Source organism: Phoca vitulina, unplaced genomic scaffold (assembly GCF_004348235.1).
Source record: "Phoca vitulina isolate PV1807 unplaced genomic scaffold, GSC_HSeal_1.0 scaffold77, whole genome shotgun sequence".
Taxonomy (NCBI): domain Eukaryota; kingdom Metazoa; phylum Chordata; class Mammalia; order Carnivora; family Phocidae; genus Phoca; species Phoca vitulina.
In genome coordinates this window covers 685538-753166 of record NW_022589780.1, presented here as the reverse complement: position 1 = coordinate 753166, position 67629 = coordinate 685538, and the positions used below count along the sequence as shown (strand labels likewise).

Below are 67629 nucleotides of genomic sequence, written 5' to 3'. Positions count from 1 at the left end.
GGTCATGATCCTGGAGTCCCTGGATCGAGTCCTGCATCGGGCTCCCTGCTCGGCAGGGAGCCTGCTTCTCCCTCTGACCCTCCCCCCTCTCATGTGCTCTCTCTCTCTCTCTCATTCTCTCTCTCTCAAATAAATAAATAAAATCTTTAAAAAAAAAAAAAATACAAGGTAAATTTTTTTCATTTATCAGATTGGCAAAGGTTCAAAAGATTAACAAAACTTCAAATTAGCAATATACAAAAAACAGGCACTTCTGTGCACTGTTGGTAGGAGTACAAATTATTGCACCTTTTCTGGAGGGCAGTTTGACAATATATATCAAAATCTTACATGTATGTACCCTGTTACCCAACAATTCGTCTTCTAGAAATTTTCCTAAAGAAGATATTGGAAAAATCTGCAAAGATAAACAGAAACGTTCACTGAAGCATTGTAAACCACTTAAATGTTCATCTAGTTAAATGTGGACCGGTTACAGAACCTAGGGTACATCAGTGCCATACAGTGGAGTACTTACTTATACAGCCTTTAAAAATATTGCTGTGGAAACAATCTAATGGTATAAAACGAGGGAAATGCCTATATGCTACTATTGAGCTTAAAAACGAAAACGTCAGGGGCACCTGGGTGGCTCAGACAGTTAAGCATCTGCCTTGGGATCAGGTCATGATCCCAGTGTCCTGGGATCGAGCCCCACATCGGGCTCCCTGCTGGGCAGGGAGCCCGCTTCTCCCTCCCCCTGTGCTCTTGCGCTCTTGCTCACTCTCTCTCTCCCTCTCAAATAAATAACTAAAATCTTTAAAATAAAAGAAAAAGAAAAAAGAAAAAGTCAGCAACTGCTCAAAAAGGTGTAATTACATAGACCTGAGTGACTAAACAACTCTTGGGATGGTTTCCACCTGGGTATGAATGGCACAAATCATAGAAAGGAAGAAAGGAAGAAAAAAAGTTTACAGAGACGGTATACACGTCTGTAAAATTATATGCATATTTGAACAAAAATGTCTGGGGGAGTATTTACCAAAATGTTAACAATGTTTATCATTTGAGTGGTGGGATCTGGGAGAATCTTTACTTTCTTTATATTTTAGTTTTTCAATTTCCTACAATGAACATATATTTTTATCATTGGGGGAAAAGAGAAGCAATTTTAACTTTTTTTAAAAGATTTTATTTATTTATTTGAGACAGAGAGAGAGATAGGGAGGGGCAGAGGGAGAGGGAGAAGCAGACTCCCTGATGAGTGTGGAGCCCGATGCGGGGCTCCATCCCAGGACCCTGAGATCATGTCCGGAGCCAAAGGCAGATGCTTAACCAACTGAGCCACCCAGGCGCCCCTTTTAACTTTTTTTTTAAATAATCTTTTGAGTCATTTTATTTGTTTTTTTAAGTAATCTCTATGCCCAATGTGGAACTCGAACTCATGACCCCAAGATCAAGAGTCCCATGTTCTATCAACTGAGCCAGCCAGGTGCCCCAAGAAGCTATTTTCTTTTATTATTTTTTTTTTAAGATTTTTATTTATTTATCTGACAGAGACACAGCAAGAGAGGGAACACAAGCAGGGGGAGTGGGAGAGGGAGAAGCAGGCTTCCCGTGGAACAAGGAGCCCGACGCGGGGCTCGATCCCAGGACCCTGGGATCATGACCTGAGCCGAAGGCAGACGCTTAATGACTGAGCCACCCGGGCGCCCCAAAACTATTTTCATTAAAAAAAAAAAAAATCCAGAGGAAGATGAGGGCGTTTTTATCTGATGGGCATGTATTTTCTCAATAAAGTATGAGGCAAAGTCAACAGCTGAGAGTAGGAGGGAGAGACTTGAAGAATGTGAATAAAGTAAGAAAGAGTTGTTATAGAGAGGGGAATTGGAGAGGAAAAAAAGGTTCCTAGGTAGTGTTGAGGACCTAGTGAAGGCTGATGATCATTAAGCTGCCCAGGTTTAGGATTGCCTCTAAAAATCCTGAACTGCACAGGTGCGACGTTTGGATTCCTCTGGGGGTGGGGTGTAGTACTCTGGAGTACTGCCTAGGGAGGTGAAGGTATTTGCAAGAGTCATAATGATAATAAATTCAGGAATTTAAGTGGGAAAGGGAGCAAGCAAAGATTGGCAGAAACCAATAAAGTAAGAGAAAGTGTATGTGGGAGGGGAGAATGAATTAGGGGATTCATGAGGTCAAAGAATTATTGTAGTGGGCTTACTTGAGCAAGTAAGCTGAGGAAGGTTGGGAAGTTGTGGACAGAGAACTTGATGTTTGAATTAGTGATTTCAGACGTGTACATTCTGGCAAGATCTAGAGTATAACCATGTGACTGGGTTGCTGAGGTGTAATTCATTGAACCGAATCACAGAACCACGCTCTTATCCACACACCTCCTTACCCTTCGATTGTAAGCCCTGAAATTTAATGGCCTTCAAGAGTCTGACTGGAATCTACCTTTCCTGCCTTATTTTTCCACTTCATCTCTTCAAAATCCTAGGCTGTAGGCAAACCAACTATAAACTTTTTCAACTTCTTGTCTTTATGCACAAGGTCCCCTCCTCCTGAAATGCTCTACCCTAGTTTCTGAAATTACACATTTTACCAATCCCTTATGCCCCAGGTTAAGAGCCTCAACCTCCATGAAGACTTCCCAGAACTCCCTGATAAGAGTTTTCATGGTATTTCATGCATACCTCTCCTAGGACACTTATTAGAAGGACACTTATTATTTCCAACTTCGTGTCTCTGTACATATTTGAGCCAATTTTATCCCTGACTCCTTGAAAAGATTAAGATTAGACCATGCCTGGGGTGCCTGGGTGGCTCAGTCATTAAGCGTCTGCCTTCGGCTCAGGTCATGATCCCAGGGTCCTGGGATCGAGCCCCACATCAGGCTCCCTGCTCAGCGGGAAGCCTGCTTCTCCCTCTCCCACTCCCCCTGCTTGTGTTCCCTCTCTCGCTGTGTCTCTGTCAAATAAATAAAATCTTAAAAAAAAAAAGATTAGGCCATGCCTAAAGCAATTTTCTACTCCATCTTCAAGCTTAGCATCGTAAAGAGATTATTCACTAACTGCCTAAGTGTTTCTGAAGTGCAGTATATAATAGTCCCCTCTCTTATCCACAGAGGATATGTTCCAAGACCCCCAGTAAATGCCTGAAACCACACATAGTACTAAACACTATATATACTGTTTTTTCCTATACATACATACATACCTATGATAAAGTTTATTTATAAATTAGGCACAATAAAAGATTAACAACAATAACGAAATAGAAAAATTATAACAATATATGTGAACGTGGCCTCTCTCAAAAGATCTTGTACTGTACTTACCCTTCTTGTGATGATGCAAGATGATAAAATGCCTACAGAAGATGAAGCGAGGTGAATGACATAGGCACTGTGATGTAGCATCAAGCTACCATTGACCTTCTGACTATACATCAGGACCATTTGCTTCCAGACCATGGTTGACTTGGGGTGGGCGGGGGGGGGGCGGGGGGGACCTGAAACCATGGGAAGCTGAATGACATTTAAGGATTTTTTGGTACACAGCCAAACATTTTTTAATAGATATTTATTTTAATGGGTATTAGGGAAATACTTTGTTTTCCATGTATGATAGTGGTAAAATGTTTTCCTTTTAGGGTAAGTGTATTGGGGCACCTGACTGGCTAAGTCGGAAGCGCGTGCGACTCTTGACCTTGGGGTCATGAGTTTGAGCCCCAGGTTGGGTATAGAGATTACTTCAATAAAACTTTATAAATAGGGGCGCCTGGGTGGCTCAGTCAGTTAAGCATCTGCCTTCAGCTCAGGTCATGATCCCAGGGTCCTGGGATCAAGCCCCATGTTGGGCTCTCTGCTCAGTGGGGAGCCTGCTTCTCCCTCTCTCTCTGCCCCTCCCCCCGCTCAAGCTTGCGGGCAGGCTTTCTCCCGCCTCTCAAATAAATAAATAAAATCTTTAAAAATAAGTAAGTGTATTTAAGCTTTAAAAAGTGAGGGTTTTTTTAACATTACAGGAATTACACAAATAGAGAAAAATTCCTGAAGGTCCGAAGTCGGGGAAACATTGCACTGAATAAAAAAAAGACTAGAAAACCAAATCAGAGAACTAGTCCATCCTTCATAAATGATTTATTTAAACAGTAGTACCAAAATGTATTCACTTTCTCCACTGACAATCTTAAGCATAAAAATCCAATAGCCAAAAACCTCTCAACTCCCTTTGGCTGTTGGTTTGAAATGCTGTATCTGCTTCCTCACCCTCCATTTACTCAACCCACTGCAATATGGCCCCCACTCCCACCACCTGGCCAAACTACTCTTGAAATGATCAGTTACCTACTAACTGACAAAACCAATGAACCCTCTTCGGTCTTTATCTTAACTTGGCTCTCTAAGGCTGCATTTGGCATTGTTGACTGTTCCTGAAAAGTTTTTTCCTCCCTGGACTTTCACAACACTGTCCTGTCTCTTTAGTCATTCCTTCTTCATCTCTTGTGCTGAATCTTTCCCCTTCATCCCTTAAATGTTAGAGTTCCCCCAATCTTTTACTGTTATGATGATTATAAAAGGAATGAAAAAAGTAATGTTGGGGGCGCCTGGGTGGCTGTCGTTAAGCATTTGCCTCCGGCTCAGGTCATGATCCCAGGGTCCTGGGATCGAGCCCCGCATCGGGCTCCCTGCTCAGCGGGAAGCCTGCTTCTCCCTCTCCCACTCCCCCTGCTTGTGTTCCCTGTCTCGCTGTCTCTCTCTGTCAAATAAGTAAATAAAATCTTAAAAAAAAGTAATGTTTGTATCTGGTTAAGAAAACTGAAAAAGTACATAAGAAAAACCAGAGGTTAAGTTTCCTGTATATTTTTCCAGAAAAAATATTATGTATAAATATATTCTCCTTTGTTCTTTCACACAAATGTTCTGCACCTTGGAGTTTTTGTTCCATTTTGTTTTGTTCCTACTTAATAGTGCATCTTGGAGAGCTTTCCATATCACCTCTTGGCACATATAATTCTCTCATTTTTTTACTGGCTCTATAAATATTCCACCAAATTAATGTATTGTAACTTAACTAGTTCCGGGCTGATGCACACTAGGTAGCTTCCAAGTTTTATTGTATTAAAATGTCACAGTAAATATCCTTATATAAGTGAAATTTTTAAAATTCCTATAAGTGGAATTGTCAGATCAAAAGGAATGTTTTTAATTCTTGTATTATCAAATTACTCTCCACAAAAGTTACAACAATGTAAATCCCCATCATGCATAAGACTGTCTGTTTCCCCTCACTTTTGCCAACCCTAGTCATTGAACTTTGTTTTACCGGGGGGGGGGGGGGGGGGGCGGCACAGCGGCACCTGGCTGGCTCAGTCCGTAGAGTACTCAACTCTTAATCTCAGGGTTGTGGGTTCTAGGCTCACGTTGGGTGCAGAGATTACTTAAAACTAAAATCTTGAAAATTGTTTTGCTGGTCTATAAGGTAAGAACTGAGATCTCGTTGTTTGATTTGCATTTCTTTAATGAGTGAGGTTGAGTATCGGTATTTGTTGGTGTTACATATTTTTTCTGAAAACTATTTACATCCTTTATTCATTTATCAGGTTATTCATCTTACTGATTTCTAAGAGCTCTTTGTATATAAAGAAAATTATATAATTTATACTAGAGCTTTTTTAAGTAATCCCTAAGCCCAATGTGGGGCTCGAAATCACAACCCCAAGATCGACTCACATGCTCTACCAACGAGCCAGCCAAGCGCCCCCCAAAATTTGCTTCACATACATGTGTGCTCTGAGTTGGTGGCCCCCAAATCTTTAACTCTAGCCTGGACTTCTAGCCTAGCTTCAAGTTCCAGTTGTTGATTACATATCTTTACTTGTATGAAGCTAAATTCATGAATGTTTATCAATTAGCATATCTGGATCTGAATTCGTCTTTCCCCCCAATATGCTACTCCTCTTTTGCCATCTTGGCTACTAATCTGATCATCCAATCAGAAATTTCATGATCTAAGCCATCCACTTCTTTCTTACCTCCTACGTCCAACTGACCAAGAACCCTGAAATATTTTACCCAAATGACCGCAATGTCCTCCTAACTAATTACTACTAGCAATGTCACAATGGTTAAATGGTGACTATTATCTCACTGCTCTAGCTTCCCCCAGCCTTTTCTGAAGCACCCTCCTTGCTGCCAGGCTAACAAATCCAACCATCTTCCTTCCTTAGAATCCTTCACTACCTGCCCGCCCCCAAACACACGCGCACCATTTATAAAGATAACATCTGAATTCCTTGGTAGGATATACAAAGCCATTTGTGTGGTTCGTATGGTCTCTGTTGTATTTCACAACCCCACATAGGCTACCCTCCAGCCACACTAAACTACAGGCCATTCCTCCAAATACAATATGGTTTTTCACACTCCGTGGCTTTGTGCACACTATTCACTGACAAACAAGCCCTCCCCTCAGTCCACATCAGGAACACCTATTCAAGACTCGGGTCAAGCATGTCCTTCTTTGTGTTTCCGTGGCAATCAGCACTTACCCCTGCCCTGGTATTAAGTCACATTGTTTCATGTGTACCTGCTTGTCTCCCCCTCTAGATTGTGAGTTCCTTGAGGGCAGGGACTAGAGGTTTTATTCATATTTGTATCCCTAGGGCCCGGCATGGGACCTAGCATTTTAATTTTAATAGGAGCTCCACATAGGTGTGTTGAAAAAATGGATGAATGAACAGTTCTTGGTCTGAGCCAAGCTGTGAGCTCTGTTGCCTTACTACTTCTACAACCATCAGTATCTATATGTACTATACAGTCCTTTACCAAACCCCACTATCGTCCACCCCTCCTCCCAGCCGTGCCAAATACCCTAGCCAAAACCTCTGTTACCCAGGCAGTCACAAGAGTCTGGGTCTAGTCCAACTAGAAGGGGTGGAACACAAGACAATGGTCTCAGTGTAGGTCCTGACCAATGCCAGTGTTGAGATCAGAGTCCACCCCCAAATCCCAAAGACAAGTATTGCTGTCCTACTTATTCAGAAGCTAACCTTTAGTATAGCAAGAGGGAAACCTATCTCAAGATCATTCCTTTCAGTGTGACTAGACTTGACAAGCGGCCACGCCACCCTCCTCAAACCCTGAGCCAACAAGGAACACACACAGGCACGAAAGAGACTTTTGCGGCGACAGGAGCAAACACAAGACACGTATCTGAAGCTCTCCACACTGCAAGTCAGGCCCCACATCATCTCTAGCAAGCAAAGAACAAGACATGGTTTCTTTTTCTAGTGTCTTTTTAATAATAATTTTGTAAAAGCCAGTAAGCAGCTACAGACAAATTGAAAAGGAGACCACCAAAAATAAAAAATAAAAAGATGAGAAACAGCAAAGACACATCCTTCACTCCACAATAAATACAGAGCTCTATTAGTGGTCCCCCACCCACATCCCGTGGGAGCCCTGGCTTCCCAATGTGCTCAAGGGTTCTCTCCATTATTGTGCAGGGGGACCAGACAGCATTCAGGTGTGATGATGTCAAATCGAATGTGTACAGGCACTGCTGAGATCAAGGTCTACAGTTTTGGCCCTAGACTTGAGTGGGGCTTGGTTATTCTTAACCTCTTCCAGGCTGTGCTGGATCCCATAGCCGAAGTAGATAGCAAACCCTAGTGGGGAAAGGTAGCTGTGAGGTAGGGAATAGTGACCTGTAAAGGCTTCTTAGGTCTCCCTACATGAGACCAAGAGGAAAAAGAACTGGGGTAGGACACCTGAGAGGACTACTTTTCCCAAGTGGATACCTACCAATCAGCATCCAGACCCCAAATCGGGCCCAGGTGCCCGCTGTCATCTGCATCATAAGGTAAACATTCACAAAGATGCTCATTAGTGGGAGGAGAGGCAAAGCAGGTACCTGGGAACAAAGCAAAACCTTCTTTGTATATACCATGAGGTGACCTAGAAAGAGATCCCTAACCTACTGAGGCCAGGAAAGGAAGGGTCCAACTCCTACTCATCTTGTATATTTCAATGCCCACACATTTAATGTGCCTCATACAGGACAGGACTCCAAGAATACACAGTTGGGGGAAACAGAACTGGAAAGGAACTATGGAGGGTGAGAGAAGTCTTTAGCCTAGGTATCTCCTGTGTCTTTCCTTCCTTGTCCAATTAAAGAATATTTATGAACCTTATTAGACCACAAGGCATCTGGAGCCCATTCTTCTGAGATGGGTGGGTAGGTGGAAAGAAAGAGGTCATTTACCTTAAAGTGCAGGGGAGTGGAACTCTGTGGCTGTCTCCAGATGACCCCAGTGATCCCAGTAATGAGCATCAGGAGCAGCACAACCACTGCAGTCCACACTGGGTCTCCGGAAAGCAGTGGGACGGGCCACTGGGCCAACACCAGGCAAAGAAGAGTGAGCAGCAGAGCTTCAAGGGTCAAGTTGAGAAACATCAAAACCAACTCTTGAGACCAGCATGTGAAGGCACCAGGCACCCCATTCAAGGAAGGTCATGCTCTCTCTAGTTCATCCTCAGCCACCAAATGCCCCCCCACACACACACACCCCGGTCATGCTGACCTCAAAACCACCACCCTAGAGAAAAATTCCATTGCTCACCAACCAATGAGGAACACACATAGACAACTTGGCCAGACAGTGGAGTGGGGACAGAGTTGAGTGGACAGAATAGTCCCTGTAGGGTCAGTTTCTCTGCTTCGGCGATCTTCTCCTCCTGCAGCTCTACCTCATCCTCCTCATTCTTCAGCTCAGGCTGATACCTGAGGCAAGAGTAAGAAGGCAGGATTAACAACAACCCTTAACCACTTCAGCATCTTCTCCCAAGCAGCTTAACCTCCCTACGAGCTTTTTTTGGCGGGGTGGGCTGTCCATCCTCCAGGAGAGTCAGGATTAAGGCAGGCGGAGGAAGAAGGGAGAAGAGATCCCCATCCTTCCTCACCCAAGAACAAAAAAAACCCCAATCCTAGTTTACCAAGGGAGTCTCACCTGAGGATGAGAACACAAATAGCCACCAGAGAGTAAGCAAGCAGGGTCCCAATTGACATGAGGTCCACAAGATCGGTGAGTTCAAAGAGGAATGCCATGAATGCTGAAATTGATGGGCAGAAAACAAGAAATGAGGGAAGGGAAGAGCAAATTTAAGGGAATTGGTGAAACAACTTGGGGAAGGGCAAAGACGAGGGGGGGGGTTGTTGTTGTTGTTTTTACCTGCAATAATGCCAGAGACCACAGTGGCCACGATGGGGGTGTGTGTGCCCGTGTGGACCCTAGCAAGGACACGGAACAGGAGGCCGTCTTCTGCCATCGCATAGATCACCCGAGGCATGGGGAACATAGAGCCCAAGAGGCTGGAGAGAGGAATGGCCGGAGCGGCATGAGTTCACTGCAGTCTCTGTTCCCACACAGCCTTCTCCTCACAGCCATTTTAAGGGGGTATTCGCCAAGCCCTGAACGCTAAAGCCAAAGACCCCGACGGCAGAGGAGAACAAACGTTCGGCCACCGACCTGGTAGAAAGCGCACAGAGGGATCCAACAGCCACAACATAGCGGGCAGGAGCCCATCCAGTATAGAGAAATGCCTCAGGCAGGGGACTCTCGGGTCGAAGCTGGTAGTAAGGCATCATAAGCGTAAGTGCCGAAGAGACACCGAAATATGCCAAAAAGCAGACGAACAGTGAAATCACAATGCCCACAGGGATGGAACGCTGGGGATTCTGGGCTTCCTCACCTGCAGGAAGGGGCACAAGTTTCTGATCAGGGAAGCAGGCCCGCTCCTCTACTCCCCGCCACCCCCCCGCCAATGCGCATGCCACCCGAGCACACACTGTACCCCAGCGCCCCCACCCCCAGAACCAGAGTGACTGTTACCAGTGGTGGCAATACAGTCGAAACCAACAAATGCATAGAAACAGGTAGCTGCTCCACGGAGAACCCCCTCGAAGCCGAAAGGCACAAATCCTCCAGAGCCCAGAGGGCCCAAGCTAAAGTGGAAGAAAAGGGATGGAAAAGGTGTGTTCAGCCACCTCTGGGCCTTTTCTCTAAGGCCAAACCACTCAGCCGGGTCTTTGAGACCTCAACTCCCATTCCTCCTCCCCAACCCAATCCTGAAGCCCTTAGCATGGATCCCCCTTGGCTCCCCATCATGCTCCCAGCTCTGCAGCTCCTGAGAGTGAATCTCCTGACCTGTCGGTGTCATTGAGTCCAGCCATGGTCAGTTTGTAGTCCTCTTCTGTGAGTTTCCAATTGTGCAGGTCCCCCTTAATGAAGCCAGAGATGATGACAAAACCGAGAACCAAAAGGTTCACCACTGTGAACACTTTGGTAACCAGGGCTGACTCACTAGCCCCCAGAGCCAGCAATCCTGTGGGAAAGAAGCAGTCGGGACTCAGAAAAGTCCTCAGTCCTCGCTTTGTTTCCCGCCTCTGCGCACACCTTTCCTGCCCAGCTTCTCTTCTTTCTCACCATTATCACCTCCCCTCTCAGGCTTGGTCCCTCCTAGCCCTGCCCCCATCGGTTAGCCCTGTGTCTTCCCTCACCGGTGAGCAACAACACAAGGCCCAGAGCAAAGAAGTCTGGATATTCTGCAAGGACATGGGGAACATGCAGTGAGATGCTCCCCTGCAGGGTCTGTGAGATGCGGTTCCCAATCAGGTTGTCAAACGCCGAGCTCCAGGCCCGGGCCACACTAGCTGTACCTGGGGGAGCAGAGGGAGAAACACGGGGTCAAGTTTCCTTCTCCCCTTCTCCCCTCCTCCCTCCTCCCTCCTTCCTCCTCCCTCCTCCCTCCTCCCTCCTCCCTCCTCCCTCCCCCGACACCAGTCACACAAATAATCCCTGCTGTTTTCACCTATTCTTACATTTTTTTTTTTTTTAAGTAGGCTCTACACCCAACCTGGGGCTTGAACTCACAACCCAAAGAGCAGAAGTCAGCATGCTCCACCAACTGAGCCAGCCAGGTGGCCCTAGTCTTACTTTTTAAAAACCAAAACGAGTCCATTTAGGACCCCAGGACAGAGATAAGTAGAAAACGAACAATTTCTCCACACCTTCAACCCTCCCAGCCAGCCCCCCAACACACACACATTTAGGGGTACTGAAGTCTTGTGAATGTTAAAGAATGTATCGCTTCACCATCGCGCCCAGACTTTCGGACTCAAAGCCCCTTCGTTGGCTGCGCACAGTTCCCTCCCTGCCCCAACGTCTCACCTATAACATAGGAGAGGATGAGGTTCCAGCCAGTGGTGAAGGCCCAGAGCTCACCCACTGTGACATAGCTGTAGAGATACGCAGACCCAGAACGGGGAACTCGGGCACCAAACTCCGCATAGCACAGTCCAGCCAACACAGAAGATAGAGCGGCCACCAAAAAGCAGATCACAATGGATGGTCCTGCTTTATCTTTGGCCACCTCACCAGCCAGGACATACACACCTGCACCCAAGGTGCTGCCCACACCCAGGGCCACTAAATCCAGGGTGCTCAGGCATCTGGCAAGGCGACTGTCTGCCATGCCCGGCTCCAGCGCACGTCTGCGTACCAGCTTTTGACCAAATCTGCGAAGTGCCCGCCACAGCATTCTAGCTGGAATTGCAGAGGATTCGAAGATCTGGTGAAAAACGAGACAAAAAGCCCTTCAATAGGGCTCATTATCCCTAAGCTCTAAGAGTGCATGACAATACCCACTCCACCAAGCAAAGGAGCAATGGGGGGAGGGGGAGGATATTGAAGGGACAAAGGCAAGTGTCTTCCTCTAACCTCAGTTTCTTCCTTAACAAGGAGGAGTAACAGTACCTCACAGGTTTGTAGAAGGACTAAATGCAGAAAAGACATGTGAAAGCCCCTATGGTACAGTAGCCGGGCACCCCGGGAGCGCTCAGTCAGCATCAGTCTCTCTCTCTCTCTCTGACGGGGAAACTAGGGTTTATCCTAGACCCCAACCCAGGAACCGTGGAACCTAATCTGGGTCCGTTCCCCGGCCTGTATAGCTCCTTGGGAATTAAACAGAACTCACCCCAGGAGCGGCCCGCAACTCTGGGCAGAAGCCCCTTCTCACATCCACTACCCATGTTCCTTTTCAGTGCTTACCCGAAGGGCTACTTCATAGGCAAGGTTACTAGATTGCCCGGAGGGAGGGGCCGGGGGGGGGGAACCGACCTCCCCCTGCAGATCAAAAGTGAGCACCGACTCAATTCCATCCCTACTCACCCAGCCCACACCGCGTCAATGGTCCTACTGTCGCCCAGGGGAGTAAGCGAATGTTCTCCCACTTCCTCCCGCCCTGCTAGGCTGACCCGCAAGAATCAACAGTGGGGCGGGGCTTCGACATCTAAAGATTTGGAGATGCACCCCGAGAGGGGCCCCAGGGCAGCCCGAAATTGCTTGCAACAGAGAGGGGGGTTCCACCCTATGCCCCCCAACTCGGCTCCCGGATTCATCTAGAAACGGTCCGGGGCTGAGGTGGAGACGGGAGCCTTGGCTCCTGGGGCCGGGGTCTCGCCCAGCAACAGGTCACGGCCGCGTTGATGCAACTGCACGCTCTGGTTGCCAGAGAATCCTAGGTATGCCCAGACCCTCGCCGTCCCCTTCCGACACACGTGTCGGCCCCCAAGGCTTACCGGAGAGCTGTTGCAAGCCCAGGGAGAGGAGAGTCTCAGATTGGGTTGGGTGAGGCTGAGTTGAGCCGAGTTGGGTTGGGGCTACCCACTTCGCTGCTCAGGCTTCAAAGCTGCGGCTTGGGGTCGTTGCGCGCCAAGCGCCCCCTTATATATACCGGGAGGCGGAGCCGGTAACGTCATGGAATCCCACCCCCAATCCTCCCTACACCACCTAGACACACAGACACACGCACTCTCTCTCTGTCTCTCTCTGTCTCTCTCTCATTCACTCATTCCTCGGCTTTGCAAAAAGGATTGCGTGCAGCCTGCGATTGCTTCCCACTTGCAACAGCCAGCCCGGCGTGGCAAGGAGCAACAATCTAGCAGGGAAGGTGGGGAGAGGATGCCCTTTTCCCATTCTCCGAGCTTATAGTCAGAGCCGGACAATGAGAGGCTTCTTGGCCGGAGACCCCATGGGATTTTCTACCTTTGTGCCTTAATGGTCAGAATCTGTGATTGGCAGCAGTGGGGGAGGGGAGAGAAGTGGAGGAGGAAACGGCACAGGAAGTCTCCAACTCACTCTCCCTCAGTCTTCCTTAGCTTGCTTTTCTACACGAGGTTCCCGAACCCCTGAAATCTTTCCCAAGGACCATACCAGATTGTGGACAGCCATCGGACTCCAGTCCCTCGGCTCTCACCCTCAACTGTGGATATTTCAATTGCAGTCAGCAAGAGAATGGAAGATGATTTCAGCCACCACAGATAATTAATCCCATCTAGATTTTTAGGCCCCAGTCTCTCCGTAGTATATTTCTAGTTAAACTATTAAATATGAAACTGTAACGATAATTGAATTCTTGGAGGAGGCGGTGTGTTTAATTCCATTTTCCTGATGAGTAAGTTGAGGCTGGGAGGCATGACTTGCCTGATACCACAACATAATCATTTGTTGACCATCTTACTGATAAACCTGCCCTATTGGACTTCAATGCCCGCCTTCTATAGGTACCATGCCTCATTTAAATGCACAAGGAGAGGGGCGCCTGGGTGGCTCAGTCAGTTAAGCCCCAGACTCTGGTTTCCACTCTGGTCCTGATCTTGGGGTCCTGGGATTGAGCCCCATGTGGGGCTTTGTGCTCAGCATGGAGTTTGCTTGTCCCTCTCCCTCTGCTCCTCCCCCCTCTCAATCTCTCCCAAATAAATAAGTAAATAAATAAATAAAATTTAATAAGCAAATAAATGCACAAGAAGAGGAGGCGTGACAGCAAGCAAAACCAAACAGGGAGAAGCACCAGCACTGGGATCCGCGCTTTTAGGCTAGGAGTTTCTGGGAAACAGAAAAGGAGCTAAAGAATCCAAGAATGGTCACACTGGGTGTCAAACCCATAATCCCATCAACCCAATCAGTTCTTCTTCTTTTTTTTTTTTTAACATATTTTATTTATTTATTAGAGAGAGAGAGAGATGGCGAGAGAAAGCACAAGCAGGGGGAAGGGGCCAAGGGAGAAGCTGACTCCCCGCTGAGCGGGGAGCTCTAGGTGGGGCTGGATCCCACGACACTGGGACCATTACTTGAGCCGAAGGCAGCCGCTTAAACAACTGAGCCACCCAGGCACCCCCAACCCAATCAGTTCGTAATCATAATGGAGCAACAGGGCTGTAAAGGTGTGTTTCTCCTCCATCAGGACATCTAAGGTATTCAAAATGGACCCAAGGGCGTATTAAAGGGCATATATTACCCAAAGGTGTAAGGTATTAAAAATGGATCCCAGAGTCCCAGGATCAAGTCCCACATGAGATTCCCTCCTCAGCGGGGAGTCTGCTTCTCCCTCTGACCCTCCCCCTCTCATACTCTCTCTCTCACTCCCTCTCTCAAATAAAATCTAAAAAAAAGAACCAAAGTTTTAAATAAATAAATAAATAAATAAAAATGGACCCAAATATCCTTGTTTCCTTTAAATCATCCATTATGAGTGTATCACCCATGAATCTGACTAAAATCTAAATCCTTTTAGAAGCAATTGGTGTTTCCTGTTAGCTACAGCTCCATTTTAGAGTTCCATAAGTATTTACTGAGCACTGACTCTGTGTATAGCAGCTAGTATAGCAATGAAGAGATTACAAAGGAAACACAAAATAAAATCCTTGGCTTCCCAATCTTAAAAATCTAGTTAGGGAGTAGACGCCTGGCTGGCTTAGTCAGTAGAGCATGTGACTCTTGATTCCCGGGTTGTGAGTTTGAGGCCTACATTAGAAATTACTTTAAAGAATAAAATCTTAAAAAATATCTAGTTAGAGAAAGACGAAAACACACACAATTCAATTAAAACAGTAATACACTGGGGCGCCTGGGTGGCTCAGTCGGTTGAGCGACTGACTGCCTCTTGATTTCAGCTCAGGTCATGATCTCAGGGTCCTAGGATCCAGCCCCCGCATAGGGCTCTGTGGTCAGTGCAGAGTCTGCTTGTCCCTCTCCCTCCCCTTCTACTCCTCCCCCTCATCGCTCTCTCTTTAAAATAAATATATATTTTGGGGGGCGCCTGGGTGGCTCAGTGGTTAAGCATCTGCCTTTGGCTCAGGTCATGTTCCCAGGGTCCTGGGGTCGAGCCCAGCATCAGGCTCCCTGCTCGGCAGATAGCCTGCTTCTCCCTCTCCCACTCCCCCTGTTTGTGTTCCCTCTCTTGCTGTGTCTCTCTCTGTCAAATAAATAAATAAATAATCTTAAAATAAATAAATAAATAAAATAAAATAAATATATATTTTTTAAAACAGTATTACATAGTGGTTGGGAGTGCAGTCTTTGGAGTTAGACCTAGGTCAAATTCCCAGCTCATCCACTGTGGCCTTGAGCAAATTATCTAAAATCTCTGAGCCTCAGTTTCTGGATATAATATACACATTTCATAGGGTTGTCGTGATGCTTAGGTGAAATTATAAAGTCAGCTCTTCCTGCCTGGCACATGGGAAGTGTTCAATGAAAACTTGACACATATTTACAATAATATATTAGTGTTTATGATAATCACTTGGTTGCTTACATTAGCTGCCTGATTCTATTATGAGATTGACAAACTGGTGTTTTAAATATTGAGGAACAGGCCATCAGTACAGACTGGAATATATAAAGAAGACCTCTTAGTTTGTAAGGGGTTAAGAAGAGGTTGGCAGGGGGGGCACCTGGGTGGCTCAGTTGGTTAAGTGTCTGCCTTTGGCTCAGGTCATGATGCTGGAGTCCCAGTATAGAGCCCCATGTAGTGCTCCCTGCTCAGTGGGGAGCCTGCTTCTCCCTCTCCCTCTGCCCCTCCCCCTGCTCCATTTCTCTCTCTCAAATAAATAAATAAAATCTTTAAAAAAAATAATAGGTTGGCAGGGAACTTAAGCTGAGCCTCGAAGGATGAAGGGTGGATGAACTCTGGACCTACAAAGAGGCATGAAGTAGTCCGGGGCCCATGAAGAGACGAGCTTAGCCAAGTGTAATGTTAAGTAGCAGTGGAAGATAAGACTGGGTAATAGACTGCTCCCTCTTGGAGTAATGAGTGTCACAAATTTATTGCCCAGTAAGTAAATAGTAATTGTCATCTTTAGTCATAAACTCACACTCAAGTCGAACAGTGGACTAAATAGGTACTCAATTATTCAATAAAAATTTGGTCAATGACTTAGAAGCATCAAGAGGTGCCCTCCAATTCTAGCATTCTCAGATTTTGTGAACAACTATCCCCATTGACCTACCCATCCCTTTCACAAATTTGTAGAATTCAACCATATTTCCTTCCTCAGCTTTTATTTTTCCAGAAGTTCCATGGTGTCCTCAATCATTATGGACTTCCTCCAAGTTCAATATCTCTTTCTTGTGGTACAATGGTCATGTGAAAAAAACTTATTTTTTTTTAAGTAAGCTCTACACCCAACATAGGGCTTAAACTCACCATCCTGAGATCGAGAGTCACATGCTTCCCTGACTGAGCCAGCTGGATGCCCCCAAACACTAAAGTTATTATTTGTTTTCATTATAAAACAACTTAACATTAATGAAAACTGCAAAAAAGTCACCCATAGTTCCCAACAAGCCAACTATTTGTGTTTCTGCATGTTCTCTTATGGTCTTTGTCTGTATTCAATTATCATATAATTTTGCATTCTCTTTTTTTCAGGATCAAATATTTTTTCAAATTAGTACTTCTGTTCAAAATTATTGTTGTTGGTAGTTGCATAATATTACATAGTACTGGGGCACCTGGGTGGCACCTGGGTGGCTCAGTCGGTTGAGCATCCAACTCTTGGTTTTGGCTCAGGTCAAGATCTCAGGGTGGTAAGGGCAACCCTGTTGGGACCCCTCTGACTCTTGACAGCTTTTTCTGTATCTTCATTTAATAAACTTCTATCGCTTTACTCACTCAAAAAAAAAAAAAAAAAAAGATCTCAGGGTGGTAAGATCAAGCCCGGCCTCAGGCTCTGTGTTCAGCAGGGAGCCTACCTGAGATTCTCTCTCCCCCTCTCCCTCTGCCCCTCCCACCCTTGCATGCGTGTGCACTCTCTCTCAAATAAATAAATAAATCTTTTACAAAAATATTCCATAGCACTGATGGCAACATTATTTATTTAACCATTTAAACATTTATTCAGGTTGTTTCCAGTTTTCCTTTATTCTACGAAACACCTTCATTAACACCATGACTCAAAAAAAAAAAAAACCAAAACCCACAATGTCTCTATTTACTAGAATTACTTTCTTAGGCTTCATTCCCAGGAGTGTGATTATTGAGTCAAAGATAATGAAGATATTTATAAACTTTGATACTTGTTACAGTGCTTCACTAAAGGAAATTTTTTTAAATCAATTTACAGTGCTATCTGACATGTTAGAGTAAACCAGCTTTACCACAATTTCCACAGCATAGCTATCATTGTTTAAAGTTATTTGCTAATAAAATAAAAGTAGAAATTCATTGTTTATAATTAATAAACAGTTCAATAAATGTTCACAAAATGAACACACATATAACAGCTCCACATCAAGAAACAAAACATTATCAGTTCTGGAGAAATCCACATCATGCTTCCTTCCAGTTACTACTCCCCCACTCCTAACAAGAGTAACCTCTGTCCTGACTTCTAACAGCATAGACTTTTTTTTAACCTGTTTCTGCCCCTTATGTAAATGTAATCATACAGTATAAACTCTTTTGTTGAGATAAAATTCATATACCATAAAATTCACCCCTTTTTAAAAAAGATTTTATTTCTTTATTTGTCAGAGAGAGAGAGAGAGAGCACAAGCAGGGGGAGCAGCAGGGGCAGAGGGAGAAGCAGGCTTCCCGCTGAGCAAGGAGCCCGATGTGGGACTTGATCCCAGGATCTTGGGATCATGACCTGAGCCAGAGGCAGATGCTTAACCGACTGAGCCACCCAGGCGTCCCTAAAATTCACCCCTTTAAAGTATACAATTCAGGGGTGCCTGGGTGGCCCAGTCGGTTAAGCATCCGACTCTTGACTTTGGCTCAGGTCATGATCTCAGGGTCCTGAGACTGAGCCCTGAGTCACAATCCATGCTGGGCATGAAGCCTGCTTAAGATTCTCCCTCTCCCTTTGCCCCTCCCCCCTCTAAAAAATAAAATAATAAAGTATACAATTCAGTAGTTTTTAGTATAATCAGAGTTGTGCATCTGTCATTACAATCAATTTTAGAACATTTTCATCATCCCACAAAAAAACCCTTTTCCTATTCCCAGTCATTTCCCATTTCCTACCAACCTACCAACCCCCTCACCCCATCCCTAGGCAACCATGATTCTACTTTCAGTCTCTATAATTTGCCCATTCTGGACATTTCACATAAATGGAATCATACAGTATGTGGTCTTTTGTGAACCAAATTCTTTCATTTACCATAATGTTTTAAAGGTTCATCCACGTTGTACCATATATAAATACTCCATTCTTTTTTATTGCCAATTAATGTTTCATTGTATGGAAATACCACATTTTATTTATCTATTCATTAACCAATAGATGTCTGGGTTGTTTCTATGTATTTTGGCTCTATGAATAATGCTGCTATGAACATCAGTGTACAAGTTTTTCTTTTTTTTAAGATTTTATCTATTTAGGGGTGCCTGGGTGGCTCAGTTGGTTAAGTGACTGCCTTCGGCTCAGGTCATGATCCTAGAGTCCCGGGATCGAGTCCCGCATCAGGCTCTCTGCTCAGCGGGAAGTCTGCTTCTCCCTCTGACCCTCCCCCCTCTCATGCTCTCTCTCTCTATCTCATTCTCTCTCTCAAATAAATAAATAAAATCTTTAAAAAAAAGATTTTATCTATTTATTTGACAGAGAGAGAGAGAGAAAGGAGGGCACAAGCTGGGGGGGGGGCGGGCAGCAGGCCGAGGGAGAAGCAGTCTCCCCACTGAGCAAGGAGCCCAACACAGGACTCGATCCCAGGACCCTGGGATCATGACCTGAGCCGAAAGCAGACACTTAACTGAATGAGCCACCCATGCATCCCAGTGTACAAGTTTTTCTGTGGACATGTTTTAAATTCTTTAGAGTACATACCTAGGAGTGGAACTGCTGGATCATATGGTAACTCTATATTTAACATTTTGAGGAACTAACGGACCGTTTTCTACAAGGGCTATGCCACTTTACATTCCCACGAGCAGTGTATGAATGTTCTAATTACTCCACATTCTCACCAACACTTGTTATAAGCCATCTTTTTAAAAAAATTTTAAAGATTTTATTTATTTATTTGAGAGACACAGAGAGAGAGAGAGCACATGAGGGGCAGAGGGACAAGCAGACATCCTGCTGAGTGGGGAGCTCGATTTGGGGCTCGATCCTAGGACCCTGAGATCATGACCTGAGCTAAAGTCAGACATCTAACCAACTGAGCCACCCAGGTGCCCCATAACATTTTTTTTTTTAAGATTTGATTTATTCATTTGAGAGAGACAGAGAGACAGAGAGAGTACAAACAGGGGGAGAGCAGAGGGAGAGGGAGAAGCAGACTCCCAGCTGAGCAGGGAGCCTGATGTGGGGCTCGATCCCAGGACCTGGAGATCATGACCTGAGCCAAAAGCAGGCACTTAACCATCTGAGCCACCCAGGTGCCCCAGCCATCCTTTTAATCAGAGCCAACCTAGTAAGTGTGAAGTGATATCTTATTGTGTTTTGATTTGCATTTCCCTAATGACTAATGATGTTGAGCATCTTCCCATGTGCTTATTGGCTATTTAGATATCTTATTTGGAGAAAAATCTATTCAAATACTTTGCCCAATTTTAATTGGGTTGTCTTTTTATTGTTAAGTTTTAAAGATTTTTTTTATGTAGTCTAGACACTAGACCCTTATCAGATATAAGATGTGTAGGGCACCTGGCTGGCTCAGTGGGTGAAGCATGTGACACTAGGTCTCAGGGCTGCGAATTCAAGCCCCACGTTGGGTGTAGAGATTATTTAAAAACAAAATCTTAAAAAAAGATGATTTTTTTAAAAAAATTAAGCTCTACATCCATCGTGGGGCTCAACTCATGACCCCGAGATCAAGAGTCAAGTGCTCCACCAACTGAGCCAGCGAGACACTCCTTGCTAATATTTTTGCCCATTCCATGGGCTGCCTTTTCACTTTTTTTATAGTGTCTTTTGATGCACAAACATTTTTCATTTTTAAAAAATATTTTATTTATTTGCCAGAGAGAGAGCAAGAGAGAGAGCACAAGTTGGCAGAGCGGCAGGCAGAAGGAGAAGCAGGCTCCCCGCTGAGCAAGAAGCCCGACGCGGGGCTCCATCCCAGGACCCTGGGATCATGACCTGAGCCGAAGGCAGATGCTTAACCGACTGAGCCACCCAGGCGCCCCACGTTTTTCATTTTGATGAAGTTCAATTTATTTTTTCTTTGATCGCTTCTGCTTTAATTGTCACATGTAAAAAAAACCAAACAAACACTGCCTAATCATGGTTACAAAGATTTACACCTATGTTTCCTGATAAGAGTTTTATGGTTTTATTTCTTATATTTAGGTCTTTGATCCATTTTGAGTTAATGTTTGTACAGGGTGTGAGGTATGGGTCCTAACCCATTCTTTTGTATGTGGATATCAAGTGTCCCAATACCATGTATTGAAAAGACTATTCTTTCCCCTACTGAATTGTCTTGCACCCTTGTCAAAAATCAATTGACCACAAATGTGAGGATTTACTTATGGACATTAAATTCTGTTCCAATGACATCTATGTCTGTATTTATGCCAGTACCACACTGTCTTGGTTACTGTTAGCTTTGTAGTAAGTTCTGAAATGGGGAAATGTGAGTCCTTTAACTTTGTTCTTCTTTTTCAAGATTGTTTTAGCTTTTCTATGTCCCTTGAATTTCCATATGAAATTTAGGATCAGCTTGTTAGATTCTGCAAAGAAGACAACTGGCATTTTGACGGGTATTGCCTTAAATCCATAGACCAATTTGAGGAATACTGCTATCTTAACAATATCAAATCTTCTGATCTGTGAACATGTGTTTCCATTTTTTAAGGTCTTCTTTAATTTCTGTCTATGGTATTTCGTAGTTTTTAGAGTGTAAGTTTTGTACTACTTTTGATAAATTTATTCCTAAGCATATTATTCTTTTTGATGTTATTGCAAGTGTAATTCTTTTCTGAATTTCATTTTCAGTTTGTTCATTGCCCTTATAGAAATATAATTGAGGGACACCTGGCTGGCTCAGTCAGTAGACTCTTGATCTCAGGGTAGTGAGTTCGAGCATAGAGATTACTTACAGCATAGAGATTGGGCATAGATATTACTTTGTTTTTTTTAAAAAATTTTATTTATCTATTTAACAGAGAGAGAGAGCACAAGCAGGCGGAGCGGTAGGCAGAGGGAGAGGGACAAACAGGCTCCCCGATGAGCAAGGAGCCCGATGTGGGGCTCGATATCAGGATCCTGGGATCATGACCTGAGCCAAAGGCAGACGCTCAACCAACTGAGCCACTCAGGTGTCCCTAGAGATTACTTTAAAAAAAGAAAGAAATGTAATTGATATTTCTATATTGATTTTGTATCCTGCAACCTTGTTGAACTCACTTATTAGTTTCTAATAGTGTTTTAATGGATTCCTTAGGACTTTCTTTTTTTTAGTTTTTTTTTCGGGTAAAGTACACATACCTTTGCCACCTTAACCATTTTATTTATTTTAAGTAATCTCTACCCACAACTTTAAGTAATCTCTACCTCAAATGTGGGGCTCGAACTCACAACCCAGAGATCAAGAGTCACATGCTCCAGTGACTGAGCCAGCCAGATGCCCTTCCTTAGGATTTTCCATATAAAAGATCATGTCATTTGCAAACAGAGATAATTTTACTTCTTCTCTTTCAATATGGATGCCTTTTACTTCTTTTCCTTGCCTAATTGCTCTAGCTCAAACTTCTAGTACAGTACAATGTTGAATAGAAATGGTGAGAGTAAACATCCTTGTCTTGTTCTTGATCATAGGGGGAAAGTATTCAGTTTTTCACTATTAAGTATGATGGTAGCTGTGTGTTTTTTGTAGACACCCTTTACCAGACTGAGGAAGTTCACTCAACATTAACTTTCTAAGATTCAGGGCACCTGGGTGGCTCAGTTGGTTAAGCGACTGCCTTCGGCTCAGGTCATGATCCTGGAGTCCTAGGATTGAGTCCCACATCAGGCTCCCTGCTCAGCGGAGGGTCTGCTTCTCCCTCTGACCCTCCCCCCTCTCATGCTCTCTCTCTCTCTCATTCTCTCTCTCTCAAATAAATAAATAAAATCTTTAAAAAAAACTTTCTGAGAGTCATCCATATTGTTGTGCATCATTGTCTATCATTAATTCTTAGCTGTATAGTATTCCTTTGTGGGAATATATCACAATTCATTCCTTCTACCTTGTTGATTGACTTTTTGTTAGCTTACAGTTTTTAGCTACTACAAATAGTGCTCCTGTGAATTTAGTACATATTATTTGCTGAACACATGTGCACAATCCTGTTGGTATAGACCTAGCAGTGGACTTGCTGAGCCAGAGAAGGTGAATATATTCAATTTTTGAATTTTTATGATCAAAGTTGTCAATCTTGATTTTTTTTTAAAGATTTTATTTATTTATTTGTCAGAGAGAGAGGAAGTGCACAAGCAGGGGGAGGGGCAGAGGGAGAAGCAGGCATCCTGCTGAGCAAGGAGCCCGATGAGGGACTTGATCCTGGGACCCTGGGATCATGACCTGGGCCGAAGGCAGACGCTTAACTGACTGAGCCACCCAGGCGCCCCTCAATCTTGATTTTGTAAGAATATTAATAGTACTGACTAATACACTGAATTTTAAAGGATTTCTTTTTTTTTTTAAGATTTTATTTATTTATTTCACAGAGAGAGACACGGCGAGAGAGGGAACACAAGCAGGGGGAGTGGGAGAGGGAGAAGCAGGCTTCCCACTGTGCAGGGAGCCCGATGTGGGGCTCGATCCCAGGACCCTGGGATCATGACCTGAGCCGAAGGCAGATGCTTAACAACTGAGCCACCCAGGCGCCCTTTAAAGGATTTCATAGGTTCATAGAGATACTTTAAAAAGGCAGGGGTGGGGAGCTTTTCTTTGTAGAAGAATGCCAGCTAATAAATCTACAAGAAATGCTAGCATTATAAAATCACCATTTTTCACTGACCAAAGTTAAAAACTGATTCAGACCAGGATCATTAATAGATGATCCTTAAAAGTTGGGAAACGGTATTCACATGATCTCAAAGTACCACCCCACAGATTACATATTAACTACACAGAGAAAGGTACTGTATTCGTTTTTTATTTCTGCTGTAACAAATTACTACAAATTTACTGGCTTAAAACAACACAAATTTATTATTCCATACTATATAGGTCGGAAGTCCAGCACTGCATTGCATTTCTTTGCTCAAGGTCTCACAGGGATAAAATCAAAGTTTCTGCATTCTCTTTTAGATACTCTGGGGAAGAATCCACTTGCAAGCTCATTCAAGATGTTGGCAGAATTTAGTTCCATGCAGTTGTAAGACTGAAGTCCACATTTCCTTAACATGTGGTCTTCTCCATCTCTAAGCCACAATGCATCAAATCCTTCTGCTTTGAATAAATAAATCTACTTTTAAGGGCTCATGTGATTACAATGGACCCACTGAGATAATCCAAGACAATCTCCCTATTTTTTTTTTAAGATTTTATTTACTTCTTTGACAGAGAGAGACACAGTGAGAGAGGGAACACAAGCAGGGGGAGTGGGAGAGGGAGAGGGAGAAGCAGGCTCCCCACCGAGCAGGGAGCCCGACGTGGGGCTCGATCCCAGGACCCTGGGATCATGACCTGAGCTGAAGGCAGACGCTTAACGACTAAGCCACCCAGGTGCCCCCAATCTCCCTATTTTAATAATTAGTAACCTTAATTATGACTGCAAAGTCCTTTTTGCCATGTAATGTAACACATTCATTGGGAGAGAAGGTTGTGGGGGTCAAAATTCTGCCTACAACAGTACTTTACCATGGAAGGATCTGGGGGGAACCACCTTAACCAAATGATCAAATTTAGCATCACAAATAGTGGAACAAACTGACATTATGCACCTCTAGATGTGATGTAATGAGAAGTAAATATCATCCATGACATATTTTTGCCAAAACTTGTTAATTTGAATCTAGTCATGAGGATATAATCAGACAAATTCAGATTGTGAGATACTCTGCAAGACAAAAGACAACTAGCCAGAACTCTGCAAATGTCTTGAAGACAAAAGAAAAAAGCAAGGAGGCTTTTTAGATTAAATGAGACTAAAGAGGGGTACCTGGCTGGCTCAGTCAGAAGAGCATGCAACTCAAGATTTGTGCATCATTGTCTATCATTAATTCTTAGCTGTATAGTATTCCTTTGTGGGAATATATCACAATTCATTCCTCTTGGGGTGGAGAGTTCGAGCCTCATGTTGGGTACAGAGATTACTAAAAAAAATAATAAACTTTTAAAAAGGAGGAGACTAGGGGTGCCTGGATGGCTGTCACTAGAGAAAATGACTCCTGATCTCAGGGTTGTAAATTTGAGCCCCATGTTGGGTATAGAGATTACTTAAAAATCTTTTTTTTTAAAAGATTTTATTTATTTGACAGAGAGAGAGAGAGCACAAGTAGGGGGAGCAGCAGACAGAGGGAGAGTGAGAAGCAGGCTCCCTGCCAAGTGGGGAGCCCGACTGGGGGCTTGATCCCAGGACCCCAGGATCATGACTTGAGCTGAAGGCAGACGCCTAACGACTGAGCCACCCAGGCGCCCCTAAAAATAAAATCTTAAAAAAAAAAAAAAAAAGGAAACTAGACTAGAGAGATAAGACATTATAAAATGCATTTTCCTGGGGCACTTGGCTGGCTCAGTTGCTAGAGCACATGACTCTTGATCTCAGGGTTGTAGGTTCGAGCCCCACATTGGGTGTAGAGATTTTTTTCTTTTTTTTTTTTTTTAAAGATTTTATTTATTTGACAGAGAGAGAGACAGTGAGAGAGGGAACACAAGCAGGGGGAGTGGGAGAGGGAGAAGCAGGCTTCCCGCCGAGCAGGGAGCCCGATGCGGGGCTCGACCCCAGCACCCTGGGATCATGACCGGAGCCGAAGGCAGACGCTTAACGACTGAGCCACCCAGGCGCCCCTGGGTGTAGAGATTTCTTAAAAAAAATTAATAGGGATGCCTGGGTGGCTCAGTCGGTTAAGCGTCTGCCTTCGGCTCAGGTCATGATCCCAGGCTCCTGGGATCAAGTCCTGCATTGGGCTCCTTGCTCAACAGGGAGCCTGCTCCTCCCTCTGCCTGCCACTCCTCCTGCTTGTGCTCTCTAACAAATAAATAAATCAAATCTTTTTAAAAATTAAAAAAATAAAAATTGCAAAAGCAGGGGCATCTGGCTGGCTCAGTCGGTAGAACACGGGACTCTTGTTCTGGGGAGCCCCACATTGGGTGTAGAGATTACTTTTTTAAAAAATGAATTAAAAAATAAATATCGCAAAAAGCAAAACATGTTCATGAGAGAGAAAGTAAAATTCTCACTGCCACCCAGTGTGATAGCCCCACTGTTAACAGTTTCGTTTTCTTCCAGATTCTGTGCTTATACAAGAAAATATATGCATAATATAAACACATATATCCTTGAAAAATACAAATATGATTATAATATACATATTCTGCTCTTTACTTTTTTCTTAAAAGTGTACTTTGGACTGCTTTCCAAAACAGTACTCATAGACCCCTCTACTCACTTTTTTAAATGGCTCTCTAGTGTTCCAGAGTTTGGAGGGCCCATAATTTATTTAACCACTCCCCAATTTATGCACATTTATGTAGTTTCTAAGTTTCCTTTCCCAGCGCAACATTTTAAATAATGGGCGCTTTACCATATTTTAACATTTGTTAAGGAAACACTTTCTCCTTTCACAAAGTACTTCAAGCCGTTTATTTCTCAAAGTGAAGCAGTCATTTTAAGTCATTTCTGCCCTAATGCTTATTTTGAAAATGAGAATTTGTTCCAAAGCAATTGACATATCAGGCGAAGATTTGAGCAAAATGCGAATTTCGCCTTGGCTTATGTGCAATTTCGTCTATTGGCAACAGTAAATGAATGCAGCAAACTGCACCCAGATTAACCAAGCCATGCAGGAATACACATAATGAACACATGCATATATTTGCAGACATCTATGTCAGTTTACCACGTGCACTATGAGTCACACCCTTCCACATCTGGTATTACAACTTTCTGTCAAATTTCAGATAACTCTTTTTCCACCATTTCACAGTAATTCATAAGCTAAAACCACTCAGTGCTCACTTCCCCGAGCACACTTTAGGTCTTTTTCAAGGTAAAATGCCATATTTATTATAATATTCATATGTTTCTTATAATTTAACATGTGTAAAACTGTGGTACCATTTTTTTTATTAACTTCCTATCATTTTGGTGTCACTGACACGGATTTTTAGTGTTGTGCCTCTAATCCCATTTTACCCATAGGCCATGTGGCTTTTATTGCACAATTTTGCATAGCATGGTGATTTTTAGAAATGCATATGTTGCTTATAGCAGAACTGACTGTATTGAGTTTCAAGAAAAATTTTGTTGAGGTTCTGAGTGGAATCACAATAAATTTGTAAATTTATTTTAAGAGAACTAATATTCTTTTTTTTTTTTAAGTAAACTCTATGCCCAACATGGGGTTTGAACTCACGACCTTGAGATCAAGAGTTGCATGCTTTACTTCCTGAGCCAGCCAGGTGCTCCTATAGAACTAATATTCTTATATTTAGTTTTTTTATCCAGAAACAAAAGATGTCTCTTTATTAAAGCCATATTAGGGGCGCCTGGGTGGCTCAGTTGGTTAAGCGACTGCCTTCGGCTCAGGTCATGATCCTGGAGTCCCTGGATCGAGTCCCGCATCGGGCTCCCTGCTCAGCGGGGAGCCTGCTTCTCCCTCTGACCCTACCCCCTCTCATGTGCTCTCTCTCTCTCATTCTCTCTGTCTTAAATAAATAAATAAAATCTTTAAAAAAAAAAAAAAATAAAGCCATATTATATTTCTCAGTTAAGCTTTGCAGTTTTTCTTAGGCCATACATATCTCTCATTGAATTTATTTAAAAATATTGTATACAGTTGTATTTATTACTATCATGCATTGTTTTTTCTAACTGGTTATTTATGGTGTACAAGATTGCTACTGATTTTTGTATATTTTTCTTACCTGGGGAATATTTAGGCATACAACCACATCATCTGCAAGTAATATTTTTGTCTCTTCTTTTCAAATGTTGATTCCTCTTATTTCTGTTTCAAATCTTAGGGCACTAGCCAGAACACCCAAGACAATATTAAATAATAATGGCAATAACAGGCATCCTTATTTGCAATTTAAAAGGGAGTAAGTATGGTGACTGTTAGTTTGAGATTCTCTCTACCACATTAAGAAAACATCCTTCAAAAAAAAAAAAAAAAACAATAGGAAGGAAGAAAACATCCTTCTATTTCTATTTTTTTAAATTATTTTATTACAAATAGATGTTTACAACATTGTTCCACATAAGATGCTTTCTTTCATTTTCAATCCTTTCTTTTGTTTGGCATTATGTTAGCCACGAGTGAACATCTCAGACCTCTAGACTTTTGCCCATGCTGTCTCTTATTTGAAATGCCCCTCCTTTCTTAGCTTAAAAATGCCTACTCATGTTTCAAGACTGTATTATGCAGGCCTTTTTTCTATTACAACAGACAAAAATCCTTCCTATGTTGTACACCTGAAACTAATTTAACCCTGTATGTTAAATATACTGGAATTGAAATTTAAAAATAAGACAGAAATCCAATTCAAAGCACTGTAAGCAAAAAAGAATATATTGGCTCATATAATTGGGAAGGGTAAGGAAATTGGGCCTCTTTTCTCTTTCTGCCTCCTCACTACTCCTCTCTGGGAAGAAAACTGATTAATAGGACTAATGACTTTAAGAGAAGGTACAGGGTATGTATGGTTCAGCTCTTCCTGCCCTCCCACTTTGGAGGTCATCCTGCCAGCAGAGAGGGTGCATTCTGATTTGCTCTCTGTGAAGGTGGCCTCGGTTGCCTGACTAGGTAAAGTCTCTCTCATTCAAGACAGAGAAGTGTTTAATAGGCCTACTTGGCCAAGATCCAAAGCCATGTTCACTCAATAGTTTTATCAGTAAGAATGTTAACATTTTGATCTCCATTTGTCTCCAGGAGCTTATTTCTCAATTGGCTAGAAACTATGAAGGGGAAAATGGGGGCGTTATATACTGACTCCTTAAAACCTTAGCATCCACTGCAAAGTCTCATCTGAACTATCACTTCCATGAAGCCATTCCTTCTACTCCTCAGATAGTACAAAGAACAAATCTCTTGCTCTTCTGTTTATGTATCTAACACAGCACTTCTTACATAAAAGGATAATCGTGTTCATATTTTTTGTTTCCCCCACTAGGCAGGCCTTCTCAAATGTAGAGATCATTTCGTTCCTAACCCCAGCACCTAGTATCTTGCTAAATTCCTAGCCTTTATGAGGAAAAGCAGATATTTCCTTTTTAATCACCTTTGACATAAAAACTTCTCAAAGGGGCACCTGGGTGGCTCAGTCAGTTAAGCGTCTGCCTTCTGCTCAGGTCATGATCCCAGGGTCCTGGGATCCAGTCCCGCATCATCATCATCATCATCATCATCATCATCATCAGGCTCCTTGCTCAGCGGGGAGTCTGCTTCTCCCTCTCCCTCTGCTGCTCCCTTTGCCTGCCGCTCCCCTGTTTGGGCTCTCTCTCTCTCTGACAAATAAATAAATAAAATCTTTTATAAAAAAAGAAGTGGAGGTGGTTATAAAGGTATCTGGAAATAGTCACTTGCTGGCTTGTGCTCATATAGTAAGACATAATTTCAAAGTAGGGTGAACCTGGCAGACCATAGCAATACAAGTTTCCTGTTTTGACATCTCTTAGAGTCTGGTCCCATACAAAGAAAAAATAGCAGTCTAAAGTATATAATATGGGTGTTTTTATTTAAACATATTCTCAGGATGAGAATTTACAGTTAGATGTCAAAGGAGAGGCCAGATGAAAAGTTCTACAGGGGCTTCATTGTGGGGTAGTGGATGGTGATGTTATTGCAGTCTAGAATCTAATCTCCAAGTTTTCAGGTTAAAAAACAAATATATATTTTTTTAATGGCGGTCTAGTTGACATAACATTATATTAGTTTCAGGTGTACAACGTAATAATTTGATATTCGTATATAATGCCAAATGATCACCACAGCTAGTCCAGCTAACATCCATCACCAAACGTAGGTACAAAATTCTTTCTCTTGTGATGAAAACTTTTAAGATCCACTATCTTAGCTATTTTCAATAGATTTTTTTTAGATTTTATTTATTTATTTGTCAGAGAGAGAGAGAGAGAGCGCGTGCACAAGCAGGGGGGAGCGGCAGGCAGAGTGAGAAGCAGGCTCCCCTCCAAGCAAGGAGCCAGATGTGGAACTCTATCCCTGGACCCTGGGATCATGACCTGAATGGAAGGCAGATACTTCACTGACTGAGCCACCCAGGCGCCCCTATTTTTTTAAAGTTTTATTTATTTATTTGTCAGAGAGAGAGAGCGCGTCAGCACAAGCAGGGGGAGTGGCAGAGGGACAGGGAGAAGCAGGCTCCCCGTTGAGCAAGGAGCCCGATATGGGGCTGGATCCCAGGACCCTGGGATCATGACCTGAGCCAAAGGCAGACGCTTAACTGACTGAACCACCCAGGCGTCCCAAGGAGTGAATTCTAAATGTAATTCTTATTGCATTTTTCTCATTATAGAATACCTGTTCATTATAGAAAATGGAAAATATAGAAATGCATGAAAAAGAAAAAACTTTTAATTATTCAAAATTCCCAAGCCCTAAGAAAACCATTCCTAATATTTTTGAGTATTTCTTTCCAATATTTTCCTGTATATGTTTATTCAATTAGGGTCACATCAAATATTATATCTCTCTTTTTTTACTCATACTGTAAATATTTTCCTCTTGTATGGGCTGAATTGTGTTTCTCCAAAATTTGTATGTTGAAGCCCTAATTCCCAGTACCTCAGAATGTGACTGTATTTAGAGATAGAGTCTTTAAAGAAGTAAAGTTAAAATGAGGACATTAGTATGGGCCAAAATCCAATCTGACTGGAAACACACAGAGAGACATCAGGAATGGGCAAACACTGAAAAAAGATACTGTGAGGATAAAGTGAGAAGGCAGCCATCTGCAAGCCAAGGAGAGAGGCCTCACAAGAAACCAAACTTGCCAACATCTTGATTCTGGACTTCTAGGCTCCAGAACTATGAAAAACTAAATTTCTATTCTTTAAGTCTCCCAACCTGTGTTATTTTATTGTGGCAGTTCTAGTAAACTATCACACTTGCCATTGAACATTCTTCAAAATCTACTGTAATATCCTTTTCAAGTTTTCTAAAATAACTATTATGGTAAATTTATGTTGTTTTCACACATTAACTATTATAAACAACATTTCAATGAATAGGAAATTGGATATTCTTAGATATGTTTTTCTTTTTTTTTTTTTAAGTAATCTCTACACTCAACGTGGGGCTCAAACTCAGGACCCTGGGATCAAGAGTTCCATGGCTCTACCGACTGAGCCAGCCAGGTACCCTCTCTTAGATACATTTTTCATTAAATAAAAACAGGTGAGGGGCGCCTGGCTGGCTCAGTCTGTAAAGCATGTGACTCTTGGTATCAAGGTCATGAGTTTATGCCCCACGATGGGCATGGAGCCTACTTTTAAAAAATTATAGTTGGATTAATTCCTCTACTGCACTCTGAAGAAATTTATGTCTGCTCTCAAGGTCAAGCCTAGTGATACACTCACAGAATCTCACTTTTGATTCCATTATTTCATTATTATTCTCAAAGAACACAACTTTCTGGTAACTTCAAACTGCTTATAATACAGTTAAGTGTCTTCGTTTTCTTTATATCAGTTACAGTCCTGATGTGAGGATTAGCCCTCTCCCCCTCCATTAGATCTGAGAATTAGTCTGGGCTCTTCCTTAGATTAGAGAAGATGTTCAGGTTTCCTTGAGGAGAATGCCCTTGTCTCATTAAGTAATACGCTATGCTCAGAGCATGACATTTCTTGATTCTGTTCCCAACTCTTGGGGATTCACTACCACGAAGTAAGAAATAAACCTGGGTATAAATTTGAGGAAGAGAAGATGGCAACAATTCCGTCCCCAGTGTAGTATATTTAGCCTATCCCACTTGAGATCAATTAGTTCCTGCCACAGTCTTCGAGATACTGTAAGTTTTTAAAAAGATTTTATTTATTTATTTGACAGAGAGAGACACAGCAAGAGTGGGAACACAAGCGGTGGGGGGGGAGTGGAAGAGGGAGAAGCAGGCTTCCCGCAGAGCCCCGACGCGGGGCTCGATCCCAGGACCCTGGGATCATGACCAGCACTGCAGGCAGATGCTTAAGGACTGAGCCCCCCAGGTGCCCCGAGATACTGTAATTTATAATAAGAAGCATGTGTTTGGTCTTAACCCCTCTGACATTGAGCTCTTAAAACCCTTGGAATTTCCTAAGTGATTAGAAAGAGCAAGGTGTCTTTTGTTATGTTAATGAGTGACTTTCGGACCGCACCTCAGGAAGGGAGCTGGTTGCCATGAAAACCAACCACATGATTACAGGGTTGGAACCTTTATTTCCATCCCCTGACCTCTGGGGAGAGGAAAGGGGTGGAAGATGAATCAATCACCAATGCCAGTGATTTATCAATCATTCTATGTCATGAAGCCTCCATAAAAATCCCAAAAGGACAGGGTTCGGAGAGCTTCAGGGCTGTTGAACACATGGAGATTTGGGGAGTGTGATACCCTCGGTACCCTTGGAAGCTCCAAGCCCTTTCCCTGTACTTTGCCTTATGTGTCTTTCCCATCTGGCTGTTCCTAAATTATATCCTTTTATGATAAACTGGTAATCTAGAATGCAAAATGTTTCTTTGAGTTGTGTGAGCCACACTCTAGCAAATTAGTTGAACCCAAAGGGGGTGGGTGATTGGAACCTCCGATCTAGAGCTGGTAGGTCAGATGCACAGGTAATAACTTAGACTTGGAATTCATGTCTCAAACTGTAGGGAGGGCAGTCTTGTAGGACTGAGTCTGTGGGATCTAAGGCTATCTCCAGGTAGTGTCAGAATTGTGTGGAATTGTAGGACACCCAGCTGGTGTCTGAGAATTGCTTGGTGGTGTGGGGGGAAAACCTACACACGTTGTAGCTGGGTACAGAATCACAGTCTTGAACTATACGTGCCTGTCAAGTACAGCTAGGTCACGGAAGGGGCCACCATAAGCTGCAGTGGACATAGGAAGGCCTATGATCATAACTCTACCCCCAAGTGAGAAAATATAGAAGAACAAACTAATGGTTGCCAGAGGGGAGGGGAATGGGGGGGACAGACAACATAGGTAAAGAGGATTAAGAGGTACAATCTTTCAGGTATACAATAAATAAGACATGGGAATGTAATGTACTGCATAGGGAATATAGTCAATAATATTGTAACAACTTTGGATGGGAGAGATGATAACTAGACTTATTGTGGTGACCATTTCATAACATATATAAATAGTGAATCAGGGCACCTGGGTGGCGCAGTCGGTTGAGTGTCTGCCTTCAGCTCAGGTCATGATCTCAGGGTCCTGGGATCAGAGCCCCACATCGGGCTCCCTGCTCAGGAGAGAGTCTGCTTCTCCCTCCCCCTCTCCCTCTCCCTCACCCCTGCTCATGCTCTCTCTCTCAAATAAATAAATAAATAAAATTTAAAAAAATTAATGAATCACTATTGTACACCTGAAACTTTGTATGTCAATTATTCTGTAATAAAATAAATAAATGAATAAAAATAAATCTTTTTAAAAAAAGAAAATAAGAGCAGAACTTACCTTAGAAGGGGCTTGAATTTTTCATGGAGACCTCAAATCATATGTTACTTAGACATCTTACGCTTAAGTCCTCTGAAACATTTCTTGTTGTTGATTGCCTCTTCTTTCGTTTTATTCATTCAACAAAAAGAATCATTAAGTTTCTATTACATGTCAGGCACTGCACTAAGATGTGAAAAGTCAAGGTCCCTGTCTTCAAAGACTTCACAGTCTAGTGGGGAAGATGAGCATGTGAGCAGATATTTCCAAGGTACTATAATAAGGGCTACTAGATCTCAAAAGAAAGAACAATCCACAGTGTATCAGGGGAAAAGGGCAGAGAAAAGCCATCCAGGAAGAACTCACAGAAGAGGAGATGAAACCTACCAAATAATCTACATGCTACAACACTGATTCCAAACCAAGAAGGTGGGATTTAATGGTAAAAAATATTTTAAAAATCATATATTCAGTTTAAAAACTTAACCTCGAAAGAGTTAGATGGAGTGAACTGACTTAAAATGATATGAAGAGGGCGTCTGACTGGCTCAGTTGGTTGAGACTGCCTTCGGCTCCGGTCATGATCCTGGAGTCCCAGGTTCAAGTCCCACATCAGGCTCCCTGCTCAGCAGGGAGTCTGCTTCTCCCTCTGACCCTACCCCCTCTCATGCACTCATTCTCTCTCACTCTCTCTCTCAAATAAATAAATAAAATCTTTTAAGAAAATGATATGAAGAAAATCCATAAGTATTCATTTTTTAAGAGGCGGGAGGGGCAGAGGGAAAGGGAGAGAGAGGATTTTTTTTTTTTTTTTTTTTGAGAGAGAGAATCTTAGCCATCCTCCACACCCAGTGTGGAGCCCGACTAGGGGCTGGATCTCACAACCCTGAGATCATGACCTGAGGCAAAATCAAGAGTTGGACGCTTAACTGACTGAGCCATCCCAGTGCCCCAACTGTAAGTATTCATTGATAACAAGCTCTAAATGGGTCAACAATTTCAGTGTATTAGTTTTCTATTGCTGTGTAACAAATTACCACCAATTTATCAGCTTAAGACAATCCCATTTATTATCTCATAGTTTCTTTATTCATTTATTTATTTTATAGAGAGAGATTGAGAGAGAGAGAGCGTGCTTTCATGCACATGAGCTCGGAGGAGAAGGGCAGAGGGAGAAGGAGAGAGAGAATCCCAAGCAGGCTCCACACCCAGCAGAGAGTCTGACTTGGGGCTCGATCTCTCTATCCTGAGATCAGGACCTGAGCAGAAATTAAGAATCAGTTGCTTAGCCAACTGAGCCATCCAGGTGCCCCTATTATCTCATAGTTTCTGTGGGTCAGGAGTCTCAGCACAGATAGCTAGGTCCTCTGCTTAGAATCCCACTAAGCTGAAATCAAGATACAGATCTTACTTGACTTATGATGGGGTTATGTCACAATAAGCTTATTGTAAGTCGAGAATGAATTTAATACACCTAACCTACTAAACATCATAGCTTAGCCCAGCCTACCTTAAACAAACTCAGAACATTTACATTAGCTTATAGTTGGGCAAAATCATCTAACACAAAGCCTATATTACAACAAGGTGTCGACTGCCTCATGTAACTTATTGAACAGTGTACTAAAAGTGAAAAACAGAATGGTTGTATGGGTACAGAATAGTTGCAAGTATATTGGTTGTTTACTCTTGTGATTGCACAGCTGACTGGGATCTGTGGCTTGCTGCCCCTGCCCAGCATCATGAGAGAATATTGCACTGCCTATCAGTAGGCCAGGAAAAGATCAAAATTCAAAATATGGTTTCTACATAATGTCTATCGCTTTTGCATCATCCTAACGTCAAAAAAATCATAGGTCAAACCATCATAAATCGGGGACCATCTGCATAGGCCACAGCTGGGGTCTCTATCTGGAATTTGGGATGCTCTTCCAGGCTCACATAGTTGTTGGCAGAATTCAGTTTCTTGTAGCTGTTAGGACTGAGACCCTCAGCTCCTAGAAGCCACCAGCAGTTCCCTTCACAATGCCCTCTCCATAGGCAGTTTATTGCATAGCAGTTTGCTTCTTCAAGGCTAACAGGAGAGTTTCTGTTGCTCTCGTTTGGATGGAGTCTAACATAACTTAATCATGAGAGTGATAGACCATCACCTTTGCCATATTCTATGGATTAGAAGCAAGTCCCAGGTTCTACCCACTCAAGAGGAAGGGATTATACAGGGTGTGACAAATTGCGGGTCACTTTAGGGTATGTCCACCACAGTAAAGCAGGTACTAAATATGATAGGAAAAGTAAAGTATCCATATTGTTCAAACAACATTTACAGATGACCTACAATGGGCAAGGAACTTCATCCCCATACTTGAGGACAAATAGGTAGCTATAAATAAGTTGGATACATACATACACCCTACACCAAAATACATTACATATGGATGAAAACAATTTTAATATAAAAATGAAACCATAACTAACCATAACAGTACTAGGAGGAATCATGGGAAAATTTTTTTTCTTATCTCAGAGCAGGGAGGGGAGATGCCCTTCTTAGTATGACTTGAACCTAGAAATCATATAGAAAAGATTGATAAATTTGACTACATAAAAATAAAAGAAATTCTAAACGACAAAACCCAAAATAAAAAAACACAGGACAAAGACAAAACACAGGACATACTAAGGGTAACAATTTGCAATTTATATAGCAAATGGCTAATTTTCCTAATATATAAAAAATTCCTACAAATCAATAAGAAAAAGACCATCATCCCAACTTTAAAATAAACAAAAGGGGGCGCCTGGGTGGCTCAGTCGTTAAGCGTCTGCCTTCGGCTTGGGTCGTGATCCCAGGGTCCTGGGATCGGACCCCGCATTGGGCTCCCTGCTTGGCGGGGACCCTGCTTCTCCCTCTCCCTCTACTGTTCCCCCTGCTTGTGCTCTCTCACTCTCTCTATCAAATAAATAAATAAAATATTTAAAAAATAAAATAAAATAAAATAAAAGATATAAATAGAGCACGGAAAAGGAAATGTATGGCTCAGAAGTATATGAAAAGATTCTTAACTTCACTCATAGCAGAAAAAATATTAAAACTATATTCAAAATCATTTGTCGGGGCACCTGGCTGGCTCAGTCAGTACAGCATACAACTCTTGATCTCGGAGTTGTAAGTTTGAGCCCCACGTTGGGTGTGGAGATTACTTAAAAAAATAAAATAAAATCTTTAGGGGTGCCTGGGTGGCTTAATCAGTTAAGTATCTGACTCTTGATTTCAGTCATGATCTCATGGTTGTGGGATTGAGCCCTGTGTCGAGCCCCACATTGAGCCCCATGTCGGGCTCTGTGCGCAGTGGGGAGTCTGCTTGAGATCCTCTCTCTCCTTTCCCTCTCCCTCTACCCCTCCCCACCACTTACGCTCACTCTCTCTCTCTCTCTAAAAAAATAAAAATAAATAAAACAATTTGTCACATGATAAGGCTAGCAGAGATCAAAAATTTGATAACACCCTATTATGGCCAGAGTATAAAGTAGATACTCCCTGGATATTCCTGGCAGAAGCCCTCACAGAGGGCAATGTGGCAACATTTATTAAAGCTATTTATATTAATACTATTTGATCCAAAAATTTAAAATCTGTATTACAGATATACTAGCATACACAAGGGGTTATTAATTACAGTGTCATTTTTAATGGCAAATTATATTAAAGTTTATTTATTTAAGTAATCTCTACACCTAACATGGGGCTCGAACTCACGACCCCAAGATCAAGAGTAGCATGCTTTTCTGACTGAGCTAGCCAGTCACCTCAATGATAAAGTATTTTAAATAACCTAAACATTAATCAGTATGGAACGAATTAAAAAAAGTATGGTCCTTTCAATGGAGTACAATGTACAGTTGACACTGAACAATGTGGGAAGAAGGGGTACTAACCCCTGCACAGTCAAAAATCTTCATATAGGGGCACCTGGCTGGCTCAGTCAGTAGAGCATGTGACTCTTGATCTCTGGGTCATGAGTTCGAGCCCCATGTTGTGTGTAAAGATTACTTAAAAAAAATCTGCATATAACTTTTGACTCCCCAAAAACTTAACTACTAATAGTCTACTGTTGACTGGAAGCCTTATGGATAATATAAACAGTCAATTAACACATGCTATATGTATTATATACTGTATTTTTACAATAAAGTAAGCTAGAGAAAAGAAAATGTTGAGAAAATCATAAGGGGGCTCCTGGCTGGCTCAGTCAGAGGAGCATGTGACTCTTGATCTTGGGGTCGTGAGTTCAAGTCCCATGTCGGGTGTAGAGATTACTTAAATTAAAAAAAAATTAAATAAAAGAGAAAATCATAAGAAAGAGAAAATACATTTACAGTACTGTACTGTATTTATCCCCAAAAATCCACATATAAGTGGACCCACACAGTTCAAACCCATGTTGTTCAAGGGTCAGCTGTAGTTATTTTTATTTTTATTTTTTTAATTATTATTTTTTTAGCTGTAGTTATTTTTATTTTATTTTATTTATTTATTTTTAAAGATTTTATTTATTTTTTGACAGAGAGAGAGACAGCAAGAGAGGGAACACAAGCAGGGGGAGTGGGAGAGAGAGAAGCAGGCTCCCCGCAGAGCAGGGAGTCCGATGCGGGGCTCGATCCCAGGACCCTGGGACCATGACCCGAGCTGAAGGCAGACACCCAACGACTGAGCCACCCAGGCGCCCCAGCTGTAGTTATTTTTATTTTTATTTTTTATTTTTTAAAGATTTTATTTATTTATTCATGAGAGACAGAGAGAGAGAGAGGCAGAGGGGGAAGCAGGCTACCAAGGAGCAGGGAGCCCGATGCGGGACACAATCCCAGGACCCTGGGATCATGACCTGAGCCAAAGGCAGATGCCCAACCATCTGAGCCACCCAGGAGCCCTGTAGTTATTTTTTAAATGAAGGAGATTCCACTTCCAAATGGCAATGTGAGAAATTCTGCACATCCACTCCCAAATGAAACACCCATAACTGGTAAAAATTATTTTTTAAACACACACACAACCATTTAAACTCTCTGGAAATTGTCCTAAGGGCATAGAGCAAATGAAAAACACGTTGATTCAAGAAAATCTAAATCTCAGTAAGAAGAGTAAGAGTCTGACATTTGAGCAAGACCTCCAACCTCCTCCCTAACCCTAGTTCGGCATGACTGAAGCTGCACTCTGGACAGATGTGGCCATAAAAACAGGATGTCCTCTCCTCTCAGGTCCCAGTCAAGGATTATGGTATTTCCCCAGGAGGGGCAGGCCTCCAGCATTTCTCAACTATTCCTAGCTCCAGTGGCAGAGGCTAAATTCCCGGCGATTGAGGCCGAGAGATGGAGGGCTCCCTTCCTCTGCCCAGCCCCCAATCATAGAGCGGAGGCTCTACCCAGGACAAAATACTGGAGCCCTGAAGGCCCTTGCCCAGCTAGTTTGTAGGGCAGAGGTTTCACCTGGCAAGCCAAGAAGACGAGAGGCTACTAGCCCTTTCCAGTGCCCTGGTCATAAAACTGGGGTGTCACTCCAAGAGGCTACTGTCCCTGTCCAGATCTCCAGAGGAGAAGCTCAGAGATTTAGCATAGGAGGAGAGGCAGTCCTCAAGAACTATCCACAATTAACATCATACTTAATGGTGAAAAACTGAATGCTTTCCCCCTATAATTAGAAACAAGACAAGGATGTCTACTCTCACCGTTTCTATTCAACACTGAAAGTTCGAGTTAGAATGATTAGGCAAGAGAAACAAATAAGATGCATCCATATTGGAAAGGAAGAAGGAAATGATCTCTATTTACAGATGACATGATTTTGCATATAGAATTCCAAGAAACTCGCTAAAACCCAACAGAACTAATAAGTGAGTTCTAATAACTAATAAGCCAGGTTTCAGGGTACAATCAATATACAAAAATCAATTGTATTTCTATACAGAATAAACCAAAAATGAAGTTAAAAAATTAATTTATAATAGCATCAAAAAATATTTAGGAATAGGTTTATCAAAAGAAGTACAAAACTTATACTCTGAAAACTATAAAATATCATTGAAAGAAATTAAAGATCTTAAAAAATGGAAAGCTATCCTGTTTATGAATCAGAAGACATGGCATTGTTAGGTTGGCAATACGCTTCAAATTGATCTGTGGATATAAGGCAATACCCGTCAAAATTCCAGCTGTCTTCTTTCCAGAAATTGACAAACTGATTCTAAAATTCATATGGAATTTGAATGGGTGGCTCAGTCATTAAGCATCTGCCTTCAGCTCAGGTCATGATCCCGGGATCCTGGGATCGAGCCCCATATCGGGCTCCCCGCTCAGCAGGGAGCCTGCTTCTCCCTCTGCCTGCTGCTCCCCCCACTTGTGCTCACTCTCTCTCTGCCAAGTAAATAAATAAAATCTTAAAAAAATAAAATAAAATTTATATGGAAATTCAAGGGACCCAGAACAGTCAAAACAATCTTGAAAAAGAACAAAGTTAGAAGACTCACCCTTACCAATTTCAAAACTTAGTGCAGGCATACCTTGGAGATACTGTGGGTTGGGTTCCAGACCACTGCAATAAAGCAAATGTCACCATAAAGTGAGTCAAATGAGTTTATTTTCCCAGTTCATATAAAAGTTATACTATACTATCATCTATTGAGTGTGAAACAGAATTATGTCTTAAAAAAACAACATATATACTTTAATTAAAAATATTTACAAAAAATCAGGGTGCCTGGGTGGCTCAGTCAGTTAAGTGTCTGCCTTCTGCTCAGATGATGATCTCAGGGTCCTGGGATCGAGTCCCACATTGGGCTCCCTGTTCAGTGGGGAGTCTGCTTCTCCCTCTACCCCTCCCCTCTGCTCATGATCTCTCTCTCTCTCACTCTCTCTCTCAAATAAGTAAATAAAAGCTTTTAAAAATATTTACAAAAAATAAAAATAAAATATTTTATTGCTGGGGTGCATGGCTAGCTCAGTGGATAGAGCATGCAACTCTTGATCACAGGGTCGAGAGCTTGAGCCCCATATTGGGTGTGGGGCCTAATTAAAAAATATTTTATTGCGAAAAAATGCTAAACATCATCTGAGCCTTCAGTGAATCATAATCTTTTTGCTGGAGGAAGGTCTTGCCTTGATATTAATGGCTGCTGACTGATTTAATTTTTTTATTTGACAGAGACAGACACAGAGAGAGCACAAGCAGGGGGAGCAGTAGAGGGAGAGGGAGAAGTAAGCTCCCCGCTGAGCAGGGAGCCAGACACAGGGCTCGATCCCTGGACTCTGGGATCATGACCTGAGCCGAAGACAGCCGCTTAACCAACTGAGCCACCCAGGTGCCCCAAGCATTAGACTCTTGATTTCAGCTCCGCTGCTGATCTCTCAGTGATGAAGGATAGTTGGAAGAAAGGCAGGCAGGGACAGGGGGCCCCCCGCCCTAAGAGGAAACTACCCTTAAAAGGATTTTACACCACCCTGGAAGGAGCCCTCCACCCTTTCCCACGTGATAGGTAGATGGCAAACACCTGATTGGATAACAGGCGCATGGAGGGTTAACCAGATTAAAAGAACCCGACAACAAGCCTATAAAAACCCCTAGATCTAAATGCCGAATCGGCAACCCTCTCCGGTCCCCTCCCTCTTCAGGAGCTTTGTACTATCGCTCAAAAGACTTACTATCACTCCATAAACTTTGCTTTGCTGCCCACCACTCTTTGACTGGTCTACCTCTTCATTCTTCAAAGTGGCATGACCAAGAACCACAGGCATTAAAGGAAAAGAAATCCTGTAACAACGGTTGAGGGATCGAGCCGCACGTGAGGCTCCGTGCTCAGCAAGGAGTTAGCTTGAGATTCTCTCTCCCTCTGCCCCTCCCCCCCACTCTCTCTCTAAAATAAGTAAATAAGATCTTTAAAAAAAAGATGGTAAGTTTTCTGGAAACATTGTCACATGAGGACTTGCTGAAGAAGCTAGAACTATTGAACGTAAATAAAATGAATCTAAGAAAGGGGCAGATGAGAATGGAGCCATAGACAATAGTCAAATATGTGATGGTTTGCCATATAAAAGAAGGCAGAATTAGGAAACCTTGTAGCTCTAAAATTCTCTGATTTGTTCCTTACGATTGTTCCCATCCCAAAGAGACGATACACATTCACTGGTTGGTGAATGAATCTGTATAAGGACTGCAACAGCCCACTGCTGAAATGATGGGGTTAGAATGCAGTGGATTAAGGAGTGAATCAAAGGGGAGGAAAGGGAGACAGTAAATACGACTACATTTTTGAAAAGCAGGGCTATGAAGGAAAAGAGAAAAATACATTTAGCTAAAGAGAAATTTAGAATTCAGGAAGGGCACAATGAGAATATCTAATAGCATATTTCATCGATTCAAAGATGCACATGTCTTCATGTTTTTAAAATTTCTGAAATTGGGATATGCAGCTTATAATTAATGGGCTCTCACAATTGCTGTTGCCCAGGCCGCGGTGGTGATGCAGCTGTCATGGTCTGACACCTTCTGGTAAGATCAAGAAAGCACCAGCATCAAAATTTGCAGAATGGGGGCACCTGGCTGGCTCAGTTGGTAGAGCATGCCACTCTAGATCTCAGGGTTGTGAGTTCGAGCCTCACGTTTGGTGTAAAGATTAGTAATAAAAAAAAAAATTGCAGAATGTTCGTCAGCAACTTGGAAGAAAACCTTGGACAATAGAACACTTTCCCCCCCATAAATATAAACATCACCAATGTTCTTAATGCCAGAGAGAATAACATTATGTGGAAAATCCAGAACATGTTGACTGAGCCAAAAAGTAATTCAGAAGAGTCAAATTCCAAATGTGAAGATGTTTCGGGGGCGCCTGGGTGGCTTAGTTAAGAGTCCGACTGTTGGGGCGCCTGGGTGGCTCAGTCGTTAAGCGTCTGCCTTCGGCTCAGGTCATGATCCCAGAGTCCTGGGATGGAGACCCACATCAGGCTCCCTGCTCCGCGGGAAGCCTGCTTCTCCCTCTCCCACTCCCCCTGCTTGTGTTCCCTCTCTGGCTGTCTTTCCCTCTGTCAAATAAATAAAACCTTTAAAAAAAAAAAAAAAAAAAAAGAGTCCCGACTGTTGATTCAGCTCAGGTCATGATCTCAAGGTGTGAGATTGAGCCCCGGGGCAGGCTCCATGCTCAGCAGGGAGTCTGCTTCTCTCTGTCTCTCTCTCTCCCGCCCCGTCCCTCCCCCTGCTCACGCTCTTGTGAGCGCTTTCTCTCTTTCAAATAAATCAATGTTTATTTATGTATTTTTAAAAAGATTTTATTGATTTATTTGACAGAGAGAGACACAGCGAGAGAGGGAACACACGGAGGGGGAGTGGGAGAGGGAGAAGCAGGCTTCCTGCGGAGCAGGGAGCCCAGTGCGGAGCTCGATCCCAGGACCCCGGGACCATGACCTGAGCCGAAGGCAGACGCTTAACGACTGAGCCACCCAGGCGCCCCTTTATTTATTTATGTATTTTTAAAAAGATTTATTCATTTATTTGAGACAGAGACAGAGAGAGTACAAGCAGAGGGTAGAGGCAGAGGGAGAAGGAGAAGCCGACTCCCTGCTGAGCTGGGAGCCTGATGTGGGGCTCAATCCCAGGACCTGGAGATCATGACCTGAGCCGAAGGCAGACGCTTAACCATCTGAGCCACCCAGGTGCCCCTCAATAAAATCTTTAAAAAAATAAATAAAAGCAAATGTGAAGATGTTTTAGAAATATCCAATTTATTTCATTTCAGTGTTCTTTGTAATGTAGGCACAAGAGTAATATACGATAAAAATCCATTTCCAAATAAGTGTTAAAGAACACTCTGAATAATCATAAAATATAAATTCCAAAAGATAAAATAGTATTATATCATAATTTAATTGGCAGTATTGTGTTCTTTCTTAGTGCTGCATGAAACAAGGGTACATCTTAGACAGTATCTATCAGAATACCATATAGTAGATGCAAAAAATGCTCATTTATTGGACATTAACAGATGTATTCATTTATTTATTCAACAAATATTTACTTAAAATTTACTACATGCCAGGTACTAGAAGTTGGATATACAAAGGTGAATAAGACAGACATAGTCTTCATTTTCTTTCTTTCTTTTTCAAAGATTTTATTTATTCATTTTTTATTATGTTATGTTAATCACCATACATTACATCATTAGTTTTTGATGTAGTGTTCCATGATTCATTGTTTGCGTATAACACCCAGTGCTCCATGCAGTACATGCCCTCTTTAATACCCATCACCAGGCTAACCCATTCCCCCACTCCCCTTTATCTATTCATTTGAGAGAGAGAGTGAGCAAGAGAGAGAACACATGAACAGGGGCAGAAAGAGGGAGAAGCAGACTCCCCCGCTGAGCAGGGAGCCTGACGCAGAGAGCCTGATGCGGGGCTCGATCCCAGGGCCCCAGGACCATGACCCAAGCCAAAGGCAAACGCCCAACCAACTGAGCCATCCAGGTGCCCCCTTCACTTTCATTGAGCTTAATTACTAAATAAGACAGCAGTTCAGTTCCCAAACTGGTCCCTCAAAACTAATTCCAAAGATACTCCAGGAAAATAGTTCTGTGGCCAGATTAGTTTCAGAAATGTTGCATACTAAATTCACTTCTTCACAATGGACATTATCATATTAAAGGCTTTTAAAAATCCTGTGGTAATAAAGTTTGCTTAATTTTGTTTTACTCTGCATATTCCAAGCTTATAAATGATATAAACCGAGAGTCAGAATTGTGATGCATAATATAAAAAGAACTCCTAAAAATCAACTGGAAAAAGATAAAAAAAATATGGGCAAAGGACACCAACAGGCAATTCATAGAAGAAATTACATCTGAAAAAATGCTTAACCTCACTCACCTTTAAGAAATACAAATTAAAACAGTGATAGAGCAGACTTCTGCCTATCTGGTTGGCAAAGATGGAAAATGACAGTGTTGTGAAGATGTGGGGAAGGAGATACTGCCATTCACTGCTAACTGGAGTGTGGAGTGGGTCAATGTTTTAAGAGCGCAATTTGGCAGTATCTATCAATTTTACTTCTATGAATTTATCTTACAGAAATACTTGTACAGGTGCCCAAAGATGTATATACAAAGGATGTTCACTGCAGCACTGTTTGAAGAGTGAAAAACTGGAAAGAACCCAAATGTCTATCCACTGGGCATTTAATAAACTGTATTACATTCACACAAAGGTCTACCATGAAGCCATTATAAAGATAAAAGAGTTCTAATTGAAGATGTCTGACTGAAGATATTTGCTTATCTCCCTCCATTTTGACATCCCATTAAAATGGTAATAAAGGAATAAGCCCTTCACAGTGAAAAAAATGGGCTTAACAAAATTCTGGAAGATTGGAAATGTGTCAACTGATGAAACAGAATGGAACAAGCCAATGTTTCTGGCAGAATCCCAGAAAGGCTCCCATTTCAGAGCTGGCAAGTATTCAAGGTTGAAATAAAAAGGGAGTCTGAAAGCTTGGGAGTGAATTGAAAGCCTATCTATGAAACAAAAGCCACCATTGGCTCCCCATGATCCCTCTACCCATCATACCCATACTCAGTATAGTTAACCTAATCTTTACCACCTAACAAGAAAGAAGGAAAGAAAGAAAAATAAAGAAAAGAGAAAAAAGAAAAGAAAAAGAAGAGAACTCAATAGAAACAGAATACACACCTGGAGAAAACTGAAGGGTAGTATAGGTATTGGTGCCCCAGAGCAAGCGAAAACTCTTCTTTAAAAAAAAAAAAAAAAAAAAACTTGGGGCACCTGGGTGGCTCAGTCAGTTAAACATCTGACTCTTGATCTCAGCTCAGGTCTTGATCTCAGGTTCTTGATTCAAGCCCTGAGTTGGGCTCCATGGGCATGGAGCCTACTTGAAAAAAATAAAATAAAATAAAAATTTTTTAAGTTATTTATTTATTTATTTATTTATTTATTTTATTTATTTATTTAACAGAGATAGAGAGAGAGCGTAAGTAGGCAGAGCGGCAGACAGAGGGAGAGGGAGAAGCAGGCTCTCCGCCGAGCAGGGAGCCCGATGCGGGGCTCGATCCCAGGACCCCGGGATCATGACCCTAGCCAAAGGCAGCCGCTTAACCGACTGAGCCACCCAGGCACCCCAAAAGTTATTTATTTTTTAAGTAAACTGTACACCCAACATGGGGCTCAAACTCAGGAGATCAAGAGTTGTGTGCTCTACCGACTGAGCCAGCCAGGCACCCCAACTGAAAACTCTTCTTAATCTGGCATTTGGGGACCCCAGCCTACAGGCAGCTTCCAAACCCAAGTCTAAAAGAGAAGGTGCTAGTCGTAAGTCCTGACCAGTTACACTGATGTATATAGTCCCATCCCTTATTCGGGGGAGAGATCTAGTGAGAAAGTGGATCTACATACATGAAGTGGAGGAACTTACATCAATGGCCTATTCTTTCACTTATAAAAAGAGTATAAAAAATGGGAAGAGGGGCGTCTGGGTGGCTCATCGGTTAGGCATCTGCCTTCAGCTCAGGTCATGATCCCAGGGTCCTGGGATTGAGCCCCGCTGAGCAGGGAGCCTGCTTCTTCCTCTGCCTGCCCGCTCCCCCTGTTTGTGCTCTCTCTCTCTCTCTCTCTGACAAATAAGTAAATAAAATCTTTTTAAAAAATGTGAAGAAAAACAGCATTAAAAGGGCGTCTGGCTGGCTCAGTTGGAAGAGCATGCAACTCTTTATCTTGGGGTCATGAGTTCAAGCTCCACATTGGGTGTAGAGATGAATAAAAATAATAATAAACTTAAAAAAAAAGAAAAACAGCATTATGAAAAGAAAGGCTAAGATAAAGAAGCAGAATTAACCCCAGAGGAAAGAGATAATTCAAATAAGAGAAGATTTTAAGGGCCTACTAAGACCAAAGGGGAAATGGGGCGCCTGGGTGGCTCAGTCATTAAGCGTCTGCCTTGGCTCAGGTCGTGATCCCAGAGTCCTGGGACCGAGCCCCTCATCGGGCTCCCTGCTCAGCAGGAAGCCTGCTTCTCCCTCTCCCACTCCCCCTGCTTATGTTCCCTCTCTCGCTGTGTCTTTCTCTGTCAAATAAATAAAATCTTAAAGAAAAAAAAGACCAAAGCGGAAAAAAAGGCCCATATGTCAACACTATATCATTTTACACTATTAGAAAACGAGACAATTGGGGCCCCAGGTGGTTCAGTTGGTTGAGCGTCAGACTCTTGATTTTGGCTTGGTCATGATCGTGGGGTCGTGGGATTGAGCCCTGCGTTGGGCTCTATGTGCACTCAGCTCTGAGTCTGCTTGTCCCTCTCCTTCCCTCTCTGCCCCTCCTCTCTCTCTCTCTCAAAATAAAATCTTTAAGAAAAGAAAAAAGAAGGGCACCTGGTGGCTCAGATGGTTAAGCATCTGCCTTCGGCTCAGGTCATGATCTCAGGGTCCTGGGATCGAGTCCCGCATCGGGCTCCTTGCTTAGCAGGGAGCCTGCTTCTCCCTCTGCCTGGCACTCCCCCTGCTTGTACTCTCCCTCTCTCTCTCTCTGGCAAATAAATAAATAAAATCTTTAAAAAAAAGAAAAGAAAAATAGACAATTGTAAGTGCTTCCAGAAAAAAAAAAATAGGCTACTCATAAAAAAAATCAGATTTCTTTTAAGTAAACCTTATCCCCAGCATGGGGCTTGAACTCACAGCCCCAAGGTCAAGAGTCACATGCTCCACTGACTGAGCCAGCCTGGTACCCCAAAATCAGATTTCTCATTAACAACACTAAATGCTAGAATAATACTTTAAAATTCTGAGAGAAAATTACTCTGAACCTAGAATTTAAAACCTAGTCAAATCACCAATCAAGTAGGAGTACAAAAAGATATTTTCAGAGATATAAGGACTCAGAAGAATACCTCCATACATACCTTTTCTTTGTACATTACTTGAAGATATGCTCCAATAAAACTAGGGTAAATCCCCAAAAGAAAACAAACAAGAAATAGTAGATTTAACTCATAAATCCAGTGACAAAAATAATCCAAGATAATAACTGTGAAGTAGGCCTGGAAAGCAATCATTTCAATTTATAATAAGAATTTAGGGTTCTGGGGTGTCTGGGTGGCTCAGTTGGTTAAGTGTCTGCCTTCAGTTGTGGTTGTGATCCCAGGGTCCTGGGATCAAGCCCCGAGTCAGGCTCCCTGCTCAATGAGGAGTCTGCTTCTCCCTCTGCCCCTCCCCCTGCTCATGCTCTTTCTCTCTTGCTCACACTCTCAAGTAAATACGAATAAATAAAAATAAAATCTTTTAAAAATTTAGGGTTCTACAGAAACAATGTCTTCAAGGAGAATTATATGTATTCCAAGTGATAGATTAAGAAACTAGAAAATAGAGTCTTTAAAAAGGCCCTTTCTGTACCCCTGGATTTTAGCTGGATCTTGAAAGGACTAAACCTTAAGTAAGGGCAAACTAGAAAGTAACCTCACCAAACCACACTTCTCCAGCTCCAGAGGACTAAAGGAAAGGTTACTTTGGCTCTGAACAGAGCAAAGGAGAGAATCATGTACTTGAGAAACTGAACAATAAGATGGCCCTTACTCAAGTTTACAGCTCAAATACACACCATCTGGTGGTTCAAAAAACTTCATTTAGTTTACATGGTCCCAGGCCATTGCCCATAAATTCCTAGCAGAAGCAAACACACTTTCTGAAAGAATGCCCTTTTACTCAAGGCCTCAAAAACATCACAAATAATTTTCTTTGTTTTAAAAAAAAGATGTATTTATTTATTTGAGAGAGAGAGAGAGAGAGCTGGAGTAGGGGGAGGGGCAGAGGGAGAGCCTCTCCAAGCAGACTTCCTGCTGAGTGTGGAGCCCCAAGGGCTCGATCGCACATCATGACCTGAGCAGAAACCAAGAGTTGGGTGCTCAACTGACTGAGCCACCCAGGCGCCCCATCACAAATAATTTTCTGAGGAAAATGAGCAGTTGTCAAAAATTAGTAAAATAGGGCACCTGGATGGTTCAGTCAGTTAATCGTCTGCCTTTGGGTCAGGTCATGATCCCAGAGTCCTGGGATCAAGTCCCACATCAGGCTCCCTGCTCAGCGGGGAGCCTGCTTCTCCCTCTCCGGCTCCCCCTGCTTGTGCTCTCTCTCTCTCTCTCTCTCTCTGTCAAATAAATAAATAAATAAAATTTAAAAATAATTAGTAAATAGGCTTCTCTCTAACCAGAAAGTTTATTTTAAAAATATATTGATGTTGAATCACTATATTTGTATACCTGAAACTAATATAACACTCTATGTTAACTATACTGGAATGAAAATAAAAAACTTTAGGGGTGCCTGGCTGGCTCAGTTGGTGGAACATGAGACTCTAGACCTCAGAGTTGTGAGTTTGAGCCCCAAGTTGGGTGTAGAGATTACTTAAAAATAAAATCTTAAAAAAAAAGCTTTAAAAAGTATTGAAAATACCAATTTTTCGACAAGGATGTGGAGTAATCTGAACTCTGATAATTACTAATGGCGATGTAAATTGGTATAACCACTTTGGAAAACCATTTGGCAATACCTAATAAAGCTGAACATATATCTGCTTTATGACTCAGCAATTCCACTCTGGGTAAACATTCAACAGAAATTAGTGCATATATTCATCAGAAAACATGTACAAGAATATTCATAGTGGCTTTATTCATAATAGTCAAACATTAAAAATGATCCAAATGCCCATCAATGGGAGAATAAATGAATAAATGGTGGCATATCCACACAAAGGAATATACTCAGCTTTAAAAGGGGGCAGGCTATTGATACAGGAAATAACATGAATGAATCTGAAAAACATGCTGAACAAAAGAATTCAGACACAAAAAGTACATACTGTTCAATTCCATTTATATTACATTCTACAAAAAGCACACCTATAGTAACAGGAAGCAGATGAAGGGTGGTGGCCTGGTGCCATGGGGGTGGGTGGAGGGAGAGACTGACTGGGAAGGGGCACAAGGGAATTTTTTGGGATGGTAGAAATGTTCTCTCTTGATGGTGGTGGTGGTGACACAGGTGTATTCACTTGTCAAAACTCATCAAACTGTACATCTAAAATAGATACATTTTATTATATGTAAATAGTACTTCAAAAAGTTCGTTAAAATTGCTTTGAAAACTTATAAATATGAGAAAAATAATAATTGCAACTAAAACTCATTGGACAAAAATAAATAAATAAAACTCAATGGACAGGATAATTCTTGGAAGGTGGTAAGGTGGCATAGTGTTTTTAATCCCCCAAGTCTGTTTTTTTGTTTTTTTTAGAGAGAGAGTGCACAAGTGCAAGTGGAGGGTGGGCAGAGGCAGAGGGAAAGAAAGAATCTTAAGCAGGCTCCAAGCCCAGCACAGAGCCTGACTCGGGGCTCGATCTCATGACCCTAACATCACAACCTGAGCCAAAATCAAGAATCGGACACCCAACTCACTAAGCCACCCAGGCACCCCCCAAGGCCTTCTTTAAAGACAGAGAAAAGGGCACTTGGGTGGCTCAGTCCTTAAGCGTCTGCCTTTGGCTCAGGTCATAATCCCAGGGTCCTGGGATCGAGCCCCACATTGGGCTCCCTGCTCAGCGGGAAGCCTGCTTCTCCCTCTCCCACTCCTCCTGCTTGTGTTCCCTCTCTCACTGTGTCTCTCTCTGTCAAATAAATAAATAAAATCTTTAAAAAAAATACAGAGAAAATAGGAGAGCAAAACCAAAAGCTCATGGACAATATCTGCAACAAAACTAGGTAAGAAGATACCCCCATGACCCCTAAAATAGGAGGAAGGGGGACAAATAGCCAATGGCTACTAAACATGTATGGAATCAGCAATTGTACAAAAGGAAGCAGAAGGAAGCCGTGGGGCCTCTGACAAACCAGAGAATCCCCAAATCGCCAAAGTTACTTGTTGGAAAGTTAGAAGGCCAATTTGAGGACGGCAGCTGAAAGTGGGAGAAGTTTTTGTATATTTCAATAGCAGGGCAGTGGTAAAACCTAAAGAGGGTAGAATAAGCTGGGCCTGGAGCAGTGTTAGTCCCATGAACACTCAAAACTAACCAGCTGAAGTTCCATTCCAGGACAAAGCTCCACACTTAGGAGAAACTGCTGGGAATAGAATCCAAACTAGGTAGTGCAGCAAGAAAAGGCCCAGGTAAAAGTAGGGGAGGTGAGTAGCGCCAGGTAATAATTTTTTTTAAATATTACACAAAAGCAACAGAAGAGGGAGCTCGAAAGCCATGAAGGTAAAGAATCTAACTTTAAATTCAGCATCCTAAAATTAAAAACTTTTTACATAAAAATTAGCAGCAGAAAAAGATAAAGGTTACATTTATAATCAAGAAGGGAGTAAGGATAATAACACCCTTTGACAATGAAAACATGTTAGAAATATTACACTACAAAACCTGAAAGCCACTATTTTAAAACAACTAAAAAGACATTAAGAAAAACATGCAAGATATAAAAGAACAACCAAAATCAGAATTGGAAATACTCAAAAGTTAGGTATTAGAACTAAGGAAAGAATTGGAAATAAAAGAATATATAAGAATTGAATTCTAAACTAGAAGGAGCACGAGAGCAAATAAACTCAACACACAATGCCCTAAGAGAATCAGAAAATGAAAAGAAGAAAGTTTTTTAAACCAGAAATTAAAAAAAGATAGATATAAAAAGGATTTGAGGGGGCGCCTGGGTGGCTCAGTTGGTTAAGCGACTGCCTTCAGCTCAGGTCATGATCCTGGAGTCCCTGGATCGAGTCCCACATCAGGCTCCCTGTTTGGTGGGGAGTCTGCTTCTCCCTCTGACCCTCCCCACTCTCATGTGATCTCTCTCATTCTCTCTCTCTCAAATAAATAAATAAAATCTTAAAAAAAAAAAAAGGATTTGAGGAAAAGTTATAAATTTAGAAGATAGTTAAAGAAAATCCAACATACATAGAAGAAAATCAAAGCAAGAGAACACAACGAATAATAAAGACTGTAAGAAAGTTTTCTCCTTTTAAAAAGATTTTATTTTATGTATTTGTCAGAGAGAGAGAGAGCGTGTGCGTGTACAAGCAGGGGGAGCTGCAGGCAGAGGAAGAAGCAGACTCCCCGCTGAGCAGGGAGCCCGATGCGGGACTCAATCCCAGGACCCTGGGATCATGACCTGAGCTGAAGGCAGCCGCTTAACCAACTGAGCCACCCAGGTGCCCCTGTAAGAAAGTTTTCTTGGGACACCTGGCTGGCTCAGTCCACAGAGCGTGTGACTCTTGATCTTGGGGTTGTAAATGTGAGCCCCACATCAGGTGTTGAGATTACTTAAAAATAATACAATCTTTAAAAAAATAAAGTTTTCTTGAAATAACTTTTAATAAAGACTTGACACAACATTTAAGAGGGCAATTAGTGTAACTGAGAAAATCGACTCTGAATGACCAAACCATAGTCAAATTAGTGGACTTTAAAGAAAAAAAAATCTTACTTATGCAGGCAAAGAAAACAAGGGAAAGAAAAACAACCAGTCATCAGGTATACTGATAGCAATGGTGTATGCCAGAAGAAAATAAAGTCACATATTCCAGATACACACGCAAAAAATATGTGAGCCAGAGATTTTATATCCAGCCAAACTGACTAATATGGGTTGAACTGTGTCCCCTAAAAATTCATATGTTGAAGCCCTAACTCCTAACTCAGAATGTGACCATAACTGGAGACAGGACCTTTAAAAGGTGATGAAGTTAAAATGAGGCTGTTAAGGTAGCTTATAATCCAATCTGACTGGTGTCCACATAAGTGGAAACTTGGACACACAGAGAGATACCAGGGACGTGGAGACACACAGAAAAGACTGTGAAGGTGGCCATCTGCAAGCCAAGGAGAGAGGCCTCAGAACAAATCCAACCTGCGAACACTTTGATTTTGGATTTCTAGCCTCCAGAACGGAGAAAATGAATTTCTGCGGTTTAATTCACCCAGTCTGTGATATTTTGTTATGACAACCCTAGCCTTTCTAAAATCTAGGCTACAAAGTATTATCAACATGCAATCACTCAGGAAAGATTGCTCTCATGAACACTTCCTTAGGAATGTGCTAGAGAGAAAACTTCAGAAAAACCAAAATAACTAGAAAAACATTGACCTAAGTACTGGTAGTGAGCTCTAAATAAATATAGCACACACACATGTAGAATTAAGACTCAATGAAAGTTCTAATAGTATGGTATGTAATTTCTGCAAAAAGGGGAAAATGGAGAGAGGATATGCAAAAAACATTTTGAAATTGTTTTTTTAAAAGATTTTATTTATTTATTTGACAGAGAGAGACACAGGGAGAGAGGGAACACAAGCAGGGGGAGTGGGAGAGGGAGAAGCTGGCTTCCCGCTGAGCAGGGAGCCCGATGTGGGGCTCGATCCCAGGACCCCGGGATCATGACCTGAGCCAAAGGCAGACACTTAATGACTGAGCCACCCAGGCGCCCCTTAAATCGTTTTTGTAACCATATTGGTGGTAGTAGTATTAATACTGCTATTCTGAGACAGCTGTGAATGTTAGTGGGATAAAGCAAATGAGTAATTCTGCGATGTTCTACTTCTATTATCCCCTACATCTTTGGGAACCAAGATTTTTTCTTTCATGAAAGAAGGGAGATTCAGATATAAGATAAAGGTTAAGGAAAACCCTATAGGCCTGAATTTGAATTAAAGTATCTTGGCGAACTCAGGAGGCATTTTTCTTAAAAGGCTCAGAAACAATGACTAGCCCTGTAGCTTTGAGCACTGCTAGCATCCAGATTGTGGCCTTGAAATACCATTTCTCACTAAAAAGAAACCAGGGCTTTTTTTTTTTTTTGAAAAGGGGCTGAAGTTTTGGGGCAGGAAGTATACAAGATGAGTCTGAAATATCAAATATTCAAATCCATGCATTCATAAATGATTCAGTTTTTGTTAAAAAAATAAATAAAACTACACATATTAGCACTATCCAAAGGGCCTCTATCAATGTATAGCAAAGAGTTAACAGGGTTTATCTCTTGGGACCAGGATTATAGAGAATTTTTCTTTCAAAGTCAAAACTTTTTAGGTCGTTTAAAATTTAATGAGAATATATTACTTTTGTAATTAGCAAAAACAGTGATTAGAGAAAAGTGTTTAAAAGAACTGTGATAACAGCATAGTTCTCAAGAATCCGTTTATAAAATGAGTCATTCTCGTTGACTTAATCAAAATTGAGCAATGACTAACACTAGGCTTTGATAAATGGTAAGAACAGTTTCCTAAACTGAGTTTTAGGCTGCTTTTTTATTATTGCTTCAAATCCATAGTTTTGAATAGGTAGCAGGCTACTGTTAATCAATACAAATTCATATTCCCTCACACATAGATTTCTGACCAGCTGGTTCAGGATTTAGAAAAAAAAAGGAGAACCCTGCTTTAAGTTTTAGCCGTTTTCTTCTCTCCTGCTCTGGTGGTATGGGGGAAGGGGCTTCAGAGAAGCAACACTCCTTGTACCCTGCAACCTATTTGCCGGGCATCCCCGACGTGTTGCCCCCAGACCAGTATCTGCAAATTCTCAGGCCCCATCCGGAGCTACTGAATCAGAACCTCTTGGGGGTAGGGCCCAACAATCTGTGTTTTAATAAGCCCTCTAGTCAAGGTTGCCAGATAAAATACTAGATGGTCCAGTTAAATTTGAATTTCTGATAAACAACGAATAATTTGTTAGTATAAATATTTGCAAGATTTGGGACACACTCATATTCAACTTCAAATTTAACTGGGCATTTTGTTGTTTTGGTTTGTTTATTTGGTTTTATTTTCTCCTAAATCTGGCAACCTGACCTCCAAGTGATTCTGATCCATGCTAACATTTTAAAAACACTGGGGTAAAGGAAAGAGGATGGGCCTCGGATTCAGATAGATCTGACTCCACCACTTTTTTTTTTTTAACAATGGATGGAATCCCACAAATATGACTGGCATCTCCGTATGACAAAGGAGACCATGGGGGTAGAGAGCCAAACAGCCTCAGGGCTTAGAGAAAAGTTTGGTAGCAGAAAGGGCCTGGATTACACCAGAATATTCAAACACGCTCCGAGGGACTGCTACTCTAGTGCCCATGGGGTGCTGTTCTCAAACAAAACACAACTTTGGCCTTATAAGGGAGAAAGAGCTGGGGTGGGGTGGAGGTGGGGGATGCAGGGAAGGGGAAAAAAAACAGAAGAAATCCATAACCGAAAGGAAGGCACAGGAAAAGTGCTAGGATTTAGAATTGTCAATTACTGTTCCCATCAAGTTCCCTACTGCTGACTTTGTCGGGAGAAAAGACTGGGAAAAAGTCACTCGTTGAGTATAAAAAGAGGCTCCCGGGCAGCCCCGGCCCCATTCTGTGAGCCTCTAAAGCACTGGTTCTCTAGCAGGGTGGTTTTAACCCCTGGCATTGCAGTTTTGGTTGTCACAGTGTGGTAGGGTGGGAAGGGTATGCTACTGACACCTAGTGGGTAGAGGCCAGAGATACTGGCAAACGTCTTAGGAAGCACAGGACGGCACCCCCAACAGCAAAGAATTATTCGCCGGCAAATACAATGTTCCAAGGCTAAAAAAAACCCCTGCTCTAAAGCCGATCGGGGAAGAGAAAGAACCACCCTCTTTGCCACGGCCTCACTCCTTACCCCAAACCACTGACAGTCCTCTAGAACGAAACGTTTACACAGACTGCGGAGACTTTTAGGCATGTGCCTTCCCCTAAGTCTGCACTTGGGCAAGCTACTAAGTCCTGGAAGCTTTTGTATCCGAATCTGCACCATGTAAGTAAAGCTGTTGACCTCCTAAATTATCGCAGGGATGAAATGAGATCAAACACTTGTTGAGCACCGACACGATGTGCCAGATGGTGAGGGTACAGACACAATCCGTGCTAGTAAAGATTTAAGTCTAGTGAGTTTAAAGGCACACAGTAGATTTTCAAACAAAGGCTAATTTCCTTCACACTCAGCCCCCACCCATGTCCTTCCCTTTCGTTTTGATCAGACAGGGTCCTTCCTAATCCTCTCTTCCTTACCAGAGAACTGGAAGGAAGAGCAGAATTAATACCTATTATGAAGAGGCGCTACATCACTAATTTGTGCCATTTTGCTAATGCTCCTCATCATTAATTCTAAATACAGCACTGAAGCCAATGTATTGTTCTTAACAATCAAAAGAAGTTCGGTTAGCTAGTTAAAGCTCGCATCTATTATCCTTGAACATGGTCAGGAAATGAAAAGCAAGCCCACCCTCTTTCTGACCCTGACCTGCATGGCTCTCACATCCTGCTCCGACAGAGCTTCGGCAAGCAAGGTGAGGTTGTTAAGTATTAGAAAATTTAGGTCCTCGGGGTGCTTGGGTGGCTCAGTTGGTTAGGCATCTGCCTTCGGCTGGGGTCATGATCCCAGCCCCGCATCGCATCGGGCTCCCTGCTCAGTAGGGAGCCTGCTTCTCCCTCTCCCGCTCCCCCTGCTTGTACTCTCTCCCTCTGTCAAATGAATAAATAAAATATTTTTCTTTTTAAAAAAGAAAATTTAGGTCCTTTCTGAGGGCGCCTGGCTGGCTCAGTTGGTAGAGCATGTGGCTCTTGATCTTGTGGTTGTGAGTTCAAGCCCCATGTTCGGTGCAGAGATTACTTAAAAATAAAATCTTAAAAAAAAAAGAAAGAAAGAAAATGTACATACTCTCCCAACAGTCCCCACTCGCTCATAAAATGGAATGACAGAAAGGGAGGACTCCAGGGTCATATCCAGGTTTGGGCGTTGAGCAACTAAGCGACAGTAAGGCCATTTACTAAGATTGGAAAGTCTTGGGGAGAAGCAAGTTTGGGAGGGAAATCAGGAGTTCCACTTTATCTGGTCTCTAACCTCTTCTCTAAGCCTGTATAAATGATCAAGTCTCTTCTTTCTTAAAACAAATGTAGCTCTCCCCAAACCTTAAAATCCCTCTAACCATTGCCCTTTCTTCTTCCCTTTAGGTACAAACTCCTTTAAAGGATCATCTATGTTTCACTATACCTACACTTCCTCACCTCCTAGTCTCTTCTTGGCCCCCTGCAATCTGGTTTCTGTCCTCACCATATTACTGAAACTTCACTCATGAAGGTGACAAATAATGCCCTAATTGCCAAATCTAATGGATACTTTTCAGTCCTAACCTCACAGGACCTCCCTTTGATCCCGCTGATCACATCCTCTTCTTTGAAAAATCTCTCCTCCCTTGGCTTCCCGGGCATCGCTCTCTGGGGCTTCTCTTCCTCTGTGACTTTTCCTTCTCACATTCTTCCTGACTCCTCTTCTATCTGCTGCTTGAATGTTGGATTTGCAGAGATTCTATTCAGCTCTTTTCTCACTTGACACTGTTTCCAAGGATGATCCTATCTTTTACATCCCATTTAGATGATTTTGGCTATCACCTGTAAACTGTGAACTGTCAATTTTCTAGCTCCCTACTCCAATTCTGTTTGGAATAACAGATTCATATTTTGAGTTGTCTACTAGATAGGTCATCTAGATGCTCCTAGATATTGCAAACTCAACACATTCAGAATTCAGTTCCAAACAAGGCAATTTACAGAAGAAATTCAGATTGCCAAAAACATATGAAAAGATGCCCAACATTACCTAGTAATCAGGAAAATGCAAATTAGAGCCATAAATGCAATATTTCTCACAAAGACTGGCACAAATTAATGAGAATGATAACATGCAGTGTTGGTGAAGATTAAGGAAAACAGGCACGCTCATACACAGCTGGTACAAGTATGACTTGCTATATAACCTTTTTAGGAAAGTAATCTGGCATTAACTATTAAAGAATAAAATACAGGGGCACCTGGCTGGCTCAGCTGGTAGAGCATGCAACTTTTGATCTCAGGGTTATGAGTTCAAGACCCACATTGGGCATAGATAGAGCTTCCTTAAAAAATCAAATCAAATCAAATAAAAAATATAAAATACATACATGTCCCTTATATGTCAAAGAAATTGCCACACAGGTCCATAGAGTACACATACAAGGATGCTCATCACATTGTTGTTTGTGTTAATGGGAAGTTGGAGGTAGTCTGCTTGCCCTCACTGGAGAAGTGGATAGGGAAAATGAGGTAGTTATATACCTTAGAGTACTATGCAGTGGTTAGAAGTAATGCCTTAGATGTATATACATGGCAATAGGAGTGGCTTTTACAATAGAGTGCTGAACAGCAACAACAAAATTGGGATGCCTAACACAATATGATTTATGTAAATTAAAATAACACACACATAAAAACAAATTTCATTTTATAAGAATACAAACAAAAGAACATACATTAAGGAATGGTTGCTTGTGGGGCAGAGAGGGCTCAGGGCTAAAAGAGAATATACAAACAAACAAGGGAGGAATCTTGCACGGGCCAATGATGATAATGCGCTATAAACTGAGGAATATGATTAGCTCAACCCACAGCACTGAGGAGCTCCCCCAAATTAATAACACATTCTCTTTGACCCTAAGGACTATTCCCTATTCCAAACTTTTTTGCCACTACAATAATGCTGCAACAAATATTATATATATATGTATATATATATATAGATATAGTTTTATATTGGAAATCAATATAACCCTATTTATGTAGCATATATTTTTAATTGTGATATCTTCACATTTGGAATAGTATACAGTAATTAGAAAGAATGGGTTACAGAGAGAACCATGCTAAGACATATCATAATTAAACTTTTTTTTTCAAGATTTTTTATTTATTTATTTGCGGGGGGCGAGGAGGAGCCAGGGGCGGGGGCGGGAAGGGGAGGAGAAGCAGACTCCCCGCTGAGCAGGGAGCCCGATGCAGTGGATCCCAAGACCCTGAGATCATGACCTGAGCTGAAGGCAGACGCTTAACTGACTGAGCCACCCAGGCGCCCCTCATAATTAAACTTCTGAAAACAAAACAAAAGACAAAGAAAAAATCTTGAAGTAAGCCAAAGAGAAAAGATGCATTACTTATAGGAAAACATCAATTTGAATGATAACAGATTTCTCATCTGAAACCATTCAGGCCAGAAGGAAGTTGCACAAAAATTTTCAACTGCAGGAAAGTGTCAGATTGGGGCAGGAAATATACAATTTGAGTCTGGAACATCTTGTAGTGCCAGAAAGTAAGGAGAAAAAGAAAAACCACAATGAAAGGAGCATGTCAAAGGGACAAGGAGCCAAATAAAAGAACTCCCAGTAGCCAAAGCTAGAACAGTTTGAGCAACACAGTAACGTGGTATTGGGTTACAAACCACAGTATAAAATAAATATTCATAAATCTAGACTGATATAAATAATTGATTGGCTGATTAGATGGATAGATAAGTACATATAAATAAACATACATACATTAGGGTAAAGAGATAAATCTCCCATACAAAATTCTAAATAACTTATGTAGCTACTTTGTTCTCAAGGAGATGGAGCATAACTCTCTATTCCTTAACAAGGAGATGGAGCATAAATCTCTATTCCTTAAGCTTGGGTGTACACAGTAACTTCCAAGAGTACAATATGGAAAGGGGGATAAAAGAGTAACTTTACTGTGAAGAAACCTGACAAATATCACCTCAGACAAGTGTTCAAGGTGAACATCAAAAGTGGTAAGTCACAGGGGCGCCTGGCTGGCTGAGTTGGTAGAGCATGTGACTCTTGATCTCGGGATTGTGAGTTCACGCCCCATGCTGGGTGTAGAGGTTACTTTAAAAAAAAAGTGGTAAGTCATTGTGACAGTATGTACCCTTGATATGTTGTGGTGAAAATGGTATTTTACCTCTGTGGTCTTCTTCCTCAAAACCTATAACCCCAGTTTAATCATACATCAAATTCCAACAGAGAGATATCCTACAAAATTGCAGACCAGTTCTCCACAAAACTATCAAGGTCATCAAAAGTAAGAAAAGTCTGAGAAACTGTCATAGGCAAGAGGAGCCTAAGGACATGCGATAACTAAATATAATGTGGTGTCCTAGATGGTCCTGGAACAGATAAAGGGCAGTCGGTAAAAACTAAGGAAATCTGAATAAAGTATGAGCTTTAATAAGGTATCAATATTGCTTTACTAACTATAATAACTGTACCATACTAATGTGAGATGTTAACAATAGGGGAAACTGGGTGTGGGTTATATGGGAACTCTGTACTATCTTCTCATTTTTTCTGAAAATCTAAAACTGTTCTAAAAAATAAAGAGTAGTAAAAAAGAAAAAGACCTTGTCAACAACAAATTGTATGTTGAGTAAAACTAACCTTCCGATAAAGGAAAATTGAGAAAATTTGTTGCTAGCAAATCTGCCCTTAAAGAATGGCTAAAAGGAAGTTCTCTGAACAGAAAGGAAATGATAAAAGAAGACCTGGCACTTGAGAAAGGAAAGAACATCAGAATGAGCAAAAATAGGGGTATACTATCCTCTTCATGAGTTCCTTAAATCATATCTGATAGAGCAAAAATTATAACACCATTTGATGTGATGGCTCAATATATATAGAAGAAATACTTAAGACAATTATATATTTTAAAAGTGGGGAGGGGCGCCTGGGTGGCTTGGTCTGTTAAGTGTCTGCCTTCAGCTCAGGTCATGATCTCAGGGTCCTGGGATTGAGACCGGCATGGGGCTCCCTGCTCAGCAGGGAGTCTGCTTCTCTCTCTCCCTCTGCCGCTCCTCCTGCTGTGTTCTCTCTCTCTCTCTCTCAAATAAATAAATAAAATCTTTTTAAAAAATAAAAAATAGGGGCGCCTGGGTGGCTCAGTCGTTAAGCGTCTGCCTTCGGCTCAGGTCATGATCCCAGAGTCCTGGGATGGAGCCCCATGTCGGGCTCCCTGCTCGGTGGGGAGCCTGCTTCTCCCTCTCCTACTCCCCCTGCTTGTGTTCCCTCTCTCACAGTGTCTCTCTCTGTTAAATAATAAATAAAATCTTTAAAAATAAATAAATAAATAAAATAAAAAATAAAAGTGGGGAAAGTAAAGGCATCTGAATAGAAGTAAGGCCTCTCTACTTCACTTGAAGTGGTAAAGCACCAATACCAGTAGACAGTAGTAAATTACATATTTACATTGTAATAACCTAGATCAACAACTAAGAAAACTACATAAAGCAGTGTGCTCAAAAATACTATAAATAAATCAAGATCGAATCCTAAAAAATGTTCACGTAACCACAATAAAACACAAAAAGACAAAGAGAACAAGAAACAGTGTTACAAGGCGGGGAGGGAGGGAGATATAAAAAGGGAGAGATTATTAACTTTATTTACCTTCTTGTATTTTTTTTTACCTTCTTGTAATTTTCAAAAGATTTTATTTATATATTTGAGAGAGAGAGCAAGAGAGCAGGAGCAGGATGGGGAGGGGCAGAGGGAGAGGGACAAGCAGACTCCCCGCTGAGCAGGAAGGGATGTGGGGCTCGATCCCAGGACCCCGAGATCATGACCTGAGCTGAAGGCAGATGCTTAACTGACTGAGCCACCCAGGCACCCCACCTTCTTGTATTTATAGATTATTTCACTTATTATAGTGAGAACATACTATATTTGTAATTTAAAAGAAAATTGCAGTTAAATAAATTTTTGAGGGAAATGTTTTCCCTCAAACTTACTTTTGCTGTTCTCTCCTTTAGTGAATTGGTGTCATCATTCACTCCTAAGACAACAGACCTAAAAGTAATTCTAGATCCATCCGTTTCTGTAATCTTCCACCCTTCCACTTAATTAGTCACCAGATCCAGATTTTCGTTCATAAATATCCCTATCTTCCTCTAATTAATCATAAATCCTATCTATTCTAGTTCCTAAATCTCTTTTTAAATCCCTTCCCCTCTTTACCACCTCTGCCAATAAGGCTTTTTTTAGTTCAGGACTTTATTATCTCTCAGTACTTCAATAGCTTTTAAAATAATCCCCTGTTTTACTCCTCTACCCAATCTCTTTTACACAGTGCTCTCAGAATTATCTTTCTAAACAGTTATATTGTACCACTGTTGGTACACAAATAAATATATTTTTATTTTAATAGGCATACTTTCGTTTTAATTTTTGTAAGAAAATATATTAAACTCAAGATTTCTAAGATATTACTGCCTAAATTTTATTTTAAAGATTTTATTTATTTATTTGAGAGAGAGAATGAGAGACAGAGAGCACGAGAGGGAAGAGGGTCGGAGGGAGAAGCAGACCCCCCCGCTGAGCAGGGAGCCCGATGTGGGACTTGATCCCGGGACTCCAGGATCATGACCTGAGCCGAAGGCAGTCGCTTAACCAACTGAGCCACCCAGGCACCCTACTGCCTAAATTTAAGAAATGAAAATGGTGAAGGTAGAATATGATTCAGTGAAGTTGGAAACATTGGTCTACAAGAATAAAGCCCAACTCCATGAGTTTTTATGATCTGGTCCCATTCTAGCTTTCCAAATCTGTAATCATAAATGTACCATTTCAATTAGAAAGAACTTTCTGGGGCACCTGGCTGGCTCAGTTGGTAGAGCATGAGACTCTTGATCTAGGGGTCATGAGTTCGACCCCATATTGGGTGTAGAGATTACTTTAAAAAAAAACAGAAAGAACTTTCTGATGGCCCCGAAACATGCCACGTTCTTTCATTCTTCTCTGCCCTTCCTCATGCAGTTCTCTCTCGTTCTACCTAGTAAACCCCTCCTTTTCCTTCAATATTCAGCTCAAACATTTCTTCTGTGAGGAATATTTTTGCACATGAATGTTTATAGCAACTTTATTCATAATTACTGAAACCTAGAAGCAACCAAGATTTTTTTAAGTTTATTTATTTTTTAGTAATCTCTACACCCAACGTGGGGCTCAAACCCACAACTCCGAGATCAAGAGTCACACAGTCTCCCGACTGAGCCTGCCAGGTGCCCCAAGATGTTTTTCAGTTAAGTGAATGGATAAACAAACTGCGGTATATCCAAACAATGGGATGCTATTGAGTGATAAGAGGAAATGAGCTATCAAACCATGCAAAAGCATGCATGAATCTTAAACATATATTTCTATGTGTAAGAAGCCAGTCTGAAAAGACTACATACTATAGAATTCCATTTATGTGACATTCTAGAAGGGGGAAAACTGTAGTGACAGTAAAAATATCAATGGTTTCCAGGAATTTGGGGAAGAGGAGGAGGGTTGACTAGGTGAAGCACGGGAATATTTTAGTGCAGTGACATTATTTTCCATGATACTGTAATGGTGGATACTTTACACATTTTTCAAAACTTACAGAACTTTACAGCACAAAGAGTGAAATTTAATGTATGCAATTAACACAAAAAGTCATTTAGAAGATCAAGGGATACAAAGTCAGAATGTAGAATGTGAAAAAAAATCTAACTATATTACAAATGTTATGAAATAACCTTAGAGAAATAGGTAGGGGCAGAGGTACAAACCTAAGTAACTTTTGTAAATGAATGATGTCTGGAAAGTTATAGGCAAAAGGGGCTATACATAAAGCACTCCATTCTGGTTAATACAGTTGTTTCCCAGGGCGCCTGGGTGGCTCAGTGGGTTAAGCGTCTGCTTTCAGCTCAGGTCATGATCCCAGGGTCCTGGGATCGAGCCCCGTGTCTGGCTCCCTGCTCAGCGGGGAGCCTGCTTCTCCCTCTCCCTCTGCTGCTCCCACTGCTTGTGCTCTCTCACGCTCTCTCTTTCTCTCAGATAAATAAATAAAATCTTTAAAAAAAAAATACAGTTGTTTCCCGGGAAGCTACATGCTAGCAATTCTGAAACCATTATACATGTATACTGGAATTGAACAATTAAGTAACCAGATGATGGATTGTGGGAGCCAGGTTTCTCACTGTTGGGAGTGGGAGGGTACAGAGAAGCAAAGGGAAGAGGCTAAAAGAATCCACATGGTAAGGGATAAGAATTGGAGGCCACAGTATATACTCATGTTTAGCATAATACAGATACATTTATAAATCTTTATATATATATATATGTTGCTAAATTAATTAAATAAGGAGGACATTAGACTGATGCAGGCTCTAAGGCCAATGTGGCCTACATAAGCAAACCAATATCTAAGCCTATAAAGGCCTCAAGATTACCAAATCCAAACATTAAGGACAATCAATTACAAACTGCCAACTAGGCTTTAAGCTACAGGCTCCAAACACCTCCAGTTTGTTGCTGCCCAATTCGAATGGATTTTTGCTCAAATTTCCAAAATTTTTAATATGCCTGCGTTTAATCTTCCAGCAGCTCTAGTGCCAGAAGACGGAACTGAAGGAGACTCCTGAGGGACCCGGGAGCAACATTGTGGCAACCAGGGGAAGGCACCTGCTGAGCCCCTTGAGCTCACCACCCCTTCACTGCCTCTGGAAGGGGTGGGCAAGCCCCCCCACCCCCATCCCAGCTCCACAGCCTTTGCTTTAAGAGCTTTTGGACTCCCTCTGCACATTTTTCTCTGGACTGGGTCAGGGAACCAACCAGAGTTAGATCGAATCTGACCTAAAAATCAGACTCTGGCTTGAGGATTTTTTTCTAACATCACCCCTCTTACAGCTTTATTCTAGTACTTGTACTTTACAATGTGGTAATTACTTGTTCATATTGCTGTGTTCCCCACCAAATTATGAACCCTTCCTGGACAGGGCCTAAATCTTACTCAATTCTTATCTCGAAGTCTCACAAAATACCTGGCATACACAAGTACTCATAAAATGTAAGTTGAATGGAAAAGATTGAAGTCTGGAATCTAGAGTCAAGGAGAGCAAGCATTCCCTAAAGGCATATCTGCTTTGCATGTTACTACAGCCTTTCTCTCTGCTTTTAGACATCACTCAGATCACCTGGAAAAGAATGCAAAGGCCAGTCATGAAGGTTTCAGGGCTAGGAACAGAAGAGATTAGAAGGGTTTAAGGTGAGGCCAAGCGGCCTTCAACTGGCACTAAGTTAACTGTTCTACGCACCCACACTTCAGTCTCTGTGGACCCAGCCTTCTTGCCCATCTTCATTGTCTGTCTGGTTTCTGACTATCTGTGAGGAATAAACGCAAGGATTATGGCATCTGCCTATCTCTGGGAGCAGCAAATAGTGCCCTGGACTTGAGATAACAGAATGGACATTGCTCTGCTGCAGTTTCATTTCTATGTTGAAGTTTGGAACTCTCTAGATTGGTATTTCACTTCTAGATAAGGCACAGTGGTTGTAAAAGATTATTAGTGGTGGTAGGGAACAAAGATGCGGGTGAGAGGAGAGAGAGAGAGCTAGATTGACTATCACCATATAAATCTTTTTTTTTTTTTTTTACGATTTTATTTATTTAATTGAGAGAGAGAGAGAGAGCACAAGCAGGGGGAGGGGCAGAGGGAGAGGGATAAGCAGACATCCCGCTGAGTGGGGAGCCTGATGCGGGGCTCGATCCCAGGACCCTGAGATCATGACCTGAGCTGAAGTCAGATGCTTAACCAACTGAGCCACCCGGGCACCCTTTCACCATACAAATGTTACACAGAAAACGTTTAAACTCTTTGGCTTAAGGTTGGCCCTGATGATAGCCCCCCTTCCTGTAGGAACGCTGACTGGACAGGCAGAGAGAACTTGGGAAAAGGCTTTAGGGCCTTGAAGTGCCAGACTTGGAGCTACCCCTCTTATATGCCTATTTTTCTCTTCACACTAAATACAACCCTTATGGTTTACTATCTCTGCGTGATCTTTGGTTAAAGCACCTTGACAAAGGAATAAGTGCATAAAGGTTGAATGTTTCCAGCTCTCTAGGGGCTCCTTGTCTTGAGAAGCCCATGGCTATAGCCCCCACAATCCATGAATAGGCAGTATGGCACTGACCTTCCAAGAAACTTAATATAAAAGGGTTTACATTGAAAGTTAGTGATTGCTTTTTAAGTTATTGTTTGAGGGATGGGAAATGGTACCAACATAGAAGTAGCAGATTAAGAAAAAAAAAAAAAAAAAGCCCTAAGTCTCTTCACTAAGCTTTTATTCCTTTAGCCAACTGATTCTGAGAGCCAGACAAGATTAGGCAGATATGGGGGTAGGGAAAAGGGAAATGTGCCTCACTATAAAAAAGGCAAATGTGAAGGTATGTGGTGTAATAAGAACTATGATCCTGAGAGGTCACTAAATATCAGTATCTAACATATTAAAAGATGTTTTCCACTTAAAATGATACATGTTTTAGGGGCGCCTGGCTGGCTTAGTTGGTAGAGCATGAGACTCTTCTTTTAAAGATTTTATTTATTTATTTATTTGTTTGTTTGTTTGTTTGCTTATCAGAGAGAGAGAGAGAGAATGAGAGACAGAGCACAAGCAGGGGGAGTGGCAGGCAGAGGGAGAAGCAGGCTTCCCGCTGAGCAAGGAGCCCGATGTGGTACTTGTTCCCAGGATCCTGGGATCATGACCTGAGCCAAAGGCAGACACTTAACCGACTGAAACATCCAGGCATCCCGAGCATGAGACTTTTGATCTCAAGGTTGTAGGTTTGAGCCCCATGTTGGGTGCAGAGACTACTTACAAATAAAATCTTAAAAAAAATAAAATGATACATGTTTTTTATAGAAAATAAGGAAAATGGAGTCCTCAAGGTGATTCTGTCTATATTCACTCTCTGAAGCAGGCTCTCTCAAACATTAATGTGTATAAAATCACGGGAAGCTTTAATAAGCATAACAGAGAAGCCTGTTATAATGCAGAGTCTGATTCTAACCCAAGAAATGGATTAAGTAGATCTGGGATTCTGTGTTTTAAATAAGCATACCACATAATGCAGAAGGTCCACACTTTAAGAACATGGGCCTAAGGGTAGAGCCTCATTCTTAGTACACAAATTGATGATTCTGAATTTCTTCTTATTCTGTCTTTCCTTCCTTTAGCAAACTTATCCATTGATGTAGTCACAGCCTCACTTACATGAACAACTCTTGAATATTCATTTCTACCCTCAACCTCTCTGAGTTTCAGAGCCAAGTTTATACCTACCTGCAGGATACTGTGTGCCTTGCCAGCACCCAAACTCAGCATGTTCAAAACTGAAGTCATTAGTCATCAGTGAACAGTGCCTTCTTACTATGTACCTGAAACCATGCTAAAGATCTGGGATAGAAAAATGAAACAATTTATGGTTTTTGCCAAAATCCCTAAAAATTAACTTGTTTCAATAGCATCTTAAGGTAACCTTCTGGAAAAAAAAAATAATGAAATAAAATTCCGTACTTATCTTTGAGAAACTCACAGGCTATCCATCATAATAAAACAGAATACATGCTATAGCAGCAGTATGTATACAGTATTATGGGGATACCAATCTCAGAGCAATTAGTTCTACCCAAGACTGGGTAGAGACAGTAGGGTGGTAAGGGGTCTACTCTAAGGGAAGATATTGTAGAGAATACTTCCCTGAATTCCCTATTAGAGAAATGAGTATATAATACATTCATAAAATATGTCTTTTGACCAATTAGTACTGGGAACTTAATATTTTTATATCAATGTGTACTAGATTTAGAATGAGTTAGTATGATGTAACCTAATGAAGTATATTATGATCTACCTGGGAGAAATTAAGTATTAATAGAAGGGAAGTGGTCTATATGCCATCTAGGCAAAAATGGAGCAGGAAAAGACTATGTTAGTGTATATCCAGTGCTAGCCACAAAGGGGAGAAACTGGTTAGTAGATACAAGTCCTAACAGCTCACATTTACTGAATATTGCTTATGCTTCGAAGATTAAACTATATATTTGATATGGATGATTTACTGTAATTCACACAACTCTAAGATGTAGGTACTATTACTAAACACATGTATGGTGGACAAAGTGACATACATATCCCTTTAGTGAAGCTAGGCACATCATGTTTTTGTTTTGTTTCTAAACCGCTGCTATTTATTTCAGTGGTATGATACCAGAACTTAATCTTATTTATACAGGTGAATGCATTTTTATTGTAGTAAAATATACATAATAGAAAATATAATATAGTTTACCATTTTAACTATTTTTATTTTTTATTTTTATTTATTTTTTAAAAATATTTTATTTATTTGAGGGAGAGAGAGAACATGAGTGGGGGTGGGAGGGGCAGAGGGAGAGGGAGAAGCAGGGTGAGCAGGGTGCCCGATGCTGGGCTTGATCGGACCCTGGGATCATGACCTGAGCCGAAGGCAGACGCTTAACCAACTGAGCCACCCAGGTGCCCCTTAACTATTTTTAGGAATACACTTCAGTGGCATTAAGTACATTCATGCTTGGTGCCTGGGTGGCTCAAGAGTTGAACATTTAATTGACTGAGCCACCCAGGTGCCCCAGAATTTCCTTCATTTTAAGGCTGAACAATATTCAGTGTATGTATAAACTACATTTTCTTTTTTTCTTTTAAGATTTTATTTATTTATTTATTTGTCAGAGAGAGAGAGAGAGAGAGGACACAAGCAGGGGGAGCAGCAGGGGCAGAGGGAGAAGCAGGCTCCCCGCTGAGCAAGGAGCCTGACGCGGGGCTCCATCC

At 41.8% G+C, this 67629-nt stretch overlaps 1 protein-coding gene across 2 annotated transcripts; it reads right to left on the bottom strand.

The window, feature by feature from the left end:
- Positions 1–7282: 7282 nt before the first annotated feature.
- On the bottom strand, positions 7283–12751 carry SLC7A3 (solute carrier family 7 member 3). 2 transcript variants are annotated; one of them, XM_032393822.1, is made up of 12 exons: positions 12621–12751; positions 11212–11611; positions 10542–10700; positions 10189–10366; positions 9874–9986; positions 9511–9733; positions 9214–9353; positions 8992–9094; positions 8605–8765; positions 8247–8413; positions 7787–7895; positions 7283–7650 (listed from the first exon to the last, which is right to left on the bottom strand). In XM_032393822.1, the coding sequence occupies exons 2-12, from the start codon at positions 11579–11581 to the stop codon at positions 7520–7522; spliced, it is 1854 nt and encodes a 617-aa protein (XP_032249713.1). In that variant the 5' UTR covers positions 11582–11611; positions 12621–12751; the 3' UTR covers positions 7283–7519. The 2 variants fall into 2 exon arrangements, with proteins under 2 accessions (XP_032249713.1, XP_032249714.1); XM_032393823.1 differs by lacking the exon at positions 12621–12751 and adding an exon at positions 12211–12286.
- Between the last annotated feature and the right edge of the window lie 54878 nt (positions 12752–67629).

Excerpts from the sequence above, each read along its gene's own strand:
- SLC7A3 (XM_032393822.1), bottom strand. The coding sequence starts at position 11,581 with ATGCTGTGGCGGGCACTTCGCAGATTTGGTCAAAAGCTGGTACGCAGA. Across the intron at positions 8,766-8,991 it reads ATTTGTGTTCTCATCCTCAG|GTATCAGCCTGAGCTGAAGA; the intron begins GTGAGACTCCCT and ends CTCTTGCCTCAG. Across the intron at positions 7,896-8,246 it reads CCACTCCCCTGCACTTTAAG|GTACCTGCTTTGCCTCTCCT; the intron begins GTAAATGACCTC and ends CTTTGTTCCCAG.